The sequence below is a fragment of the Corvus brachyrhynchos genome, unplaced genomic scaffold (assembly GCF_000691975.1).
Source record: "Corvus brachyrhynchos isolate BGI_N302 unplaced genomic scaffold, ASM69197v1 scaffold116, whole genome shotgun sequence".
Lineage (NCBI taxonomy): Eukaryota > Metazoa > Chordata > Aves > Passeriformes > Corvidae > Corvus > Corvus brachyrhynchos.
Window position 1 is genome coordinate 13,926,052 of NW_008240221.1, and position 71,469 is coordinate 13,997,520.

At 43.9% G+C, this 71,469-nt stretch overlaps 2 protein-coding genes across 4 annotated transcripts in view; one reads left to right on the plus strand and one right to left on the minus strand.

Annotated features, from left to right (window-relative positions):
- The first annotated feature begins 11,476 nt into the window (after window positions 1-11,476).
- Window positions 11,477-59,439, plus strand: ADGRF5 (adhesion G protein-coupled receptor F5). 3 transcript variants are annotated; one of them, XM_017745065.1, is made up of 22 exons: window positions 11,477-11,989; window positions 34,090-34,241; window positions 35,571-35,698; window positions 37,818-37,878; window positions 38,446-38,616; window positions 39,926-40,105; window positions 41,159-41,286; window positions 41,721-41,779; window positions 42,445-42,587; window positions 43,450-43,656; window positions 45,576-45,809; window positions 47,176-47,340; window positions 47,472-47,687; window positions 47,946-48,164; window positions 49,389-49,541; window positions 50,761-50,957; window positions 51,551-51,730; window positions 53,160-54,527; window positions 55,479-55,520; window positions 55,619-55,678; window positions 57,541-57,625; window positions 58,451-59,439. In XM_017745065.1, exons 3-22 carry the CDS (start codon window positions 35,597-35,599, stop codon window positions 58,528-58,530), a joined length of 4,050 nt encoding a protein of 1,349 aa, XP_017600554.1. In that variant the 5' UTR covers window positions 11,477-11,989; window positions 34,090-34,241; window positions 35,571-35,596; the 3' UTR covers window positions 58,531-59,439. The 3 variants fall into 3 exon arrangements, with proteins under 3 accessions (XP_017600554.1, XP_008640044.1, XP_017600555.1); XM_008641822.2 differs by lacking the exon at window positions 11,477-11,989 and adding an exon at window positions 17,455-17,775; XM_017745066.1 differs by lacking the exon at window positions 11,477-11,989 and adding an exon at window positions 17,801-17,821.
- A 1,673-nt stretch (window positions 59,440-61,112) lies between these two features.
- MEP1A (meprin A subunit alpha) overlaps window positions 61,113-71,469 on the minus strand; it is a 14,718-nt gene continuing 4,361 nt past the window's right edge. Inside the window, exons 8-14 of the mRNA XM_008641823.2 lie at window positions 71,012-71,233; window positions 69,936-70,085; window positions 67,123-67,338; window positions 65,793-66,251; window positions 64,211-64,381; window positions 63,416-63,623; window positions 61,113-63,051 (exon numbers count right to left, since the gene is read on the minus strand). Of these exons, the coding sequence (XP_008640045.1) occupies window positions 62,904-63,051; window positions 63,416-63,623; window positions 64,211-64,381; window positions 65,793-66,251; window positions 67,123-67,338; window positions 69,936-70,085; window positions 71,012-71,233 (1,574 nt within the window). The 3' untranslated portion in view covers window positions 61,113-62,903. The remainder of the gene's footprint in view (window positions 63,052-63,415; window positions 63,624-64,210; window positions 64,382-65,792; window positions 66,252-67,122; window positions 67,339-69,935; window positions 70,086-71,011; window positions 71,234-71,469) is intronic.

Sequence of the window (71,469 nt, forward strand, 5' to 3'; positions counted from 1 at the left end):
TTGAGCACTGGTATTCAGGAGCAAGGAACCCAAGGAGTGCACACACATGGCTGGGTCTCTGCAGTTCTAGCATGTTTCCTCATGCCTGATGTGCACATGCCATATTAGCAAAATGTGAATACTTGACTCAGTCTAGCCTGCACTGAACATGAGTTGGAGGCCCAGCAAGTAAACAAACCCATAAGTCATCTTCCAGCTGGGCTGCCAAGAGGCTCTTCAATACCCAGGCAGAATTCAATGGGTGCCACTCTGCCAGACTGTGTCCGCAGCCCGCCACTAATGGGGAAAAATCATCGCTGTCAAGCTCTGCTTTGGTTCATCTCAGTACACACAGACAGCTGATCCTGCAGGCTAATTCCCGTCTGGCCCAGCCACAGGAGAAGGAAAGGGAAGCTCACTTCAGACACAGCAGCACAACTCTGCCTTGCTCAGCCTGTGGTGACTCACGAGGCAGAATTGCCCCATCTCAGCGTGATAGCTGCGGGTTACACCAGACACAGACACACCATGTGATGTCCAGCACATTTCAGGAAGCAGCTGGTGCCTCCACTTAGCCCCAGAAATTGACTTTTGGCACAATCATGCTGAGCAGTGTGTAGTGCCTGGTCAAGTCATCACCCACTGTGCAGTCATGTGTATATCTGTGAATGATAACTGTAATCAAACAGGTGGGAAGTTCTTTGCTTGTGGAAGAAGAAGAGGAATCAGGCCTGTGTGAGAAATTAAATCTGAAACCAGGAGGACAAAACAGTATTTTCCCCCATTTCTAAGCTGTCTCTGACCTATCACCATTTTACAGCTGTCCCTACATGTCCACTGTGAAAGCTGAGTGAAGACTGCTGCCTTCCTGGGATCATGGAGTTATAGAATGGTTTGAGTTGGGAGGAACCTTAAAGAGCATCTAGTTCCAACTCCCCTGCCATCACCCCTTGGCTGGGAGCTGCAAAAGTCAATACAGTTGGGCAAGTGCCATTTTTTTGTGAATGTTTTACCCGTACCTGCTGTCCTGCAGAGCCTCTATACATCACACGTGTTCTGTTTGCCTGTCCCATGAGTAGGGCACATATGGCACATCCCATTGCTTGAGAAAGGACAGGGACAGGAGGAAAATGGCATACCAAGGGTAGAAAGGGTGATGGTGAAGATATGAGAAATATCAAAGAAATTATGAAAGATGGGAGCAATAAAAGAGAATCTCGTAGAAAGCTACAGCAGAGCTCAACAACATGATGGCACACGTCCCTCTGGGTTCATTAACCACTAATAGGATTTATGAGAAGGATTTGTCACACTCTTGGGAGTATTTAGGAAAGCTAAAAAATAATCTGGAAAAAAATCTTACACCCTATAAACATCTATCCTTCCTAATGAACACTTAATGCTTGTTAAGAGTGGTGAAAGTAAAAGGACCCAAGTGGGAGGAGAGCAGGCTCCAGTTTGAGATGAAGCCCCTGAGGTGTGTGAGGACCTGGAGTCCTTGGCTCACAGAGGTATTTAGGGCTGTGCAAGGTACCCTGAGCATCTCTCCTTGCCCCCAGCCACCACTTGGTGGTTACTGATGCCCCACAAGTCGAACCTGGAGCTCATATCTCAGTCTCTGATGCCCATGAGCACCTCAATAATGCTTGAGACCTTCAGTAAAAAAAAGCAACCGAGCTTCCACGGGCTTTTTTGTATTGGTGCTGAAAATCATGGGCCAGGCTCAAGGCAAGAAAGGTCACATCCAGTTGCTGGGAATGCCACAACAAGAATGGACCCAAATCCTGCACTGTAGCAGGGACAGGCTAAAACAGCTGCTGAGGATCCAGCAGTGCTCACCCTTGCTTGGGTAGTGAAACACCAGGCAAGAAACTACCCAAAATCAGCTATGCCACCAAAGCCAGCACTGGGGGCACTGGAGTGGTTGCTGTTGCACCCTGGCTGCCCCACAGAGTGAAGCTCCTCAAGGTTTTCTTCATTTCTGGGCCTTAGGAGTCCTGAATACAAACCAATCAAGTAATGCCTGATGCATTTTCAATGCCCCGAGGAAAACCACTCTGAAAATCCCCAGCTTTGAACACGAGGTGGCAGGCTGGCCCCAAGATGGGAAGCAGCCAAAGCACCTGAAATGGCCAGAAATGGTCCTTTGACACCAGAGAAAGGTGGTGACACGGAAGCTTGGCTCCTTCTTGTCACCTCTTAGAGAGGGAGAAAGGGCACAAGGTTCCTGTGAGGCTTGGAGTGACTTAGGGGGAGGAGTATGAGGTGAATGATCACATACTGTGAAAAGATGGGAAAAGATCTTACCTAAAACCACCTCCAGCTTGGAACGAGGATGACTGAGGGAGGGTTGCCTCTGGTCTGGTCGTGGGAATGGTGGTATGCTGCCTGGAAATTAGGTACTGGCAGCACCCTCAGCTCACCACTTTAGTGGTTTGGCTCCCAGGGCTTGGGGTCAGACTGGAGATGGCACAGCTGAGAGCTGACCCCATTATTTGGGCCTGCCTCACACATAGGGGTGTCCAATAGGAGAAGAGGAAACAGCATCAAGTTATACCAAGAGAGGTTTAGATTGGATATCAGGAAAAAAATCCCTGGAAATGTTCAAAAGACACGAGGATGTGGTGCTTAGGGACATGGTTTAGTGGTGGTCTTTGCAGTGCTGGGTTAGTGGTTCGACTTCGTGATCTTAGAGGTCTTTTTCAACTGTAATGATTCTATGGATTTGTCTGGTGACCACTGGGCTGTTTCTAAGCCTGATTACCCTGACTCTGATCCTGACTCTGACCCTGACCTTGCCATGCAAGCTGACTGTGCAGCTTGACCTCGGACCTACCTCATCACCTTAGTTTGCCTGAGGACTTGGACTCTTGACTGAACCTGGCCACTATCTTCAAACCTGCATCAAATGTGCACCAAATCTGCACCAGCCATTTTGGCAGGGGAGAAATGAGGGCCAGGGTGCTCCCCACCAGCCTCTGGTGCAGGACTGCAGAGCCCACATGCAACACAGAGCTCCCAGAGGAGCAGAAACTTCCCATGGCTCGTGGGGCTCCTTGTCCAGTTTATTCACACGGAAATTTAGATTATATTGCAAGGAGTGCAAGCATGGTGGGACTGTAGAAAGAGCAGTCTAATCCACCCAGCCTCACATCCACCGTAGATGCTGGCACTAGGAGCCCAGACTGCTGCCTTTGACACTGGTGTTGGCACCTGAACACACCACACTAATGGCTTGATGCTCCTCCTCCCTCTTGCCAGCTGAGAGCATCCCCAGTTCATTAAGCCGATTTGCATACAGCTCTATGTGAGGTCGTTAAGAGGTGCCAGGCACATGAGTGAAACAGCCTCACCAGAGGGAACAATCCAAGGAAATCCCAGTGCTCGAGCTCCAGTTTGCCTCAACAGAGGGGAATTCAATTATGGGCTGATTTGATTTGTGTGGCTCAGAGAAAAGCCAGCTGACTGGGTGTTGGATACATTTTTGGCTCTGCATCAGCCATAAATACCAAGAATTGCTTTAAGCAAGCTGGAACAAATGCACTGGGCCAAGCCCATCCCTGGCTGCCAGCTGTGGATCAGGGTGGGCAGCAGAGGCAGAACTGCCCCTGGCTGATGGAGGATGGATGTGTGACTGCTTGCAGGAGTTGCCTTTCCCACACACCCCTCTGTGGGAGGAGACTGCAGATTTTGGCTGTGCTGCATCTATCCTTTCCTCCACTGCAGCTCATGCCCTCCAGCCCCTGCACACTGTGTGGTCCTCACAGACCTGCGCAGCTCATCACCCTAGAAACCCACCTTCCCACTTCCAGAGTTTTTGTTCTCGCAGTTGCCTCTCTGAGGACACTGAGATAAGGACAGTCACCAGTTAAGATCAAGCTTTGCAGAAGTGATTAGGTATCCTGTGTAACTCATTATCTTCCTGTTAACATTTTCCTTTTCTTCCTTTGAAAACCCACTGTTTGTTAAATGAACTGATTCATCCTTTGCCAGCATACCAGTGCCTAGTTTGGTTTCCTTCTCCCAGGTTTCTGGCTGGGATGACTCAATATGGGCGGTTTCTTAGTGATCCACCCCATCTGAGCCCACCTCTGGTGGGTACCTACTAAATCCTATTAACCGCTGGCTGCCCTAAAGCCTGGGGAACTCACCCTCCCTGTGAGTGTACATGGAATTTTAGCTCTTGCTTGCCAAGAGCTGCTGTGCTCATAAAATTAGTGAGAACTTTGCTCCCTGAAAACAAGAGCCCCTGCACAGCTGTGCTGCTGCATAAACACAAATCAGCTCACCTGACTCCCACGGGCACCTTGTCCCAGGGTCCCTCTGTGCCTGAAGGTGCTCCTTGACTTGCAACACCGGGAAAACTCCAGTTCCTGCTCACACTGGGAACAGAAGAGCTGCATGCTGCTTCCCAGGAGCAGGATGAGACCTAGAGGCACAGCCAGAGCTGCTGCTTGCTCACTGCAGTTAGCACTGGGCACACGGAGCCACCCCGGGAAGCAGAGAGCAAGCATCACTCAGAGACCAGCACAAATTAGATGTTCATTAATTCCCTCACTGCTTCCCATGTTCACGGGGAGTTAGAGGGTCCTTCTTGAAGAAAAATTCATTTGCAGTATAAAGCTGTCCCCTGGGTTGACATCATGGAGTGCTTTCTCATTTGCTCAGGGAGCAAAATGGAATTGCACAGCTCCCAAAGGAAGGAATGAACTGATTTAAAAGGATTTGTCCTTCACATCTAAAGAAAGTCATTGGAGCTGTGCCTGAGGTCCCATGAGAAGTATCTATGCAAACATCTTGCTTGTCTGAATGCAACAAGGACTTCTTGGTAGGACTGGGCAAAATTCCCCTCTAAATATAATATTTAAATGGGAGGATAAAAATTTTCTACTGAAACCACTCAAACAGGAAAATTCATGTGGGTGAGTTCACGTGACTGTATTTCCTCTCCTCTACATGACACATGGGGGTTGAATGGAGCTGATCATCTCTTCTCCTCACACTCTTAACCATGCCCATTTCTCATCCCTGACATGTGGCATCTCGACCAGTTCCTCCATCTGCTACTTTGCTTCATCCTGCCACACTGGTTACAAACCATCTCAGGAAACATCCAGGAGGTTGCCTGCCATCTCTGTGGGCTGAATCCACTGCTTCAGCAGGGCATCCTCTGGGTGCCAGGGAAGGGGAAGCCAAAGGGAGCAAGAGCAGCCAGGCTCACTTACAGCAGTGATGCCCTGCTAGGGCAGCTTGACTGGAGCATGCCATGCAGTCCTGCTGGGGCTTATGCCAGCTAAAAGTTCATCTTAAAACTGGGACAGGGATCCAGGAAGGACTGAGCGATGACTGTGCTGTTTGGAAGAGCTGTGTCTCCCAAAGACTTTGAATATTGTTGTTAACTTACTGCTCCCAGTGTCTTAGTTCTCCCAATTAGAAAGGATGGCTGGAGTTGCCTGGCAAATTTTGAGCCTGGTACAAAACTCTCAGGATTTCTGCAGTAGTTCTAACACAAAAGTAGTCAGACAGGCTCTTGCTAGACAACTACAGCTAAACCTATCATTTTCAATGCTTGGCAAAGACTGCAGTTTAGTATTAAGTAAATATTCCATTCTTGGAAACATTTCCCTTTAAAACAAGCAGGCTGGATGAAAGGCTTCCCTGACACTCCCTACCACAAAAAAAAAAAAAAAAGGGCAAGATTTATTTTCTTGCTCAGCCAGCAATGCTGCTGGACACCCATACCTCAGGTTTTCCTTCCTGCTTCTATCCTGTCTGCTTATCAGAGAGCATAACCTGTTTACTCAAGACAAGAGAAACAGAGTTTGCTCATCTGAAGCCTCTCAGAGACATCCTATGAGCATCCTTTGTGACTGTGACTGGTGACTGTCCCACCTGACCTTGATTTTTGGGGATGGGAATGGACATTGTGGCCATGTATGCACAGACTGGTGCTGCCCAGATGAAGAAGCACTGGCTGGTAGTGCTGTGTGGTCCTTGGCAGGATTAAAGCCCACCAGCAGCGAGGGGCTCTGGTCTGAGCCTGCAGTATGCTGAGCCAGCTGGTGTATCAGGGATTTGGGGAAAGGAGGGAGAGCAGGGGATGTGCCACATCCACCCAACAATGTCCCCCTAATTGACATCCCCTTCACCTGCTGCCACTGGCACAGCCTCAGCCCCGTGAGACCCTTCCCAGGGGTGTCAGGGGAGAGAATGTATCCTCTGCATTCCTCACTGGGGTTAGGACAGGGACAGTGCTTTCAAGTGCAGACCAGTCCCAATAAATTTATCTCACCAGCTTCCCTTTCGTAAGAGGAAGGATAGCAGGCAAACAATAAATGCAGGAAATGTGCAACTGACCCAGGCAAAGGTAGAAGGTTTGCTCTGCATCAGCCTTGTGTGCAGATGGGAACAAGGAGAAAAGCCAGTGCTGGGAGCTTGTGAGTCTTCTTCATGGACATTTTTTAGCTAAGAAATATTACTTTATCACAAATGAAGTGTTGTGGAAATGTGCCTGACTCCACAAAACTATGGATGGAACGCTTGACAGCATTACACGTGCTAGAAACCAGCTGGAAAAGATGAGATAAATCATCCACATCCTTGGATAAGGCTCTGTTTCAATCCCAGTATAATTTATCAGATAATTAGAGGGGTTTTTCTTACATTTCCTTCTCTTAGACACCCTATTAGAGATTCTCATTTAAGGCCCTGGAGCAGGATGTATGTTTTACAGTGTGTTATGAGTTTCAGCTGGAGGGGAAATCCAGCTTTCAACCACCTCTAATCTGAACTATCTTCAGTCTCCATTCCCCAGTCCTTTGGACAAACTGGACACTCCAAAAATTGGGCTGAGAGAGAGCCTGTGAGGTATCAGCCCTTCTGTAAGGATCAGCATGTTCAGTGATGTGGGATTTGACACTGATCGTGCCAAAATCAAATCTCTCCTGATGGGAGAGAATTTTTAAAGTCCTTGCTAGGAGTTCCAGAGACAAACAGGACTCCCAGCCTTCGCTGCTTCTTGATAATTGTTTATTAAGTCTTATCAGAGAAAAAGAGTAACTAGCATGATCCAGACATAGCACAAAGCAGAGAATACAGGAGAAAGCCGAATTATCAAGATTACACGGCCTTTCTAAAGGTAAATCAACCAATGGTTACTAAAAACGTACATTAATTTTACTTTTCTACCAATTATTTAGTAACACGGCCAGGAACTGCGGAATTCTTTGTCCAATCATCCCAAACTACTTTTACTGCAGAATATGGAGTAGTAGAAGAAGAAGAAGGTTTGGAGAAAAACAACAATCCTCCATTTTGATGTTTTTTGCTTTTATCTATTTACTACATTAACAAACCCAAAACCTCTAAATTTTTTACCCTGTGACAATCTTACACAGTAGTCTATCACCTAATTCACACTAGTTTCGTTTCTAGTTCTTTTCTAATAGTAGGCAATTTTTTCCACGGACAGAGGTCAAAAGCTGTGTTGTTCAGGGGGGTGAAACCCCTCAAAACAGGCAGAGAAATATTCTCTGCACTCTGGGTTCCCACAGGATTGAGGAGGAAGAGTCCCAGCAGAGGAGCTGTACCTGCCAGTCCACAGGTCTAATAGTCCTCTCCATCCACCCTTGTCAATGAAGGATTTATACTGCAGCCAATGAAATTATATTGATGCAAAAGTGGAGTGAGAGAAAATTCAAGCTAAGTATTTCTGTCCTTTCTGTTCAGCTGGGACCAGTAAGAAGGTCAAACCTGTGCTCAACGTCAGCTGAGTTTGCTGAATGCCTACTAAGATTGGGGTTTATTTTTATATACACAGTCCACTGTTGATATTTTTAATCCATTTCTGTGCTAACCATTCAGAAAGAACCACCTTTGCATTGCACTAAGGGCCAGGTGTGTTGGTTAATAAACACACAGACATTTTTAATCCATAAACGGCATTTTCGGGATGTGCCAACCTGATTGTTTGGTATTGCCCTGTCCTGTGTTCCCCTTTCTCTCTTGGAGGGGTTTTTGGGATGTGCAGTGAGAGTTTTCTGTCCAGATCTGTTCCGTACTGAGCCACAATCCCACAGGCCTTCCAGTCATTTCTAGAAGTGAGATCTGAAAGGCTGTTGGGGGAAAACAAGTCTGGAAGATGCAGCATAAGATATTTGGCTTGGCCAGGATCAGTCTGTAATCCACATAAATGCCTCCCTGCATGGATGACATCTGGATCTGGTGGAGTGTTGTGTTGCTCAGTTTGGTTGAGCAAGCCGCAGCCTTCTCAGAAAGCGCTACAAGGCTGCTTAGGACAGAGCGGCTGTCGGCTCTGCAACACGGCAACAGCAAGGAGGAGAGAAGGGTCTCTCCATGTGGCCTCTGAGGAACTTTTATTGTTCCATGTTGTCCAGCCAGTTCCCAGAGGCAGAGAGACCGTGTGGTCAGGGAGCTTGGGGGGTTTTCTCAGGGCGCGAGGGCGGTACATGGGCAGAGTTGGGCTACAGGAACCGACAGGGAGAACCGGAGGGAGTGGCCAGGGCTAGAGACAGGAGGGGGGGGAACAGTGTGGAAATACAGCACCACAGTGGAGCTTCTCAGGAAGGGACTGTCAAAAACCTGCAAAGCTGAACATGGATTTATCCAAAAAAGTACTGAGCAGGCAGAAGTGTCTATCGGCTTGGACAATGGCTGATGAGGACCTTCAAAGTAGTCAAGAGGGGTATTATTAATAAGGGACACAGAACTTGGCACCTGAAGTGACAATTAAGTGCTGACATCCCTACAGACACTTATTTTTGGCCAGGGAATTGTTTCTTTTGAAAAGCACAAGCACATTCCAGCCAAAGCTGTTGTTGGACAGAGCACCTCACCCCCATACCTGTTTTACCTCAGAAATACCAATACACTGCAGTTCCAGAAGAGTCAAGGGATGTAAATGAGTCTGTACTACCATCCTTATCTGGCCCAAACCCTTACAGGTTCTGTTTCAACAGTGCCTACATCAGCTCTGCAGGGGTGGCAGAGATGCCAAGCTTAGCCTAAGGGATCAGACTGGTGTGACTCCATACCACAGCAGTGTTTTTGGTATTAGCAAATAGAGAAAGGCCAATCAAAACCCAAACTTTGGTCTCAGATCTGGGGAACTGAGTTGCAAATCAGGGTCGTGCCTGGCATTTGACCCCTTTGGCATTTACTCCTTTGTTCTCTAACATTGAGATGAGTGTTTTCCTTGCTAAGAAAAAATTTTGGGGGGGCTGTTCTGATCTGTCTTCCCCTATTGGTCGCTCTGCTTTCTTTCTTTCTTTTTCACCACAGAAAGCATGGCAAACTGAAGCTGTTAGTGCAATCGAGGCCCCCACCAGGGAAAAAGCTTCTAAGTGGGGCTGCTGGGAGAAGGATCCTCTATCTATCAAGGCATAAGTGATTTGGTACTCAAATACCCATTCTACAGCACTTTGCTCTTCCTTCAGCTGGATCTGAGCCCCAAGGCAACCACTACCTCTTGTGTGTAATGGCAAGACAGGACATGGAGCTGAGGGAAAAGTGTTACGGTAGAAGCAGATGCTCAGAAATGAGGTGATGCCTCTTGAGATGTTTGGTTTGGGTAACTTTAAGTTTTGCCATGTAACTGCATCTCTATGCACTGAAATACCTCCAGTAGACATTCCCTATAGATTCAAATGTCTAAGGACAACTGTCATGGCTGTGAGAACACTAATTTTGCAAGCTCTTTATTCCTCTGAGTCTTCCCTCTGCCCAAGGTGAGCTCTGCAAGGGTGCAGCTGTGTAACAACAGGGATCACACTGCTGGGAAGACAGCCAAAGTGTGAGAATGAGCTGGGAGACACCTGACTGGGAACCCTGGCTTGGCTTGGAGCCACATTTATGTTCTCCCTCGGTCCTTGGCCAAGCCACATTGTGTGTCTTCATCTGCCCAGCCTTATACCCTGCTAATCCCAACATGGACTTGCTGACATGACCTCCTGGCTTCACCTTGGACCTGCAGCTTTTGTGAGCTCATTTGGGGATGGGACTGAGGCCTAACCTAGTCAGCAGAGCTGCTCTGCTTTCCTTTGTCCAGGTGCCACAGGGCAGTGCCCATCCGTGAGGGCACAGCTCCTGCCGTGTGGGGCAGCCAGCTTCTTTTGCTCCCTGGCACTGGGCCTCTCCTTCCCCTGTGGGTTAAGCATCCACACAGACTGCTGTAACCCAGGTTCTAGGTCTCTCAGAAAATGCCTTTTTGTTCCTTTTCCTGGGAATTTCTCACTGAAATTTTCCTGGGAAACATGCTGTTGCAAGTCAATAAGGAGCAGTGCCAGAGATTCCATCCCAATGGAAAGCATTTGAACATTCAGGGTAACATGTTGTCTAGCATTTCATATCTGTTGGTGGTTTTGATCTGCAGTGGAATTCAGTTCCTTTTGGCCCATCTATCTTGAGTAAAAATCAGCAAATGGACTGATGAACATCACGGATCAGGCACAAAGCAAAGCCTCTTGGTGCAAGTTTATCCAACTCAAACATGCCAGTGCAAAAATTCTACCAGGTGGTCCCCTCTTGGGAGGAGTGGGAGTGGCTTTTGTCAGCATTCTCCTGATACGCAACTAAATTGTACCAGATTCCTTCCACTCTACCAAGAAAATAAACTTTACCCTTCCTTATTGCTCTTACGGGGCAGAGTTTCCTCATTTCATAAGACTATAAGCAAACAAGGAAATCTCTGTTAGATGAGAATTCAGGTGAACTGCCTCTTCACCTCCAGTAACACTGATAAAAATCTGCTAAATGCCCCTCCAGTGGAGCCAGGGTCCCTTTACCCACTGCTCTGGCTCCAGGCTCATTGCTGTGTCCCACATTCTGGTTACTGGCCTGGGCATCTTGCTCCAGAGTCCTTAGGGTGCAGGAGCATTTGGGACTCTTTAGCAACCTCCCACCTGCTTAGCATAGAACTGTAAAAAGAAAAAGTTGTTTTATGAACCAAAGAAGTAAGGAATTTTTCCCCAGCTTTCTATCCAACACCTTCTCCTGCAAGATATTGGAGTCCCACCACATTCCCTATGACACTCACCATAGCAACAGTCAAGCCCCCTCACCTTCCCTAGACTCTGCTCTAGTCCTCCTGTGTCCTCTCTAAGGCTCTGTTCCCACTTCTCTCCTGTATTTCCAACAGACCTATCCCTTACCTCCCAATGGTGCTTCCAATTCATTTCTGTACTTTCCATCCCCTTCTAACACCATCACTCAACTCACATGACTCCTGGCTGGCTCTGTCTGGCTGCTGGCCTGACAACTATCTTCACCATGTAGCTGGCAACCACTTCACTGTGTTTGACTATCTGGACAGCTTTTCCAGCTGCTAAGCAGCCAAATGAAACATATTTGTCCTTTAGGTGTTTGTTCTTTAGCCCAGCCCTCTAGAGGAAACTTGTAGGTATTTATTAACTTGGAGATTACAAGAAATGGCAAAATGTCGGTGTGGTGGTGCATCCCCCACTCCCCCTCGGGGTTCACCATGGTCTCAGAAATGCTCATTAGGCCTCAGCCTTGATGGACAGCTTCTGGGCTGAGCTTCTCATGAGCTGATCAGAAACACTATCTGCTCCCAGGAACTGGGAGCTGGCTAAGGAGCCCTGGTTTTTAACAGCCTTGGGAACTTATTTTTCTTACCTGAATAACCACCCAGGTGGAACATTTTTGGTTTTGAACTTTCAAACAAAGTTACTGACACAAATTGTGACCAGGATGGAAAATTACTGTGACCAAAGCCAAGTCTGTTGTGACTCTCTAAGCAGTGGTCCAAAGTGAGACCCTCTGGGCTCTCCTGGACTGCAGCAGGCTGAGACCAGCACCTCCTTCTCTGAGCCACACAGCTCCCAGGTTGGATATACTCGGGGGACCACAGCTGAATGACAATGAGGGATCCTGGGCTGAGATCCCCACTCCTTGAGACTCAACCCTTCACCCGCTGAGAAGGTGCAAAGGCATCCGGCATCAGTACTTCCCTGAATTCAGGAAATTTTCACAGGTATGTACCTTGTATACCCTCCTTTAGGTCTGCATGTGTGTGAATATGCAAATGCACTACGCATGTAGTTAGATGCCTATGCACTTCAGATTTGTAAGTACGTTAGGCCTGTGAGTTACTGTTGTGTCTGCAGTAAATTTCACATGAATCATTTGTTAAATTATTGAGATTAAGCTGTAGTCTAGGTGCTGTTCAATTTCAGTGCTGTTAAACCTTTAGGCCTAAACTGTTGGTCAAGTCTGGGGTGTAGTTTAGCAAGGGGATCTACTCTGAACCTTTTGACTCAACAGGAAGGTCTTCCTTAGTCCTTTTTATCCTTACCCTTTCCTATTCTCACCCTTTCCCCCACAAAGACTCCCCAACAGCCTCCATGTAGATAATTTTTGGATGAATTTCAGGTTTAGATTGATTGATTTTCAATTCTAGTTTGCTTTTTCTCTGTGTGCTTTAACCATCCAGTAAGTAGGACAGTGAACCTTGCCAACAAACTTTGTCAACTTTCACTTTTTTATTAAATCTGCTTTTGCCAATACCTTTAGTGGTGATTCTTTAAGAGACCTTAAAACACTCATTCACCACACTCTGCCCTTCAGAGAAACTGTGAGATCAGCAAAAAATGAGAGAAGAAGTTAAGAAGTATCACAATACACAAAGCTAGAAATGTGTTTTCTTCTCCCAATGCACATGGGATTGTCTCTTACAAGTGCCACAGATATGTGGCCAGAGGACTTTTGTGGCAATATTTTCTATTTTTCAACAGCCGAAAGACTACTTCTTGTCCCAGAGCATGGAAGGAAAGCAAAGAAGATTTTGATTTAATAATAAAATAGGACTGGCTGCTGGACCTAGGGATCAAAAGGAACATGTGATGTTCTCATTTATGTCTGCAAATGAGAAAAAAAGATCAGATTCACACAAAAAACCTGCCTTTCATATGGAATTTTACCAAATACAAAGGTTTCTGTATAGCCAGAAGTTTGTGCTTTGCCTACACATTTTCTATGCAAAAGAGTAATTGCCTTGATGAATCAATGGACTATATATGTGTGTATATGCATGTATGTGTATATATATATATCTATTTATTTATACAATACGGACTCTTTGCAAGCTGGAATTCATAAATCCTTTGGGAATTCGCCTTTCTTTGGGTTTCATTACTTCTAGTCATCCATGTGGTGCCTCCAAAGCTCCCATGGAGGGATCTGACCTTCATGGACGTTTGGTGTGGTGGGCATTTGGGGCAGAGGGGTGACTGGAAAGCAGCTATGTGACCAACATGCTCTTTACCAGTAACCAGCATGATCCACAAACATGTTCTGACTGGGTCAAAAGGTCTCTTTTCACTGGAAAAGGATATGCAAATCTATGAACTAAATATATATGCAATGCCCTGACATGTATTTCAGTCAGTGTGTTATAAATGGGAATCAGACGTGGTTGTGCAGCCCGTATTCTTTCACCTTGGAGTCCCTCACAGATAGCCAATCCCTTCTTCTTCACTTTCATAAGCCTGGAAAACACTGTGGAGGACCTGCCCAAGGTATTGTACCTTAATCTCATAGATGACATTTGCTGTTAGAGCAAGGATTTTAAAGGCACGCCTTCCTAGACAAGTTCATTTTCTCAAACTTGCCTATGCAAGGCTTCTTCTCTCCTGTAAATAAATCAAGAGCTAAGTAAATATGAGTACTGAGTGAAAGCACATGAGATCATAAGAAAGGGCAGTATACACTTAGTCTATCTCCCCACTTTTGTGCCTGTCACGGGGACAAGATTAGAAGAAGAGCTCCTGGAACTCTCTCCCTACACCCTCCCACCCTTTGCCCCAGGAGAACACCATTTCTTCTGATCATAGTTGAACACATCAACTTCCCCACCATGTTAGACTATGTGCCACATCAATCAGACTTCAAAAGAAAGGTCGTGGCCCTGAAAGCAATCCCCGCTGAGTTCTTCATGTGTGTGAGGTGCTCCCATGCCAAAGTCTGTGCACTACTGGGGCTTTAACACTTCGAGAGCTTCCCTGCCCTGCCCTGCCTAGAACCTGCAGGTTCTGCATGACTCCAGCACTAGGAAGTATCCTCTTCCCTCCATCTCCATGTGTTCTGTCCATCTCACTTGTGGCACCTCCTGGATGATGACAATATTCTTCCATCTCCTTCTACTGGTGTCTGCTCTTGCACACATCGTGTCTAGCCTGACCATTGTCCCTTTGACATGTCAGGACCAGGACCATTCCTGGTGAACCTATCCTGTCCCAGCTACTACTTGTCCCATTCTTTTGGAGCTCTGGGTCTGTACATCCTCAACACAAATGTCCCTCCTGACTGCTGGGTTTCTCTGTGTTGTTACTATTAATTCCAGTAATTACTTTTATGAGCAGATAATTACAATAATAAGTGGGAATTCTACAGCACACTGCATTGTATGGTGTCTTCAAGCCCCATGTTATGTAGGATACAGCTTTGCAGAGCTCTCCACACCCAAACATCTTGGGTGATGATCACTTCTTGGTCATGCACCATGAAAAAAGCATTTCCTTCATTGTCCATTGTCAGATGAAACGATGGGAAAATAGGCCATTGCCTGCACCCATCCATTTGAAACAGGGCCCAGCTAACCCAGAGGAAGCTGCTTGAAGTTTCAGAAAGGGATTGGGTGGGTTGTGCTTTGTGGGAAGGGACGCAGAAATCCCTGGAGGAATTACCGCATGTATTCTGCTAGGGAAATCCAACAATCGCATGAGCACAAAGGCTACCAGTAACAGGCGTTTTCCACTTCCTTGATTGGCTTTCACAGAAGCTCAACGAGTTCTCCATCGTTCTCTAGAAGTCCCTGCTTTGGCCTGGGCCTCTGCACTGGGATTTCCTATCAGCTATGAAGTCCCTTGGTTGCCTATTGTCAATAACTGCTTTTAGCAGACAAAGCTTTATATAACCTCAGACAAAACATGTTGTTAAAACCACAGTCCAGTGAGGCAGCTGGAGCTCTAATGTAATAATAAAAGAGCTCCAGCAAGTCTAAAGGCTGAAAGAGTAGGTCCTTCATTAAGGATGTCAGGTAACTGTATCTCTATCTAAGCCAAATAATGAAGAAAAATGAAGGAAAGCAGCCAGCTGTGATACAAGTATGTCAAGGATTAGTGAATCACAAGGAGGTTTACATGTATGATTGATTACTGGGATTATGAAAAATATGGACCTTTGCTTTTAAATTAAATTTCTCAGCTTCAGTTTCCCACATTTGCTTTGTCTGTGCCTTTTTTCCCTAGAAGATTAAATATCCATTTAGCTTTTTGGGCATTCTCAACTAGATGGTTACATTACACATTATTGTAGTGATTCTCCTGCTATGATGAAATTCATACAAGCGTGGTAACTAGCCTAAAAAAAATCCTAATTATAAACCCAAGTCACTTCAACCTAAAAGAAACCCATAAAGCTGAGCGATGGCAGTACAACTGAAGTACTCTGAATACCCAAATTGGTTGTTCTGTCACTGCAATGAATTCCTGGTGCTTCAGGAAAAAAGTCATCTTCAGAGACCTTGTTCATGAACATAAATAGTTTCAGTTGACCACTGGCTGCAGGAAGAGAGTCCAGGGCATGTCGCTCCTTTTGGTGTGAGACCATGCAGCCTTCAGCACTAGAGTCAGTTCTAAATATATTTCTCAAGTCAGATGTATAATGAGACATTTCATTACTTCCTTCCTTCTCAGCACATTACGGCAAAGTGAGCCAGGATTTGCTCTCCCCAGTATGAGCAAAGGTTAATTCTTTGCCATCTGCCAGGATCACCAGAACAACTGAAATATCCCTTGATTGTCCACGTGCATATTAGAGCATTGCAAGCCATGACTTTCCTTGATGATGGGACAAGCTGGTGATAAAGAAAATGCCTGCTATATCTTCCTTCTAGTGACCCATGCCATTAGTGATTTATATTGGATATAGGTAGTGAGATGCCCCAGATACAGAGGTTGCTGCTAAATAGAAGGCAATATTGATCAAACTCATTAATCAAAAGCAGATAAAGACAGGGTGTATTGCCCAGACTCCCTCTCCATCTCTTTCTCTGGAAGGAGTTCTCTGTTGCTAGAAAAAAGTATAGGTCAGTGAGCATGTGGGTGAGGTGTATTCATCATTGAAATTTCAAAATGTTCCTTCTTGCTTTTGCAGCATGAACTGAATCACATAGAGTAACTTAAAAGTGATCCTGAGTGGGGATATCAGGTTGATAAAATAAATACTTGCTGTGTCCAGAAAGAATTCTATTATCTGTAGAATCTGGAGTCCTGGATACAATTTTCCATCTGAAGACATCCTCAGAAATATGGTCCAGATACATCCCGGTCAGACCCTGAGACACAGAGGCACAAGCTGTTCTCAGCTGCTTGTACAGTCAACAGGTAGAAGCTGATACCTCTCATCAGAGATAGCACCTGGACCAGAGGTGCCATGGGCCATCTGATGGGTTGATGTTGGGCCATGGGGCTGCAGTTACCTTGCAAGAACATCAGAGATGGTGTGAAGCCAGGAGAGACAACAGCAAGGAACACATTGTCCAGGGAAGTGGTGGAGGGACTTAAAAGACATGGATGTGGTGCTTAGGGACGTGGTTTAGCAGTGGGCTTGGCAATGCAGCATTAATGGTTGGACTCCATGATCATAGAGGTCTTTTCCAACCAAAACTCTTCTATGATTCTGTGATTCCAAGGAAGCCATTACAGTGTCTTTCATTTATCAGCATAACTAGGACTGAGCTTTGGGGCACCATCCTCACCTTCCAGGGGTGCAGTCATTTGGCTAATGCTTGAAAAACCCACTTTGGGAGCCCAAACTGGAGGCAAAATGACCTGCAGAGCACAGTTTATGGGCTATTCCAGGAACAGTTGTTCTTCTGGATGCATGAACCAGCCCAGATTTCTTCTGCACCTTGACAAGGAGCCCTTGTGGCACAGCTGCATTGCTGAGGTGTTGCTGAACACATGCTCCATGTGGAATGGCTCTTCTATATTAATTTGCAGAGTATCTCAGCACCTCTTGGCATGAAAAGTACGATAGCAGAAAGTCCGAAGAGCACCTGTAGGCTCAAGATCATTCAGTATAGTGACAACTGAGACTCTCAGAACAGTTTACCCTGGGTTAAAAAAAAAAAAAAAAAATTTTACTTGCACACCCCTGATGACCAGAAAAGTGTTCTGCTCATCTTGAAATCACACTGCCCAGCAGCTCTGTTAGCACCCCCACCCAAGTGTCCCATACATCCACTTTCCCCCCAACGGCAGGAAATCGCTTAGAAAATATTTCCAGGTTCCTTCCTGGCCAGAGGTCACCTCCGTGTTTCGGAGCAGCAGCAATCACCATGTTCTCTGACACAACAAACGGAGGAGGAAGATCTGTCCTGCCCTTTCAAGCTTGTGCTTTTTAGCTGCAACTCCACCCTGCGCTGGTGGAGAAGGGATCAGTTCCCACTGATCGCAGGAAAGGGAGGTCACGGGGTTTGCTTGATTAAATCACCACAAGCCAAAAGGTTCTTTCGCTCACTGAGAATTGCTCACGGGCTGTTTAATTTGTTCTGAAAACAAAAGCAAAACAAAAAAACAAACCCCAAGCCCAACAAGCAACAGCACACACGGAAAAGCAGGTGTGTCTCGAGATCCTGGAAAAACAAAGGGCAGGGGCTGAGGCAGGAGGTGACACTTGGATGGGAAGTTTCCATCCCAGTACAAGAGGACAAGTTTGGAAAAGACTCGGACAGGACCAGCACTTGTTGTCCTACAGGTATGGATGCTGTGTGTGAAATGTGGCATTGGTTTAACATTTTGAGGTGGGTAAGGGTGCCTTGAAGGAATTTTTCGGGCCAGATTCTGACAGTGTGGTGCAAGCTTTGCATCACCAGTAAACCTGCTGCGGGTTTCTGCCAGGGGAACTGCAGTCAGCACGTGTTTCATTCTGTGGTGATTAGTTGGCAGCTTTCTGTAGGATGCTTTTGGCTGTTCAGGGTATTAATTATGCCATTCAAGCTCTGACAAAGTGCTACTGCCTGTTCGCTTGGCTAGTGAATGCTAATAGAGGCTATGATTGCTTTCGTTTAAGCTCGGGGCTGCAGAGGTAAAGAGGGACGTGCACAGAAATGCTGTGCTAATCCTCATTGCATTTATTACTTCCTTATTAAGTCGTGCTGCAGAGTTTCGGAGAAAAAAGTCAACTGCAATAGCATTTAGAATTTTTTCCACTTTGTTTTGTTTGTACTGTGTTTGTTCCACTTTGTACTTAAGAGTGGCTGGAATTTGCAATGCAGATGCAGGCACTGTGTTTTTGTTAGCTGTATAGAACGGTGGGTTTCTTTAAGGGCAATCTCCCTTCAGTTTCATATTAGGTGAAACTTTCTGACAGGGGAGAGGGACTTGGAGCACCCACAGCCACAGGTTGAGAAACTTCTGTATACTGTCTTTGAGCATCACATTTATCTTGTTTCCATTCTTTTCTATGTGTGTTGTCAGCTGCTTAAATGAAAGCCAGTTTTATGGTGGTGTGTTGGAGTGCTGCTGCCAGTGCTCAGTGTCAGGGGGATGCAGGGAGGCTTTCTGATGCTTTCACCTCCACTGATGTCTATATCCCCAAAAGTTCTGCTCCATTTCCAAACATCCCTGGTGCAGCACTATCCACTTTGCTTAAATGATCATGATTCAGAAAAAAAGCAGAGCTGCGGTGTGACCTGTACAACCTCGTTTCTCTCTCCGCATCATGGAAAAGCAACGCTCACCTACGTGCACAAGGAGCTTTTGGATTTGGGGGAGAAAGGTGTTATTGTTTGAAAGCTGTAACTCACACTTTCAGTGACAGTTTTAGGAGGCAATGAGCTTGTGACAAGCAAGGGAATAGCAAGGGAAAGGATGTGAATTTGAAAGCCTGAGGCTCCCTTTCTCCTGCTTCTATCACTTGCTGTTGCATGAAGAAAATGGTATTTCACAACCCATAGATTTTCCTCTCACCTAGAAAATTCCTCATCTATTTCTGTCACTTAACCTGTCCAGTGATGTTTGGCAACATTGCAGAATTAAGTGATATTTAAAGAAATTTAGGGGCAAATCTTTAGCACCTGGGTAGCAGTGACACTTGACTGAACTCAGTGATGGGTCAGGCAGCTCAGCGGGAACCTGCTGTGACATCTCTCACTGTTTAACTTCCCTAGATTCGTCTGAGTTTGCCTCCGGTGATCCAGATTTAAAAAACAAACAAAGAGAACATGCGTAGGCACTGAGAAGATATCTTTGTCCTGATCTTGGTTATTTTTATTTTTTTAACACCTCTTAGTCAGGCTTAATAAAGCAGTTCTCCAACATCTGAATTGGAGACGTGGGAAATTCCTCAAACTAGGCAGAGCTTCCTCTCATTGTTATAACACAAAAGACCAGGGCAGCCTTTACTAGAGTTCCTTTTTTTAACCCATTCACTTGACCAAGAAACGTACCTGCTGCTGCCACCGCTCTGGGCTGTGATTCACAGTTTGCCAGAAGACAGCGGACAAGCATGGAAGTGAATTGCATTATCCCTGAGGACATCATTATTTTGGGGTTGTATTGCCCTTGAAACTGAAATGGTTTGCTGCTGGAATTAATCTCAGCCTTGTGCAAGAATCATGGCTTTTTAAGACCAAATGGGATGAATCTACAGTAAAACCCAACTCCTTGCAGAAAACCATTTCCAGTTTTCCTTGAAACAGTTTCTTAGGACCATGATCTGCAAAAGGGGTTCAATTGCCATTCCTGAGCAGACCCACCACAATTGCATGCTTATAGAGTTTATTTCTCAAATGATCCTGCACGTGGCTCAGCCTGCGTGGGGACAGTTACCGCCCATGGGTTAATCTGATCCAGCACCTGCCCTGCTGGTAAGGGAGCAGTAGCTCGTCCCCCTTATCTTTGCTGGGCAGCATCCTGACAGGACTGAGCCAGCACTGGGTGAGGGCAGGAACTGTGGGGCTGTGATAGTGGCCCTGAACAGGTTGTATTAGGAATGTGGATGAAATGGAATGCACAAGGTGGGTGTGCAGGAACAAGGAAAATGGGAAAGAGATAGCAAAAGAAGATTTGCAATGGCTTGTTTCTCTCTGATGGATGAATGATCGATTCCACGTTTGTTTGGCGGTTTTTTTCAGAGATCAGCTCCTGCGGAGCAGATAATTCACTGCAGCAGGTTGTCTAGTAATTACACTGCTATATTTGCATGTTATAATGCTGCACCAGTGGACTTCGTTAAGGATTTTTTGACTACATTTGCAGCCTGTTCTGAGGGCTTATCTGCTGTTGATGGTGGCTTGGAAGAGCTTTCACTCTGACAGCCATCCCATGACATGACACGGATGTTGTAGCCTTAATCCACCACCTCTGCACACAGTTTATCTCTTTTGTACAAAATTCAGTTTATTCCTGTGGAAGCCTGCAACGAATTCTGCCCCAAAGTGCTCCCCTCTCCATCATAACTCCCATCTGAGCAATCCAAACAAGATGGGTGTGCTGGGTCTGGCTAGGATCGAATTAACTTTCTTCATGCAGTGCTGTGTTTTCTGTTTGTGGCTGAAAAAGTGTTGATACTAAACCAGCGCTTTGGCTGTTGCTGAGCAGGGCTTGCAGAGCATCAAGGCTTTCTCTTTTTTTCCACTGACTCTGTTGTGGGTGGGATGAGGGTTGAGAGGGATTACAACAGGGAAACCTGATTTGAATTCACAAAAAGGATGTTTCAAACCATATAACATCATTTTCAGCAACAAAAAAAATAGTGGTGGAAGTCAGGGTTGTCTTCCAAACCAGCCATTGCTTGGACATTTTCTGGGTGTACATCTGCTTGCGGGAGGTAGTGAAGGATCACTTTCACATCACTTTTTTTTCTTTCCACTTTCTTTCTCTTATTAACCTTTATTTATCTCAATCCACTAGTTTTTGCACTTTTTCTCATCCTATTCTCTTCTCCACCCGTCTGACAGGTGGGCAGTGAGTGGCTGTGTGTGTGCTTAGCTTCAGACCAGGGTCAGCCCATGACAACAGGATTTCTAGCTCACCCTTCAGACACCTTCCAGTGGACAACTTTTGAATAAACAGTTTTTTCCCAGCCCAGGAAAAAAAAACCTTTAAACTCTCTTGTGTCATCTCCATCGGCTGATTTACACAAAGTAATACTTGTTTCAGGAAGACCTCAAAGGTCACCTAATATCGACCATTCCTGGCACTGAATTCCTTCATTCTGGATGAAAAGGGAGTCACATCTCATTTGCCTTCTAGGTACTTCCACAAGTCTTGCTTTATCAGATCATTAGTGCAATCAGTGATGGGTTTTTCGTGCCCCAGGGTCTCTCTAAGCACCCTGTGAAGCAGAGACAGCAAATATCACCCTTGTTTGGCAGCACAGAACTGAGGCACAGAGATAGCCAGGGTCTGCTTACAAGGTTGGCTGCTGCCAACCCAGGGTCTGCTTAAACACCTCAACAGGAGCGAAAATGCTGTGGCAGCCAGGTTTGAGGGTGCTGGTGAGCAGCAGAGCTGTATGCATTCCCTATTTAAATCTTAATATGAAATATTAATTTCCAAATGCCTTCCCTCAAAACATAATAGAGTTGTGATTGAGTATGTAATTTACTGTCCTCGGAAATTCCTCAAAATGACCGAGCTTCCCCCAATTGTTCATGCACAGAGGAAAAGCTCTACTAGAGTTCCTGCTTTGGCTCAACCCTGTGAGCACAGGCTTGGCCGTCCATGACCACCAGGCTGAGTGTGTGAAAGCCATCTTCATTCCAAAGATGTCGCTACATGCCTTATGACAGGCTATTCACAGTATGCCCCTTGCTCCTGAAATTGTTTTACTGTGCCTTCTTGAGAGAGAAATTCTCTAAATTCCTGCACCGTATCCCCAAAATTTGGGTTGGTTGATCCTAGGTCTGAGATCCCAGCTAAGCCTGTGCATGCCTCAAGTATCTCTGTCAATAAAACAGGACTGATGGCACTTCCTTCCTTCCTCTTGTTATCCATCCTGTTTCGAGTCTATGGCTTAAAAAGTTCAACAGCTGTTCATAACCACTGTCCCTTACTGCATTTAGGATACACAACATGTTAAAATCATGGAGTCGCAGGATGCTTTGGGTTGGAAGGGACCTTAAAGCTGATCTCATTCCAACCCTTTCCATGGGCAGGGACACTTCTACTAGACCAGGTTTGCTCCAAGCCCCATCCAGCTTGGCTTTGGACACTTCCAGGGACTGGGCAGCCACAGTTTCTCTGGGCAACCTGTGCCAGGGCCTCGCCACCCTCACAGGAAATAATTTCTTCCTAATAATTAATCTAAACCTGCCATCTGTTAGTTTAAAGCCATCCCCTCCTTGTCCTGTCACTCCAGCCCTTTTGTAGGTCCTTTAGGTACTGGAAGGAGCTCTAAGGCTCCCTTGAAGCCTTGTCTTCTCCAGGCTGAACAGCGCCAGATCTCTCAGCTGGTCCTTATAGCAGAGATGTTCTGTGTTATTATTGAAAATCTGCTTTAAAAGCCACCTCCTCTTTTCCTAAACACCTTGTTTCTGGACAGCCTTGCAATGATTGTTCCAGCACTGTTCCAGCATGATAGTACCAACTTGGCAAGTGCTTAATCCATCTGACAGCAGTTAATGGAAGCTTCTCTTGTCCTTAATGTAAGTACAGGTGCTTTTGAGGGTGTTGAAGCAAAGGAGGTTCCTACTGAAGTAAGGCCTAGATTGCCTGTAGAGTCAGCAGAGAGAAACACATAGGCCGCAGAAAACTTCTTGTGAGAGAGGCCACCAAAGTTCAGCACCAACCTCATCCCATTGACCTGGGGGATGGTAGAGCTGGAGTGGAGCTGGAGAACCTTCCTGTTCTTGAAATGTGCACTTTATTTTAGGCCATGCTAGAATTAGGAGAAACTGTCACAGCAACAGGGCAGGGTGAGTTAACCCTGAGGCCATCAGTCAGGGTACGGCTCACCTCCATGGGCCTGAACTCTCCTTTTCTCCCTAAACAAGGCAGCCCAGGCTGTGCTGCTGACTGGGAACAGCCCCTGGCCCACACTGTTCTTTGAAGGATTTCTGTGAGTCTTGGCATTAGCATTGGCTGAGACGAGCAACATGGTAACTATGGGCTAGGCCTCCTAAAACAAGGCAGAAAGAGACCTCAGCAGTTCGTCTACTCAGGCCCTACATCTCATGGCAGGTGTTTGTTTAAGCTCTGCAAAGGCACCCTTGGCTGGAGAAATGCCATTTCTTGGTGTTGTATCTAATGAGAAAACCTGCCATCATGCATAACTTGTCTTTGCATTGCTGTGTTTTTATGCCATGTGAACCCAAAAAGTACCACAGGAGTTCACAAGTCTGGATCATCCCTGGTCTCAGTCTGAAGTGTGATATAATTTTGAACAAGGATAAGCATGTCTGAAGTCTACCATTCCTTAAAGTCTTCTGAACATTAGTAAAACAAACTAGTCCCATCTGTGTTGATGATACTGTGGCTTGATCTCACACCTAATGCCAATGTTCAAGATATAAGAGCTCTGATAATTTTGAAAATATTATAGACAGGTGTAGCCTTCCAAGAAGTTAAATAGTAGCACTATTTAGCTATTCTGAGTTGTCCTGTGCTCTGGAAGACAGATCAGTACAAAAATAGTAAGGCTGGAAATGAAATCAGTGGAACAAAATAGAAACAATTTTTTTCTCTCAGGCTTTATCATTAGAGGAGGGATTTAAGAGATATGGACAACAGAGACCTGCCTTCACTGGTTTGAGGGATTGCCCTCCATTTATATGACTCTTTGTGCAAAAGGTGGATGCTATTTAGTACTTCCACCTTTTTGTTGCTAGGTGTGACAAGCCTGGCCCTCAGACAGGAAACTCCCTTTGTCCAGAGCGGGATTATACAAACTCCAAAAGGCTGACACCTACACAACTTACAGGAGCTTCCTACACAGACAGCTGCACTCGCAGTAATAACAGGAAAAAAATCAAGAGGTTAATAAAATGAAATGAGCAGGAAGCATGCAGTCATCAGACTTTCTAGTACTTCAGTCTATAGAAGTAACCCATGTCTGGCCTGACTCAGGGACCCAATCCAAAACTCAGTGCAGCCCATGGAAATTCCACTGCAACAGATAAGGTTAGACCTCCCTCTTCACTACATTGATATGGGAGTACCTGGCAAGTTCCTCCTTCCTGGTAGTACCACAGTGCTGAGCTTCAAATATCTTGTTGTGTTATTTCTACTTGTGAATTAGGCCTGCACACCACTGCAGATGCTCCAAAAAGCACAAGGAGAAGAAGGGAAAGTTCATGGCTACATCCCTTCTCTCATCCCAGTCGTCAGAGGTGAGCTGGCGTGTGCTTTTCCACAGGCTTTCCAAACATGTGGTACCCAGCTGCATACAAAGAGCTGAAATAGGAGGGTGGAGTTCATTGTTCAGGGATTATTTTTTCTTTTTTCTTTGTTCGTTCTCTACAAAACTCCAACATGGAAGTCAAGCAGGAGGCTTTAGCTGGAGTAGAGAAAAACCTGAGTGGAAGTGAGAAAGAACTGCCAGGAAGAAGACAAGAAATGGGCAGGGCATCTTTTTCCAGTAAAGTGTGATTTAAATGCCATTTCACTTTGGTTTCAGCTATCACTGTTTTCAGCCAGGCATATTAACATGCCACATGGCATGGGGAACATTCATCCCTTCACTTATGAGTTCCATGACATCTGTTTGCACAAAACTAACAAAAATAAGAATAACCCCTCTATTCCCCTGGAAAACAAAACCTCTGCTCATGTCCTAGAGATCCCTGAGCATCCCATCAAACTCAGCCCCCTGCACCATGCTAGCTCCACAGAGCTGGAATAATACAGTTCCACAAACATCACAGAGAAAGCATGCCACAGCCTGTTTATTGCCTGTTTGAATCCTTATCACCAACCAATTCAGTTTTGTGTCCTTGATTAATTTCTGTTTATTTTATTTTTGTTCTCATTCAGATGTGTTATCTAAGGTCAGTGCAACTTCCCCTGTCCCCCCTTTCCCTTTCAGCCAAGTCTCCCATGAAATATTGTTGTGCCTGGGTGTGTGTTTCTTAAAGTCATTGTGTGTTTTCTGTCTGAAACAAACATTGTCTGATCATCCAACTTATTACGCACTACCCAAAGGTCATGCTTTATGCAGAGAAAGGAAAGCTCTTCTGTTGTGGCTGAGGAATAACAAACTGGACAGGCACTGAAAACAAGGCTTTCGCCCCAGAGTTCAAGACTCTGGAAAAATGTTCCATAGCTGTTTGCAAATGGTTCAGCTGCTTCAGGGTACTGGGCAGCCATGGAGCCAAACTGTCCTGTGCCAGCTGCAGATCTCTCCCTTCACACCTTCTAACCTGCAGCAGCTTCTGGTTCCTCTCTCCAGGCATCCTTCACCTCCACAGATCTTACAGCCTTTCATCCAAAATACCTAAAGGGAGGCAGAGTTGCTTAGGCCACAGGAAAATGCTGGCATGGGGGTAACTGAGCTTAACTAACTGTTTTTAAAAAAAATACAGCTAAATTGGAAAGATGTAGAACAAGTACCAAAGAGGCAGGAGAACTGCTGTGCTAAAATGGCATAGTACTCTTCAGCCTCAACAACTGATGGGGAATGTGAAAGTGACATATGTGGCACAAGGCCATGTAAAAAATTTGTCCTATCTAGTTTGACAACTTGACCCTCACGAGTGGTAGATTCAAAGCAAGCAAAGGAATTCAGACCTCTTTGCTCCTGCAAATTATGGATTCTGGACACTCTCATAGGTTTTCTTATAATTTACTTCATTTGTGTCAGCTTAATAGGCCATTAGGGCTGTTAAACACCAATGACCTGCCTTTGCCTCAAGAAATCCCTGTAGCTCTTGATAGCCAGAAATGGAAAGAAAATTCTGAAGATGTGCTGCTGCAAACTTACTTCATTTTTGTAAAGCTCTTCCCAAGGGCCTCTGCTATAGCTCTTGTTGGATAAGAACCACCTGGGCTAGAGAATCCTTGGATCCACCCAATCTGTTCATGACATTAAACAACCAGAGCCCATTAGAAAGGATGGAGAATGGTCTCTCAGTGTGAACAAAGGAGTAAAAGCACAGAATTAAAGGCTTTTACAATGAGGCTTTAAAGCAGAATATGGCTGCCTGACTACACAGGGGGCTCTTGGCCTCAGTGACCCAGGACATGTCTTACAGCCTGAGGCGAGGGCCAAGAGCTGAGGCTGGGGACTAATACCCCCCTCACAAAGAACTGCTGGCTGGAGATGTGTTGCACCTGCAATGTTGTTTGTTTTCTTCTTGCTGCTGATGCCAAAGTTGTATTCATCTCCCTTTTGGCACAAGAGGGACCACTTTCCCAGACATAGCATGTAGAAAGGTTTCAGCCAACAGGAAGAAAATACCTTTTGTTGGATGGCTGCATGGGGAGTGATAACTCTGCGTCTTCTGAAACAGAAATGCTTGTTTCCGCTTCTGCATTTAAAACCCCTTAGCAAGGAGGCCACTTCAGGGTGGGTGTATCTTTAGGTCCCCTCATCAGTTATTTTTAGACATTGACAAGATCCCCCTGTGCCTTTCCTTTTCCAGTCTAAGCAGCTCTCTCAGCCTCTCCTGGTATAACAGATGCTCCAGCTCCTTAATCATCTTCATGGCCCTTTGCTGGACTCACTCCAGTGTGTCGCTCATGTACTGGGGAGCTTAGGAACTGGCCACTGTGCTTAAGATGGATCCAGAACCAGGAAATCGTATTTTTCTTAAGTCTTAACATCAAATGAGAAGTGTTGTCACAAAGATTCTAGAAAGAAGACATGACTGGCAGGATAAGAAAGGCTTCCAAATGTGTCTGCCTGTCAGAGACAGAGTTGGCGAGTCAGACAGAAGGATAAGGTGGAGTAGGCCAGGTCCCTCTGGGTGAACTGAGGTTACCTGAGCTAAGGAACCCAAGTAACGAGCCACAGGTCTGAGAGAATGTCTATAGAAGTAGCCTGGAAACCAGAAATGAGCTACTAAGCCCTGCTGCAAGGGATTATACGGAATGCCAAGAGCATGTTATTTCCAGCTCTGGTAGAACCCAGGTGTCTGTATCATGCTACACTGGCAAGGCCATAGAAGCCATGAGCTACTACAGAATCACAGAACATGCTGAGTTGGAAGAGACCCCCAAGGATCACTGAGTCCAGCTCCCGGCCCTGCACAGGACCATACCCAAGAATCCTGTGGGCATCACCTCCCTGCCAAAAATGCCCTTCCTGTCCTAACACAGTGATGTGGCTGTAAGCGCAGGTGTATTGTCACCCAGTCCCTGGGGAGAGGCTGGCCAGAGGTCCAGCTTTGGTGTGGTGCCCTCCCAGAGGGGCCAGCTGTACAGCTGGCCAGCAACCAGGATGGTGTTCATGCCTCTCCAAATGTGCCGGACTGTTTCTCACCTTCCTCCTTCCCTGAGTTAATGCTTAGCCAGTAACTGTGGCAGTTGATGCTTACTCATGCAAGAATACCCTCACTGATCTGGCAGATTGCTGTTCTCCAGAGACAAGCAGTAAGTCCAACTGTGAACTGTGCTGGGAGGGCTAGGAAAACATTGCAGGGCTGGCTGGCACTGTCCAGAATGTGTTAAAAATGCTCACAGAAAGTTCTTTCAGCTGCTCTCAGAGCATTAGGAATGCCTGGAGAATGTGATAATTTGAACATTTAGCTGGGCAGTGTTTTCTGTGCTCTCAGTCATCTGCTATTTCAGCTGCCATGCCCTGCAAACATGAGTCCTACAGAGCTGTTCTCTCCTTGCAGGAAGTCCTGTGTGGTCATGGTATGATTTGAGCCTGATCCTCAGATAGCTGGGGCTAAATTATTTTCATTTTCCGTGTAGATTATTTGGGTATGTAAAAAGGTCATCAACAATTCACAGGAAGGCTGATGGAGGAATAGAGGAATCTAAAGTCATAATTGTAGGTCAAAAGGAAAGATAAATACTGCATGAACAAAGATGGAAAATGTGAGCTGATGTAGAAAAAGGTGTGAACCAGAGCCCTCCTCTGAAAATGTTTTGGGGAAACCCTCAATAAGGCTGTAGATACAGTTTACCTCCTCTGTGCTTAAACCAGAATATTGTGCTGCAAAGGTCCAGAAAGGAATTCCTAAACTGTCTGAGGTAGAATCACAGACTGGAAAAGAACTCTAATATCATCAAGTCCAACCATTAACCCTACACTGCCAATCCACCACTAAACCATGTCCCTCAAGTCCACATGTACGCATCTTCTTAATACCTCCAGGGATGGTGATTCCAACACTGGCCAGGGCAGTCTCTTCCAGTGCTTGACCACCCCTTCCTTGAAGAAATTTTTCTAAATAGCCAATCTAAACATCCTGTGGTGCAATTTGAGGCAATTTCCTCTTGTTCTGTTCTTTGTTCCCTGGGAGAAGAGCCAGACCCCCACCTGGTTGTCAGGTTCACCCTCCTGTCAGGGAGTTGTAGAGGATGAGAAGGTCCTCCCTGAGCCTCCTTCTCTCCAGGCTGAGCCCCCCCAGCTCCCTCAGCTGCTCCTCATCAGAGTTGTGCTCCAGACCCTTCTCCATCTCTGAGATGCTGGAGCATGTCCAGAGAAGGACAACAGTGTCCTTCCTGTCATGAGGGACCCCAAACTGAACACAAGATTTTTGATGTCTCACCAGTGGCAAGCACAGGGAGACAATCACTGCCCTGGGCAGTCCAAACACAGCTCTGAGAACACAGATCCCTGCCCTTGCACATCTCCTCTGAATCTCTTTGAATTCATTAATTGCACAAACTGAAGAAGTGCAGAGATACACAGGTAATTGGAAGAGATCAGCAAACAATCTACCTGTCACGCCATTGCCACAAACTCACATGGAGGCAGAATCAAAGGCTCTCTTCCATGTCAGCAATTTATAGCCCGTTCTTAAAAACTTCAACTGAAGGGAACTTTGCAGCCACCCTGGGTAGACTAATTTAGTGCTTCTAAACATTACAATTACATATTTTCCATAATCACCAGCATATTTATCTTTGCTTCAGATTGTGTGACTTCACAACATCCTTCAGCCAGCTGTCACTGTGAACATCCCTTACAGTCCTTTTTCAAGGGACAAACTGTTATTGAGTCCATACCTGAGTCTTGTCCTATCTAATCTGAAAAACCTTCAGCCTGTTCACAAGATTATTGCTCTTGTCATTGAGGTCATACAATGCTCTTGTCTTAGCATTCCCATGGCTCTCGTTTGGATGCTCTCCAATACAGCAACATCCGGACAGAGCGCTCCAGCCAAAACATCAACAGCATCACAGAGTGCACTTTTGTTACCTCCCAGGTCTTAAATTAAAAATATTTGTTAAAAAAACTAATAATGATATTTCAACATCGTTACAATGAGTGAATTTAGGTAGCAATTTCTTAGGACTCCCTCCAGAGTTTTTTTCTGCAAGACTGAGATGGGCAAAACTCTCTAAAGTCATGTGATAGAGATAATAAATGAAACCCCAAGCATTGCCAGATTCACCCCAAAAACATTTATCTCAAAGTAATCTACCTGTTAACTCCAATATGCTTGGGATTCACTCTGTCCTCACATGTTAAAAAAAACACAGCTTTGGGTGTCTGAACACACAAAATTCAGACTCAAGAATAGCACATGATGCAAGAACCCACAGTGTTGCATCCAGTTTCTGAGAGATTCTGGCATCTTTTTCTGCATTTGGATACAATTGACAGTGGGGTTTGATTACACAAACTGAGAAGATTCATTTCTAGAGATGAGACTGAAATGTGAACATTCAGGACTGGAATGAGGATGGGTGAGTCAAGAAAGCTTGCAACACCTTCATTTCTAAGATGTTTCCACATTTGCTTTCACTTTAAACAGTATCTCCCAGGGTGCAGCTATGAGGGAACCTTACCCTGGTCTATCTTTCATGACAGATGAAATGTGTTCATCACACATTTCCAGTGAATTACAGGACCCATGTAGCTCTACCTTGTTCTGGATGAGTGCTCCTGGTTCAGAGCAGGTGTCCTCTAACACACCTCTCGCTTGCTTTCCTGAGCCTGTGAAGGCTAACTGCAGACTCAAATGCTTAAATAAAAAATGTTCTGGGGTTGAAACTTTAAATCTTTAGAATCCAGGAAGTTCACAGTTTCTGGTGACATGACAGTACATGATGAATGAGTACAGGAAAAAACATCAGGATGATCAGGACATCGCCTGTGCTCACATACCAAGTTGATTACATACCTAATGCTCTGGCATTGTATAATTTTCACATTCTCCTGCAAAGTAAACCAAAATTTATCATACCTTTAGGCTGCAGTTTGGTGATATGCCTTGAGCAGAAACCCTCTTTTAAGAAAGCCTTGCTGACATTCTTTCCCCTTCTCACACCCCAGGGTGCTCTTTCTTAGAATTTTTGAAAAACACAACAAAACCTCTCCCACAAAAAAAAAAAAAAAAAAAAAAAAAAAAAAAAAAAAAAAAAGAGGGGGTTTGAGAAAAGAGAGTTTAACACAGACCAGTTTTCCAGTCAAGGGCTGGCAATGTGGAAAGTGTAGTTGCACCACAGGTAACTCACCCTAAGCCAATTCTGCCTTCACTTCAGCACAGCCTTTGCACTGGCACTACTGTTCATCCAAACCTGCAAGCAGTCAGCCAAGGGAGCAACTTTGGGAGAAAATGATCAGCTTTTTCTGTAGGGATAGACCATGGACTTCTGTTGAACAGCTTGCCAGGGCAGAAAGGAAGAGGTCCTCCTTGTCCTTATGCTCCTGCCATGTCTGCCAACCCCTGTTCCCTCTCCCTTCCCTGCCTGGGGCCACTTACCTGCTCTTCCCCTTGCTCTGGCCCTGTCACTGACGGGGACCTTCTCTAAGATGATCAGATTCGCTCAGATGAAAGCAAGCTGGACACTTTATTGCTGGTTTAGTTTTCTATAGGGACAGGCAGTTAAACTGACCGGAAGGCACCAGCACAAAGCCATCAATAAAACCAGTCTGCAGAGAGAGAGGTGGTGGCATTAAGTGCTGTAGATGTAGGCTTGGCCTTCTGCTTCTTCAGGTTCCTGAACCAGCTTGGGTAAGCAATAAATCAGACCAATGCCAGCACAACAGTGAAGACAAAAACATGCTGTAAGGGCAAAGAGGGCATCAGTCATGCCAATTTAATCACCTTAAAACTGCTGCAAAAGGCTGAGGTCTGACTCACCACATTGCAAGGAGCAGCAGGCAACCAGGTTTGCAGAAAAGGGAACAGACCTATCTCCTGAATTAATCAGTGTTTAAAAAATAATCCCCCACAACATGAGCTTAATCTCAGGGTTTTCCACACAGCTCAGTGAGTCACTGTCTCACACACTGTTGTGGAAACAAATTCCATTGATAAACCAACTGTTACCAAACACTGTAGGGACAAGGGTTCCACTGTTACCTGGACAGATTTCCACTATTTGTCCAGTGTGTTCTTGGCTCCAGATTTTGTTCAAGGTAGAAATATAACACATCAGAATTTCCCCTGGTTTCTGGGAATTCCAGTAGCCATCAGAACTGCAGGTCTGCATCTCTGTGCAGCTTCTCCAAGGGCCTACATGTGTCTCCATAGAGCCTTGCAGGCCCCTCACAGTAAACGTGCTGCCAGCTCAGGTTGGAAGATTTTGGGGGCTTCCCCCTTAATAGTTAAGTCAAAGTCCACAGACATTTTGCCATAGCTACAAAACATGATTTTGCAGCTTTCAGTCCTCAACACCCTCTTTTGTTAGAACAAAGAAGGTGAGTAACAGCAGTGGAACAAGTTAATCCACTAATCTGCAGATAAGACACTGAAGAACTCAGATCAGTGCAGGGGGAAATAATGAGTACAACCTGATGAATGGTATCAGGAAATATCTCCTCTTAAAATGCCTTGTGGGTTTTCTGCGGTGGTATATCTGCCCAGCCTCACACTTGAAATTTGAGTGCAGGCTCTAGAGGCAACTTCTTTTCTGGGCAGTAATAACTTGTTCAACTAATTATAAAAATTCCCGTGGTTTAATTTCTCTTTGAGAGAGTAGCCTGGGCTGTGGTAGAAAGCAGATGATGTTTAAGATGAATCCAATTAGAAGATCTCTTTGAACCACCTGAGAAGGTAAATCATATTATATCTCTGGGTGTTGTCTTTATTTTCTAAAACGTGTGATGATGACTATTGTGCTGGGTGGATTTACAAGAGAAGGTGTAATTATTTTGCAACATTCGTGAAAAAGAGAAGCTTAGAGAAAATTTAAAAAGAAGGTCATGTATCTCACCTATGTCCTGGGTTAAAATGAGACTTTGCTATTTACCTCTAGGAATCCTCTGCATTTTAGAATTAACTTTGAACAATATTTTCCAACCTGAATGCGGTGGGGAACCAGCATTTGATAGCGAATCTGGACTTCTTTAGCTCTCTGGGGCTTTTTAAGTTGAAGATACTTATTGCTTCCCAGGAGACATTTTGTATGAGAAATGAGGAATGTGTCTACACATGTGCTTTGCCCACTGAAGGCAGACAAATACTTGAGAATTTGCTTGCTAAAAAGTTTACAGCAATGCTTTATTCATTGGGAAATTAAATGAATGAGGGGAACAGCCACATCACTTGAGAAGAACATTTAATACTTTTCCCCATTTGCAATTCATTTGTTGATTTTCTGGCTTTCTAGATACTGGCTTGGGATGTTTTGGAGCTTTAAATAGCTACCAAAGCCTGAGTAGCAGCCCAGCTCTCACTGACATGAGTTGTCCTCTATATGTTGTCTTACATGTACAATTAACAGGGTGTTTGCTGTCAGCTACATAAAGTCACACAAAAGATATGTTTGAAAATAGGGGCTGACCCACAACATTTGAATATGAAAGCAAGTTTGGGAGGAGGGCAAAAGATAAATGCAAAACTGTACCAGATGTTGTTTACCCTCATCATAATTTTTGTTTAATGACCTTTTTGCCTTTCTATTATCTGTTTCAACAACCTGTTACCAGTGTAATACAAACTCTTTGTGTAGATTAAGTTTTTTTTACCATATGCTGTGAGAATATGCTGAATATACAAAGCTACCAAAAGCCTTTGTTTTGTTAGTGCTTCAATTATTAAGTCATGTCACTATCTCAAGGACATGTGTCACATCTTAAAATATTTCCCTCTTGATCCACTTTGATCAGTCGTGATCTTGGGATCAGCCAGATCCATGGAATTCTTGAGTTTGTTACAAGTGGATGGTATCTTCAAAATAGCAAAATAGTCTCTTTTGTAGAATTCTGGATATAGTGACAGACACACCCAGGAAACTGAAAAAAATTTCCCCACATTTTTTTCCCCCCCAATTCTGTTAGCCATTCATTGATTGGATTAAAAAAAACAAACTGTAGCACTCTTTTATTTTAATAGATTTAGGAGTGGGGTGGGAAGATACTCTGAATCACTGTGATGTTCTTTCTGGTTATTTCTGTATAGAAGTATAAGAGCAGCTATACCATGTTAGCTCAGATGTCTAGATAAAAGAGTTTTCTCTCCCTTTTCTTTTCTTTCTTTGTTTATTTTATTTTGTTTTGGTTTACTTTTGGTTTTTTTTGTTTTGCTTATGTTGGGTTGGAATGGGTTTTTCATTTTGGTTTTGGTTTTTTCCTTCCATTGCTATCCTAAAATGTCTTAAAATTAATTTTCCTTCTTTAACTGCATCTCAGAATTCAGCTGACATTTTCTTCAGACCCCATTTCTGAGTGGTAGTAGTCAGTTCAGAGTCCAACACAGAACACATAATGTCATGATGATTTCTTTCTACCTTACACTTATCAGTGCTGAATTTTGTGATCAGGTCACTCAGTCTCCTATGACCCCAATGCAGATCTTCACAGACAGGCTTCGCTTTTGTTAGTCTCAATCATGTAAAGTTTTCCATGGTGTTGCTACACTGATCACTGCCTTTTCCACATTGCTTGAGAACAGAGGGTAAGGTACAAGCTTACACCTCATTCCTGCAGAGCTCTGGTGATGGCATCTCTGTACTGGAAAAGAAAATAATTTATGCCTACTTTTGCTTCCTATCTTTTAACCAGGTGAGTATCCAGGTGAAGTCCCATTCCAGATGGATCTCTGTAAGAACCACATCTGGTGAGAAAAGTCACAAATCCCTGCTGGGCACCCACCTTGGTGACATCGAGTACATGCGTGGCTATAAACACATTGCCATCCTCTTCCAATTCACGAGGTGAGACCTCAGATCATGTTCCTATTGTCATTTTCTGTCATGGGCTCCTCTGAGCAGTAAAGTGCCAGCAAAGCCCCAGCGCACTTGGGAGCACCAGCTCTGATAAATAATGGTTGCAATAGGCAGCCACTGATCTCAGGAGGTGCTGATTTTTCTGTTTTCCCCTAGTGACTCACTGCCTTGCAAAACTTGAGTTTGGATGAACAGCCTTTTCAGTGCAGAAAGATTGTAATTTTACAAGAGTTCATGATTTTAATCAGGCTGGTGTTAGCCACTCAGGCACTGTTCAGTACTATGCTTACAGTCTTTCCTCAATGCTGAAAATGATTTTTCACAACCTGCTTGGGTTCTGCCTTTTTCTGTAGCTCTCTAACAGTTGTTAATTCTGGAGCTAGGAAACTGATTTGTTAGGAATAACCAGAAAGTGCATATTCATAGCAAAATATATATCTTTTATGTATTCTTCACCTCCTTTTCTCTATTCCCTTTGTTTGCATAAATGTCTTATAAGGGCTCATGAGTGTTTTACCTCTCCCTTTATGTTTCATCATCCAATCTACTGCATGACTAAATTAGCTCAGGTATTAATGATGTAGGAAATGTTACTGGGGTGGGCAGGTGGGGGTATGTGTGTCCCCGTGTGTGTGTGTGATTTCAGGCACCACATTATATTCTTGTGTGTCATCTTAGATTCTTGTTCACTAATTTGGTAACTTCAGTGCAATTAAGGGAGAAGTGCTCTAAAACCTCAAGATAACACAGATTATTTCCAGGAAATACCACTCCATTGTGTCCATTTAGCCAAGGGGTAAAAAACACACAGAAATCTGTAGCTGAGCCCATGGTGATGCTACAACCCTCTCCAGAGTGGGATACAGCTGGTAGCAGAGTCCTCTCTGCTGCAACAGGACAGCCCCTCACTTGCAGCAACATTCCTAACTGTTCCCTCATCTCCTGGCTGTGCATTTCCCAAGTACCACTGAGAGGGATATTTGAAGAGCCAAAGTCAACTTTTCTCATGGCAGATTTGCACCATTTCCTTTGTCCCTGTTAGGAGTCTGCTTAGGATTCTGCTTTCTCCAAGCAATTTCTTTCTCCTATTTTGAGTAGGTACAGCTGACATAAGAAAAACGAGAGATGGTGGAAACAGTCTGATGGCAGTGCAGAGGAATAGTTACAGGCCTTGTTCTAAGGCCTGTCTTGCATGGACTGAACAGGCAGAGTTGCTGAAGAAGGCAGAACACACTGTTTTTGTGGAGTGGGCTGGTATTTCCTACTGCATGAGTCAGATGAAAATTCCCTGGTCCTTTTGCTTCATTGTCTTTTCAGGCTGTACAGCAAAGTCACCGGGCAAAATGTCATCCCCAACCAATACAGGTCTCCACTGCCTGTTCCTGCTGGTCTCAGCCTGCTGCCAGACACCACAGGGCTCAAACTTCTATCCATTCCCATATGTAGTGAGTATCCAGCCCCCCTGGCTTTCAGTGACTCTCTGCTTGTAGCACCCTGATGCTCTCCTTTACATCCACAAAACCTCGGAAGAAGTCAGAATAAGACCAGGGGGAATCTGAACCCACAGTGTGTAAAAGAAATGGAGAATTCCAGGAACTGGGCTCTTCTTGTTTCCCAGTCTTAAAGCCTCTCCAGAAGGCACTGAACAAAACACATCTGGTTTCTCACCTGTGTTGGTCTGCAAGGGATTTCAGTTGCTATCTCTGGAGCTAAGTCTGCATAACAGTTATGTGGGCACTGTTCCTGGATGGAATTCACCCATCCTATGAGAAAAGAACCAAATATATCTAGAAGTGAAGTGTTTGCAGGTAGGCGACAGGACTGTCCCAACAGTAGGACAAGAGCACATGACCAAAACACCACTCCTGAGTGATTTGTGTTTAGATGTTGCTCATGAACTGAGATTTTACTTCAGTTTCCCACATTTTCAATAATCCTCACAGATCCCTTTTGTTTCACCATTAGTGTGAATTATGGAAAGCCATCTTGTGCTTCATCCTGCACATGGGTTTGTTATTTCTGCACAAATAGTCCCTAACAAAAAAGACAAAAGAGGAACAGAGAAACCAAGGGTCTGACCAAATGGAAGTAAATACAATCTGGTAGAGAAAACTAGTCTACAAATCTACCACTCTTGGTCATCACAATTACTATTAGACCAGAAAATACTTCGTTTGTCTTCTCCATCGTGAGCAAATTGAGAACCTCCTTCTTTGAGAAAGCTGAAAAAAAGGAAAGGAAATGTGAAGAGGAAGGTGGGAACTCCTTAAGCTCTTTCAACCATTATCCCCTGTCTTGGCAAACCAAAATATGTCTGGTTGCAGCAGCCTCACCTGCGCTTCAGCAGGTGTCTAACAGTGGCCAAATATCTTGTTTGATTTTTTTTTTCAAGCTGTCTCCATCTCAGCACTTAGGAGTTTTCATGAAAAAAGCAACACCTCTTTTTTTAGCACCATTGATCATGGGACAGCCTGCAGATGAGTCATTACTTAACAGTGTGAAATATGTGAACTATTTAGCAACCTAGCAATCCCCTGCAGTTGTTTGGGAGAATAATTGAAAAAGGAAATCACTGAGTCCAAACCTGGAGGAAGACGTGGGTCACAGTGCACTTTCTGTAACTCTTGCAGCCAACCTCTAACACGAAGGTAACATCCCAGCAGCAAAAAGTGCCAGCACGCCTTGGGATCCTCACCCCAGCACAGCTGCAATAGAAACCCAGCTCTAATCACACACCAGATGGTTCCTTTATGTAAAGAGATGACTTAAGAGTTGCCAAGCTATTCACCTTTTCTGTAAATAAAGGTTTCAGTAGGAACCAAGAAACTGGCAAAACTGCAAATTTCCTGCCTGCGTCTTTGCTTGTTCTTTAGCCTTTCTTGCTAACGGTGGTGCCAGTGTATTTTTAGGGCACAATTAAAAAAAGATAAGATGGTCTGAATCTCACTTGGCTGCAGCCTGTGTAAACCCAGTCATAGTGAAATGGTGCCACCCCTGCCCTGGTCAACTGTGTGTTACTGATGGCCCCAAAATAGCTGACCTGTCAACTGAGCTGGAGCCAAGGCTTTTCAATCCCCTTTCTTCTCCTGCTCAGGCTGGCTCAGCTGCTGCAGAGGTGGGAGCTCAGAGCAAAGAGGAAAGCAAAGGGTGATCAGAGTCCAGTTTCTGGATTCAAAGGCTGAGTGGCCACGTTTCCCAAGCAGTTCACAAGGCTGGCCCAGGACTAAGTGCACTGTGTAAGCCCACTAGAGGCCTTGAGGCTCAGACATGAAAATCCTCCTAAGCTGGAACAGTTGGCTTGCAGAGATATGCAAAGAGGCATCTGCAAACTCAGTACATCCCTCAGCTGGTGCTTAACCCTTCCCTTCTTGGAAGATAGAAACTTTCTGTTTAAAGAGGAAGTTGGGGTGGGAGGTTGGAGAGGTGAGGCCAATATTAGTGGGAAAAAATTACCTATGTCAGTATTTTCTTCACTAATTTCTTTTGCCAACGACAAGAGCTAAAGTTTCACCTTGTTGACCTCACAGAGCTTCACCCTCTTTTTTTTTTTTTTTTCCCCCACAGATTGACAGCATACTAGAACAGGAAAGCTTCCACCCAGAGATGCAAAGACAGAAGCGAAACAGTATGTACACAAATGCACGGTAACAGAGCAGGCTTCTGTAAGCCAAGGGTGAAATCACTGTTAGGGACAGCATCTCTTGATGTACTGAACTGGGAACATCAAGGACAAGATGTGGTTGTGGTCTAACCCCAGCTAAGCACCACAGTGCCACTCACTCACTCTCCCTCAGTGCGATGGGGAACAGAATCAGAAGGATAAAGTGAGAAAACTCATGGAATGAGATAAAAACAAGATAATCCTATATGGCTCAGTCTGTGGTTGGCAACCCATGTACTTACTGACTCTACAGAGAGAAGGGATGAGACAGCATTCTATGAACATACTATGCCATTTGTATCAGCTTCCTATTGCTCTGACACCAAAGAAATCTGGCTTTTGTCAGACAAGCAGCAGATAAAACAGAGGCAGAATGTCTACTGAGTGGGAAACAAGGAGATTCCCTAAGAAGAATGCCACACTCAGCTACCATTAAATAGCAACGAAGACCCCAAATGCTAAACTGGAGGCCATCAATTTGTGATTTACCCTCAAACACAGCTTTGCAGTCTCATTCTATTTCTCTTTCAGTGCTTATTCTTGACCTCCCCCTTCCGGAGTACACTGTTGACATTGAAGTAAGCCTGAAGGATTCATCTTATCTGGACCCAATCAAAGACTATTTCAAAAACGTCAGTCTTACAGTTCCAGTTAATATTTCAAATGCACAAACGACAGTTTCAAACATCAGCATTACAACAGGTGTGTTGGTTATTGATTTGTATATTCTGGATAATGTGGGGTTTTGTCAGTATTTGATGTCTCCCACTCTTACCACCCATCACACTTAGGAATCAGCAAAACTGAACCATCTCTGCTGCCTGCTGAAAGATCCAGCAAGGCTGAAGCTGTAGCACACAACAGCATATTTATCTGTCTCTCACCACTCTTCTTTATATAATGTTGGCATTAGGAATAGCTTTGGATGCTTTTCTTTTCCTAAGGAAGGGACAAAGCCGGAGGAAGCCTGAGCCAAAGGATTTTGCTCCAGTTTGGCTAACAAGCAGTCTGAGTTACTTTCAAGTTCCAGGAAGCTGTGACAGCAGTTATCAGACTGTTTACTTCCCTCCTCCTGTATCTGGAACGTAAATGGCTGTAAGAGGCTGTACTCTGACCCTGACAGAGACAGGCTGCATGCAAGAGAGCTCACTTAACCTATTCTTACAGGGCAAGATATCAGACAGGTTTTATTACAGGAGTTGTGGTTGTGCAACATCACATCTGAGTAATACAGCGGAGGATATACAAACATACCAGGCATTTACAACAGCAGAGGAGATTTGATACCTTCTTATCACTGACCCGTAAAGCAGAGAAAGGAAGTGTTCAACAGTTCCCAAAACAACATGCAAACGGATTTTCATGGGCCTTCGGGCTCACGTGTAATGTGTGAAAATCAGTTTGTTAATATCTTACTTTTCTAATAACACATTTAGAGCAGAAAAAGTTACAGTGATATGTTTTGTTGGTTTGTTTTTTGGGTTTTGGTGGTTTTTTTGGTTGGTTTCTGTTTTTTCAGTGCTTTAAAGCACTTTGTAATGATGATACCTTCCCTCACACAGCATCTGTTGGGACACAGAACAAAACAACACCTCACTAGCCACTGGGACTCTGAATGATCTTGCTCTTACAATCTTTAAAAGCCTATACACTTCCTTTCAGCTCAGGTGGCATAAAAACATCCAGTCTGAAAAGTGTTATGGGACCCTGGCCAGTATGCCAGGTAAATTTTTGGGATCAGACTTCACATCTCCATCCAATTACTTAAAAATAATTGATTGGACTTATCCTTGTACCAGTCTGGTTCCCATTTCTGGTTTGTCTCTTACAATTAGCAGAGTAAAATTTGCAAGGTGTCAGATCACCATTTTAGCACCATTCAAGTGAACTCACAAGAAGGGCAACATTTTGAGATCCCTGTCATGAAGACATAGAAAGGTATATATTTATCTTGCAATAGCTATGCCTCATTTACCATTCTCATGGCATTTCTCTGGCTGTCCGACTCCAGTCTGCCTGCCCAGTGGTGAGAATAACAGCTGCTGTTTCTGTGAAAATGGATATGCCTGGCCGAGCACAGTGTGCAGTGATGTGATGCCCTGCCCTTCTCTGAGCCTGGAACCGGCCCTGCCCTGTGGCTACACACAGAAAATGCCTTTCTATGGACCTTACTGTGAGCCCCAGACTGAAGGTGAGGAGACACAGGGCAGAACTTAAATCACTGTGCAGCCCATATACTGGTTAGATGTCAGAATAGTGATAAAAGGTGTGATAAAAGAGCACATCAGGTATCGCGCTCCGGGTTTGCGGTGCTGGATGGTGACAAGCCGCGACCTTCTGAAAACGTCTCCAAGGCAAAGCCGCTCAGCAGGACCAGCACACACTCACACACGTGTACACACACACTCACGTGTACACACACACACACATGTGTGTACACACACACTCACACGTGTACACACACACTCACACGGATAGCTCCTTAAAATGGGTTGATGACAAAGAGGCAGGAAGGGTCTTCGTATGGGGTTCCACGGGAGGAGTTTAGTACAGCCACACACCTGAAGGGTTCCAGAGACGAAAACAAAGAACAGGAGAGGATCCAGGTTTAAGTATGGGAGTGGAGGGAGCATGAGGGACCAATGGTCTGAGGGCACAGGGGTGGTACACAGGCGGGACTAGGGAACGGGAGCCAGTAGGGAAACTCTGAGAGAGTGGCGAGGGGCAAGGGCCAATGGGGGGAACAGGGAGTGGAGAACCTTCTAGGGCAGGGACATTTAAGGTACAAAGGCATAGGGAGGCCAACAGAAGCAGAACTGGGCTACATTAACATAACAGAACAGAGCATCCTGGGGGAAGCCTCTTTTGTCACCCTAACCTGGGGAGGATCTTTTGGTACTAGGGACTGTCCCACCAGTGGACTCTCTTTGTCCCTTGTACCACAGGCCCACCAGCCACCACAGTCAGGACTGAGCCAGGTACCACATCACCTGTGAATATAGAAGGTTGGCAGAGATGGTCTAAAGCTCTTCTCCTTGCAATATGGGCCCACCTTGACCCAAACACTTGCAGATATTTAGATGCATTTGGAGCCCCAGCTCCTGGAGTCACTTCCATGCCTCTTTGGGACTTTCAGCTTTTGCTGAACAAAAAAAGTTTCATCTCATCAGATTTGCAACAGATTTTCACCTCATAAGCATTGTTTTTGATTATTTTCCATTTATTTTTATGTCTTTCCTTACAGACTCATGTGGTATGGGAGAGCCCATTGTAATGAATATGTCAGTCAGACTCGACACAGAGTTCCAGGATGATCTCAAGGATTCTTCTTCTGTGTTATACCAAAAATATAAAGGGGACCTTGAAAAAGCGGTAATGACTTTAGTTTTTCATCTCTGAAGGTAGAGAAGTACGGTGTTTACCCCAAGTGCCTAGGATATAGGGTGGCCTGTCAGTGTCTCTGTGGGGAGCTGGGAAGTGGGAGCTACAAAGTGGGCCAAAGCTGACTCCATTGAAGGCAACAGCAATATTCCCATTCTTTTTAATACACTGGGAAGTATTTAGGGATCTTTTGTATCTAAAGCACCAAAAAAATCTTATTATTGGTCCTATCTTAAATCCATGTGAGTACACATGAATGAAACCATGAACAGAAATTTATTCCATGACACCAGGAGAGCACCAGGCCTGTTGTATCAGATATGCTACATGTCCTTACTCACATCAGGAATGGAGAGTTTCCTATTTTAAGCATACTGCAGTAATACACAGAGAACTTACACCATGTCACATGTCTTTGTTTACAGTTTAATGCCAGCTACAGATGTTTACCAGGCTTTGTATCAGCAACAGTGATGGGTTTCAGGTAAGTAAATAATTTCATTTTTTCCTGGAAGACACAAATACTTCTGTCCAGTCTCAAGGAGACACAAATCAGCAAAGGCTACATTCAGTCTGGCTAGAACCCACTCCCAGTATACACACACTGAATAACAGAATAATCCCTGCAAGGCAAAGCCTAGATATGACCATGGAAATGGGATTGTGGGTAGAATTCATCACTGTGCAAAAGTCCAAGAAACATAATCATTCTCCATCTGGATCAAAGCCTTTTATGGAAAGGACTGAGCTCCACCCAAAGGGAAAAGGATGCAAATAAACCTAACATCATTTCCTAGGCCATGAGGAAGGTGAATTAGTACATTGACTCTGGATACAGCCTTGGATAAAAGAGACATTGCTGCTGTCCACACATACTTAAATGCAGCTGTAATTTAGGTTTTCTAAGGAAAGTTTACTAGAAATTAACCTCAGATGAGGAAGATGTCACGTAAAGGTGTTCCTTCTTAGAGAAGAGCTGTAGCACAACTTTCTTGTATACCAGAGCAAGTCTTGAGTCCTGAGAGGTGCCTCCACAGGGCGTGAGGCCTTCCCAGCCATGCAAGATGGGTCACCACTTGACCCATAGAAAACCGCTAATAAATAAGGACATCTAATTCTGGTGCTTCTCTCATTCTTGTATCCATTTAGCCCTGGAAGTGTTTTTGTGAACTATGTAGTAAGAACAGGAGCAGCAAGCTTCACTCAGGTTGGAGATTCCAACAGAGCTGTACCACAGTTTCTGGATTCATCGTACCAGCTAAACCCATCTACCTTCACAAGAGTAATAACTAGTAAGTTTAAAGTTCTCAGTATTTACCTTCAAACTTTACTTTAGTATTTTTAGCCTGAATCATGTAGCTGCCCTATGTTGTTGATGATTTTGTATTGGACTTTCAAGAAACATTTATTTCTTAGCTGTTTCATTTTATTCTGTGTCTCCAAAGCTTAGCACCTTCATGAGAGGACCATGCATGCATATCTCCCATGAAAACCCAAAGCCTTCCAGCTACTCCACTGATCAGTCATTGGTTGGACTTGGTGATCTCAGGGGTCTGTCTTTTCCAGCCTAAACAATTCTAAATGATCCCTGATGTGGTCTGTCCAGAGAAGAGAGATTGAACACCCTTAATTCATCTCCAGAACTGAGACAGCTCTAAGAATGTCAGGCTGCCAGCACTTCCTACTCTTTAAAGCAAAACATAAAACTCTTGCAGTTTACATTACAACACATTCCCCTTGGTTTCCCCAGCACATTTTCCATGCTGCTGCTGGACAGTGTGTTACAATTCAGTTGCCTGATCAAGTGCCCTGGAGGTGCTGTGCTCTCAGTGCACTGAGTGCTGTACTGTCTGTCTCAGAGGATTACTTCAACCTGGTTTCCTCTCCTCCCAGTTTATCCAATTAGAAAGTAGTCGTGGTGATAATAATATTTCTAGCTCTCTGCATAAAACATTCTGGAATCTTTAGCTGAGAAAGATACTAAAAGAATATGTTGAGGGAAAATCCCATGGCGTGTATCAGAGGTGGTGTCCTGTAACTGATGCTGGGTGCATGTTAGTTGTGAAGCACCTGGGACCCCTATAAGAGGAAAGAGACCATAAAGATGTGAGCTGAAGTGACACTAATGCAGAATGTTGCTCTCTGTCTTCCCAGATCAGACAAAGTTCACCGTGAAACCCTCGAACATTTTTGAAGGGGACACAGTAACACTGACCTGTGAGATAAACTCAACATTTGCCAATGCGACCTGGTATCACTCTGACCAGCCCATCTCAACCAGCTCCCGGTACTCAATAGAGACAGTTTTAGCAACCAGAAGATCGATTCTTAAAATTACCAACGTTACGATGAAGGATTCTGGTATGATTTTCCATTGTTAAAACAGCAGATGTAAATCTCTAGTGTGGCTAGTTCTATGAAATGCAAAGATGAATGCAGTGGCTGCATTTTCCTAGAGGAAATGTGAAAATTACACTGCCCTTTGTAATTTTCCTGTTGTTTTCATTAATGAACTACATACTGACTGACACTGCCAGTAAGATGTGAACTGACTGAAATGATTGTACGTGACTGGTCTAAGTGCCAGGCTTCACTGTCATGTCAGGGGAGATGCTGGTGTCTGAATGGCTGTGAGGCCTTTCCACCCTTTTGGTGTGGTAACTGGAGGCTGTAGCTGAATTTGCCCTTAACATCCTTGTTCCCTTCACACACATGCTCTAACTAGTCAGAGCTCAGAGTTACAATTTTGCATGTTTAGTGATTTTTGAAAATCAGAAACAGGTAAACTGGCAGCATTTTTCTGGGAGGAGCTATCAGGGGAATTATTATTATGTATTATCCGAGCTTGGACTCGAGCACCCACTCAGTTCTTCTCTTTGGACCATGGGTTCTACATTCAGCTTCAAAATGGGTAGCCTGTGATTAAGTATTTGGGCACACATATGCGAGGTAGGAATCATGGGTCCAAAATTCTTTGGACTAAGGATGCCCTGAACCTTGGTTTGTCCACTCTATGTAAGTGGTCTGCTCACTTGGCTATCCCAGTGGGGAAGGGAAACCCACATACTTAAAATATCTAGGAAGTTTGGAGCTCTGATTGCCAATCTCAAAATCAAGCCTGGCTGCATCTAAGGGGACCCGTGCCTGAGAGAGTGGCTGATAAAGAGAAAGGGACCTGTGTGACCTGGTCGATGGCCAGTTGAATATGAATCAGCAGTGCCCTGGAGAGACATCTGTGTCCTGGGGGACATCAGGCACAACATCTCCAGCTGGACAAGGGAGGGGTTTGTCCCACTCTGCTCTGGGCTGTGGAGGCCTCACTTCAAGTCCTGGGGGCAGTTTTGGGCACCAAAATACAAAAAAGGCATTAAGCTATTGGGCAGTGTCCAAAGGAGGACACAAGGATGGTGACGGGTCTGGAGGGGAAGCCATATGAGAAGCAGCTGAGGTCACTTGTTCTGTTCAGCCTCAAGGAGACTGAGGGGAGACCTCACTGTGGTCTTCAACTTCCTCATGAGGGGGAGCAGAGGGGCAGGTACAGATCTGTTCTCCCTGGTGACCAGGGACAAGACTCAAGGAGGTGGCATGAAGCTGAGTCGGGGGAGGTTTAGTTTGGATATCAGGAAAAGGTTTTTCACCCAGAGGGTGGTTGGGTGCTGGAACAGGCTCCCCAGGGCAGCACCAAGCCTGACAGAGTTCAAGAAGCGTTTGGACAATGCTCCCAGGCACATGGTGTGGCTCTTGGGGTGTCCTGTGCAGGGCTAAGAGTTGGGCTCAATGATCCTGATAGGTCCCTTCCAACTCAGCATAATCTGTGATTCTGTAATAAATACCCTGCTCTCTTTGGCAATACTTTCTGAACAGCTTGAGAGCCTACACTCCAAAGCCAGTTCTGGTGGAGTCCACCCTGAGCACCTCTCTGTCACCCCTTCTGTGTAGGTACCTTTTGCACGGTCAGTCTACATTCTTACCATGACATACTGCTGCCAGAAGAACTATGGGCAGTATACAGATCCCAAAAGCATCTACTCAGCCAGATCTGAAGTATTTCAGTCTGAGAACACTGATCTCAAGTACCCATCAACACTGAATCCTTATCTGGATACATTTGGCACCAGGAGCCTGCAGAAAGCATTCTTGAGGTGATCTGAGGGTACATACTGATCAGCAAGTAGCAGAGCCACTGCAGAGCAGGGACATGTGAAAACTAGATGTGGAAGTAGCTCCTAAATCTAAATATGGAGGCAAATTCAGCAAAAACTGCTGTTTATGCTTTACAGGTTCCTACAGGTGCATTTTCATACTGAGCAGTCCATTTCACACAGAGATACACACCGCCAAAGAAACAGTGTCTGTCTTTCCGCTACATGTCACTCCAAACTTCGAGGATATTGATGTCACATGTAACAGTCCTGAAGTGCAAACTAAGGGTCTTCTGCTGTCCTGTTGCATTGACAGACACTTAAAATCACTTAAGGTTTCCTGGAAAGTAAATGGAACAATCAACATTACAGGTAAGATTAATAAAAGGTTGTGTTTCACTTGCTAGGTTTGTTCATTGCTCAGAGGTCTTCTCCTATGTGGCTGCCCCAGAGTCCTGGGATGAATACAGGGTATGCTCCACAGGTGTGAGTGGCAGGAGGAGGGACAGACTCTGTATGTCTTGTGTAGGTGCCAGTGGGGTTTCAGGTGTCTCCATACACTGATGCCTTAAACTGTGCTATCCTGGATGGAAACAGCTGCCTGGACCAGCAGCACACCAGCGTCTTCCAAAAAGCTTATTTCTTCATAGTGTAATTTTGAGAGCAAGGATGAGTGCATCAGTCTCTACTGCTATCTCCAGAAGCACCCTTGAGGTACAAAGATCTTTCATGTACCACATAGTGAGATTTGGCAGTCAAGAGGTGCAAGTGCTGCACTGTGAAACAGCTGCTGTACAGCTAAATACGAGCACTGTTTCCCTCTCCACCTGTAGCTGTGATACATCACATACCAGCTGAGTCAGAGGCATCCCAAGAAGTTTTCCAATAAAAAGGTTAATAAAGCACCAAGTAAATGTGCTACAAAGAGCTACAAAGTAACATGACCAGAAATGCTCATAAACGTCTATGAACCATCACCCTAAACGGTCTATTGCTCTCTTAATATTTTATGAGTATGAAGTAACTGTTTATTGTTAACTATTTGCTGTAAATTAAGTTTAGCAGAAAGCAGGACTGCGAAATGAGCTAAAATCTTCAAAGCTCATGCAGGGAGTCACTTCCACAGAGAACAGCTGCCAGAGTGCAGCAGTGCTTGAAGGGTGAGGGGATCCTGGCCTACTGCAATGGGCTGTTTTACCCCTAATTCCCTGTGGCCAGGCTTTCCCCCAGGAAATCTGCTCTGCTCTCCTATCAGCTGCTCTGTCAGCTGCAGCATGGGACAGCTTTAGTGCTCACAGCTAAACCAGCACTCTTCAGATTTTAAGTTGAATGACTGTCAAGTACCTCCACATTTTTATTTCAGAATTTGACAACATTAAAATCTGCAGTGTTTACTTATGTTTTACTTACCTTTACTCCCCCTAAGTATCACAGATAATGGGGTTAGGCTTAACCAGAATACTCTTCATTTTGGTTGACCCTGAGGTTTCCAAGCAATGTTGTTGCTTTCTGACTGGTTTTGGCAGAAGAAATCTCAGCACAGTGCTGAGTGTTGCCATTCTGTGAGTGTTGCCAGAGTAAAAGATGTGCAGGAACTTCAGCAATGACAAGTTAAAAGTGCCATGCTGTCAATTACATACAAACACACAAGGGTTTCCATAGCTGGAGTAATTGCTTTTGCTTTCCAGAAGAATTTTTGGACATCATAGCCCTTCAAAGAATGCTTATTTCTCTCTAGGAGAATCCATCTTGAGTGGAAACTGCACTGGATACCAGTTGAACATCAATGAGTCAATGTGCCCACCTGAGAAGTCAGGTGCAGTGACCACATACACGTGTGAGCTGGAGACTGGACATGGAGCCAGGCGCACTCGAAGCATTGGAGTCACGTACCTACGGAAAGGTGAGGGGCAGGGACTTGTGACAGACCACCAGCTCTTTAATGCATAGATGGCCTCTGTGGCACACAGAATTTGCAAGAAAATGATTAAAAGTGATTCTCACTAATGTGACTTCTGTCCTGTGTTGTCTCAGCCCACATAACAATATCTTCAAGCACAAACTCCACAGTTTCCGAGGGATACGCGTTCAATGTAACATGTGAAAGTGATGTGAGCAATTATGACAGCATCAGTTGGAAAATCCAGTCTGGAGATGGCACAAAAACAGTAGACTGTGATATGTGTGTCAAAAACAAATTTCCAGCCACGTCTGTGCTCACAGTGAAGTCTGCCACGCAGGACTGGACAGGTGAGTGAGTATGGTCTCATTGGATACAAAGGCAATGAAATCTCTGTACCAGATCATTTACAGCATCCCTAGCCCTGCAAATCACTGTGAAGCCTGGCCACAGTAAACAAAAAAACCCCACAGTTAAAAGTACAAGTGTTGGAGGACAGCAAGGCTTGATGTTGCCAGCAGCACTGTACTTGTTCAGCATTCATGACCGTACAAAAGCTGAGGAGCACTTCTGTCGACTGAGACATGGTTTTGTATCACTTCTTTTAGGCACCTACATCTGCACATTCTCCCAGAAAAACCTGGAGAGTTCTGCCAATGTGACCATTGAGGTGATTTCCTTGCCCCTGAAGCAGAACATCCTGATAGACCCCATTACAACATCGATACAGTGCGAAGTACCACACACCCTCGAGTGCTGCATAAGTGCAAAGACTGTGAGAGACTACAGGGTTACATTTGTGGTTCAACAAAATGAGTTTCAAGTTGGTAAGACACAATAAACTTGCAGAATCATTAGTTTCGCTCTATGTCACAACCCAGTATCTGGGTTTTTTTGTTTTCAGTCAGGTCTGTGTAAACAAGTCATACTTAGTGCTTTCATGACAGCCCTGAAGTACTTCTGAGGGTGCAAAAAAAGGAAAATGGACTTTTTCTTGGATGGTTAGCATGCCTGGGGAATATGGCTAGGGTTACTACTGAAGTCACTGCTGTAGTGATAAACACATAATAGGTAAAGTCAATGTTTGGTTTGACTTGCCAGGCAGGGAGAAGTGGGCATCCTGACCCTTCTTCAGACTGGAAATTGCTGAACTCCTTTTATTTGCTTTAATCTTCCATTCTGCCACTTTTTAAAATGAATACTGAAAAAAAACGTTACCTAAGAAAATCTACTAAGTCATGAAAAATGTTGAGTAACCCATTAAGAATGCAATTCAAAAAACTATTCAATTTTCTTCGAGGATACAGCGGGCATGTCTTCAACAGCACAAGAGCCTAAGCTTCTTTGTCTTCAAATTTAGGGCAATTCTGCAACTTCCATGATACATTTTTATATACTCAAAGTTTTCAAGTGAGTTGTTTTTATATACTAGAAATTTTCAAGTGAGTAACAAAACAGATAATTTGGAAAAAACGCAAATATGATCTACAAAAAATAACTCAGGAAACATTCAGGAGTGCAAAAACAACAGGCTGAGGAGTAAAGCAGGTGGAGATTGAGGAGTCCTTCAGTAGCTAAGAAAAAGGCAAGGATGCTGTTGCAAGAGACTTCAGCTGGAGACCCACCCTCAAGCACAGGCATTCTGAAAAGCAGTGGGAGGGGGGCACAGATCCTGAGTTCAAAACAACCATATAAACACAGCAAAACAGTATCTCAGCCTAAATGAAACACCTGTGGTAAAAGCAGGAAGAGTATTCTCAAAAACTATTTTCAAAGCAAATTTCAGTTCCTGCACAGTCAAGAGGGTTTGGGGAGGATTTGCTCATACACCAGTAAATGAAAAGGTATTGGTCATGCAGCAGCTGCTAGATTTATTATGGGGAGAATAAGACACAGAGAGCAGCATACAGAGAGAGAGCTTCTTCACAAAGGAAAGTGTTTTGTTTTTTTTTTCTAGTACCCACAGAAACAAAAGCTTTGCTGATGTTTTCTGCTGGTTTTAGTAGATTGACCCCAAATCTGTGTTAACCTGTCTCAATCCATCCATACAGAGAAAAGGAAAAAAGACAATTTGTTTTGCTACATGTACAATCACACGGAAAAAGAATGTAAGAAGGAGAAAGAGGTTGTGGCATATTGCAAGTTTATCAACCACATCGGACAGGGAGTCGACAGTGAACATATGAGACTACACTTGATACCTGGTAAGAAAAAAAGTAACTGTTTATAGCTGTTCTATAGGACATACCAATATCTTTGTTAAATCTGGTGCCACAAATTCATCACCAGTGACATCTAACAGGAACAGCTTTTGTTATCCAAGAACTTTTGTTTCCTTTTCTGACGGGAAATTTTTACACACAGAGGAAAATATCAGTTTTGATGTAATTAAAAAAAAAAAAAAATAGACAAGATGCTTTGTCTTTGCTGTATTTGAGAGTGGTCCCAGTATGTTCCAAAGCAGCAATATTTTAGTCATCTACTGCTCCTATTTCGCACCACCGAGCTTCATCCCCTGTGTTGAAATGTGGTCATGCAGCTCCCAGCTTGCAACAATTTAGCAAGGATCAAAGATTGTGGTGCCTCAGGAAGAAGTAATCTGGCTCAGGAGGGCAGCTGTGGGAGAGCATTTCCTCTTTGAACGCAAGAAGGGCAAGGTGAGGTGCTGCAGAGACCAGGGCAGCTTCCAGTCAGCTCCGCAGGGAATGTTTGGTAATTAGAATTCAGTATTGCTAAATCCAGCTTTGATATTTAGTTCTGACAAGACTTTGGATATTTCAACTTTTTTTTCTAAATTGGAAAGGAAGAAATGTTGAACATCCCCCTAATGCAGAAATTCTGTTTTTTCCACAGCAGTGGTGCCTACAGCTGAATCAGTGTATCTGCCAGATTTCACTCTCTTAGGCAATAAATATGCAGACACTTTAATTACTTTAATCACTTTAATCAGAAGATACTTACTGATATGACTAAGCCAATCAAAGACAATTAGCAACACTCACTGTTCATCAAAAATGTGTTGAGGCCTCACTAGCAAGGTCTTAATGAATTTCCTGTTAGTGCTACAGCAGTGTTGAGTACCTTAGCAGAATAAACTTTGTAGGAATTATTGTTCACTTAATGGTCAATATAATCCCACTCCAGATCTGTCTAACCCTGTAATCTGACAGATAAATCTAAATCTTTGGGTACTGGTTTGTTGATTTGATTCAGTACTCAAAAACCAAAGCTTTATTAGATTTCCTTTTTAATTTCCTGATTCATAAAAATTGGGAATGTGAGACATCCTGAAAGGTCATAATTAATGAAGACAGCAAGCTGAAATCCTAATTTAAAGATCTTTGAACAGGTCCCAAGTTTTCTGGGGGCAATTTATTCATCTCCCTTCTTCTTATTTTCTACCTCTGTCTCCTCTCTGTACAGGTAAGAAAGTTTCCTGCTCAGACAGATTGGGCACTGGAACAGAAAGGGCCACATTAATAAAGCCATGCTGCGATGTAAAAAATCCAAAAGGTTTTACCAGAGGCAATACAACTTACCAGTGCATCAACAGCTCATGGAGGGTTGTGAGGAATGACTGCCTGTCTGGACCAATAAATGACCTGCTGAGCAGTGCTGAGGTAACACTGATGGGTTTTTTAGAGGTTGGGCTGGGGAGGTGGGGGGGAAGATGGAGCAAAAATGTTGGTTGCATGATTTTTGCTTATCATAATGTAAAACATATGAAGCATTAAAAAGTTCCTTTTAAAAGGTGTGAAGAATGTTTGGCTCTATCTACATCAGCCAGTGAAAGAGCCAAGGTCCCCTCCTGGGGCCCAGAGGGCCTGAGGCACTGCATGGATAATGTCCATACACATGAATGCTTTGTCTCCCAGGCAAGGTGACCTTGTCCATGGCATCCATAAGGAGCAGTTGCTGGCCTGGAGCATTCCCTGAGCTGTGCTCAGGCACAAGCCCAGAGCATGTTACAGAGCACACCAACAGTAAGGCCACAGGAACAGCTCCAGGCCACTGCCCAACCTCATCCCCAGGCCCTTCCTACAGTGCCCACCCCACTGGCCACTACATTTGACAGATGGGTGCCAGGCCTTGGTTTTCAGCCTTAGTATCCCCCCACAGTTCTCTTCCCACCCACAAACCATTCAGAGTCACCTTTCTCTCAGTGAGGTTAGAGAATTTCACACATGTGATGTGCTGTTACCTTCTGTTCCAGTCCTTGGTCAACAGCCCTGAGGCAAAAGCACAACTACCTTCCTACCTTGCACAGCTCAAGGAACAGACAGGAAAGGAGCTAACCACGATAAGCAATTCTTCAGCAAACCTAGGCGCAATCGTTACCATCCTGGATATGATCTCCTCTATCCCAGCAGAGGCAGAGGAGCTCACTATTCAGGTAAAGTTCTATTTTAAGTCTTATCTACACCTACCAAGCCCTTTGGCCCCTTTTGTCACAGGGGATGATGTTCTCCCTGAAGAAGTTTCACACTTACTTAGGATCAGGATCAGGAAAGTGTTAAGGGAATGAGATAAAGTGACAGCAAAGATACAGAGGAGTTTATGAAAACTCAAAATTATGAGGACAAGGAGCCTATGCATGAAAGAGAAGCTGCTGTAAGCTTAGCAACTAGAAATATTCTAGGAACACATGCATTCTCAGACAGGAGAGGACAAGGAATGACGGATGAAAAACTGGACATGAGCCAGCAATGTGCTCTTGCAGCCCAGATACCCAACCATGTCCTAGGCTGCTTAACAAGGAGTGTGACCAGCAGGTTGAGGGAGGTGATTCTGTCCCTCTGCTCTGCTCTGGTGAGATTCCACCTGGAGCACCGCATCCAGCTCTGGGGTTCCCAGGGCAAGAAAGATGTGGACATGCTGGAATGGGTCCAAAGGAGGGCCACAGAAATGATCAGAGGGCTGGAGCAGGTCCACTATGAGGAGAGGCTGAGACAGTTGGGGTTGTCCAGCCGTGAGAAGAGAAGGCTTGGGGAAGACCTTATTGCTGCTTTTCAATACTTAAAAGGGGCTTATAAGAAGATTTTTTATCAGGCCCTGTGGTGACAGGACAAGGGATGATGGTTTAAACTGAAAGAGGGTAGGTTTAGATTATGTATTAGGAATAAATTGTTTACTATGAGGGTAGTGAGGCACTGGAATAGATTTACCAGAGAAGCTGTGGATGCCCCAAGCCCTGGAAGTGTCCAGGATCAAGCTGGATGTCCCTGCCCTGGAAGGGAGGTTGGATTGGATGACCTTTAAGTGTCAAAACCATTCTGTGATTCTATGATTCCATGAGTAGAAGTAGGAATAGAAAAAAAAGGTTGAAATAGAAATAGGGAGAGTAAATTTCAGGAACCATGATCAAGCAAGGAAAATACATTGGTTGTAACAACAAATGAGTAACAAAAGAAACCTTAGAAATAATTGGAAACCTTGATTGTGAGGTCCAGAGGAAACACACTGCTCTTCTAAACAGAAAAGTGCAAAAAGGCTTGGTAATTTGTAGATAGAGAGCCCTACATGAGACACCAAGAAATCAAAGACAGCACGAATGCTGAGAAAGAATGGAAAGAAAGCTGGAGATGCAAAAATACTAAATAATGTGTAAAAAAAATAGTCACACAGCTCTGCTTTTGGAAACCTTAACTTGCAAACAGAGTATGCAGAGGGTTAACAACAGAAGACTTCACATGGATTGAGCAAAATATGAAAATACTAGGCTTTTTCAAAAGGCACTTCTAGGACCATGCATAAATTACCATCAGAAACAACAATTAATTGTATGGGGTTTCAGTAACTGCATTATTCTGTTGTTGTTCCAGAATTTCCTATCCACAGTGGACTTAGTTGTTAATGATTCCACAACTGAAGCTTGGAAAAACCTGAGCAAAGAGAACACACGACAAAGTTCTTTGTTACTGCAGTCAGTAGAAAATTTTTCCCTGCGCCTCCAACCAGTTAATAACACCATTCCTTCTGTCTCTGCAAACACCATTCAGCTCCAAGGGGCAGTTGTCAAGGAAAATAACAACACAGATTATAACAAGGACTTCCGCAGTGCAGAAAACCTCACAGTCAACGTGCTTATCAGTGGCACTGAAATCCAGACTCTAACCCAAAATTCAACAATTGTCAGTGTGATGTACTCAAAACTTGGATGTATTTTGCCTCAGAATAGGTTCGAATATATGAACGGTTTATTGATAACAACAACTTTGAGCAACAACAGAAGCCAGAAGTTCGATGTTAATATGACATTTGCAAAGAAAAACTTGTCTCTAAAGATGCCTAAGTGTGTCTTTTGGAACTTCACACTCAACAATCACAGGGGGGACTGGGATACTAGTGGCTGCACAACCACAGAGTCAGGAAATTATGTCATTTGCTCGTGCAATCACTTGACATCATTCTCCATCCTGATGTCTCCTGACAGATCCTCCGAGGTAAGCTTTGAAGCTTATATTTCCTATGTTGGCCTGGCCATTTCAATTGTGAGCTTGGTGGTCTGCATTATAATTGAATCCTTGGTCTGGAAGTACGTGACAAACAACACAACCTCCTACATGCGCCACGTCTGTATTCTCAACATTGCTACATCCCTGCTGATTGCTGACGTTTGGTTCATTGTCACTGCCTCCATTGATCAAAACCAGCAGAGGAGCAGAGACATCTGTATCATGGCCACCTTCTTCATCCATTTTTTCTACCTGTGTGTCTTTTTCTGGATGCTGAGCCTGGGCCTCATCCTTTTCTACAGACTGGTGTTCATCTTACACAACACGAGTAAGACTGCTCAGAAGGCGGTGGCATTCTGCCTGGGATACGTGTGCCCCTTTGTCATTGCAGTCACCACCATTGCTGTCACCCTGCCAAAGAACAATTACACGAGAAAGGATGTCTGCTGGCTCAACTGGAAGGACAGCAAAGCTCTCCTGGCCTTTGTCATACCTGCCTTAATCATTGTGGCCACGAACTTGTTCATCGCTGCAGTTGTTATAATAAAAATACTGAGGCCAACTATTGGGGATAGGTCAAGTGGGCAGGAGAGGAAATCTCTGTTTCAAATTGGCAAAAGTGTGGCTATCCTGACACCACTGTTAGGCCTCACATGGGGTTTTGGCCTTGCCACCATCATCAAAAACAGTCATCGAGCTTTCCACATCCTCTTTGCTCTGCTCAACACTTTCCAGGTGAGTTACACATAGTTTTATTTCCTCTGTTATGATTTAACATAGAGACATTATTGCAGTGCTGTGCTTGGCAGGGCATAAAAACAGCAGGGGAAAGTTCAGATTTGCTTTACACATCCTTATTCCAAAAGGGCTCTTTGGGAAACCCATTCCAGGAGTTCAGCAGTATTTCATATTCTCAACTGCCTTAACAGATGTGCCTTATAGATAAAGCTGGCCTAAAGAGAACTCCCTACTTTGTCAGTAGTTTTGGGATCAACTTCATTGCTGAATACCAGGAAAACAGTTCTGTTATGTTCAGGTAGGCAAACTTGAGCATCCCAGTTCTCACTCATAGTGCACCTGGAGGCACTGTGTTATGCTTTTGTGGGTTCAAGTATAAACAACATGAAAGTCACCAGGATCAGCTGAGCAGTACTAATGATAAAGGCAGGAACTGACAAAAAATACACCCTATTGAGTGTTTTCAGTCAGTATGACTTTTACAACTTATTTAGGTGGCCAGAACGATCCCAATACAAGGAGATTTCTTAACGACAAAACAGTTATGTGTACTCTCTCTCTTTAAAGAGAATTGTTACGAATTGCCGTTGTTAAGAATGACATCAAAACTGTGTTCCTCAAACCAAACTCACTGGCCTTTTTCTTGGAAGCTGCTAGTTTTCCTGGAGAGCATAGGTAGGACATGTCTTCCATGCACAAACATTCCTTCTTCCAAGTACATTTAGTGCTACCAAACTGTGTCACTTTGTAGACCACATAAACACGAAATTGAAATAAACCAGGCCTGGAGAACTGCCAGATCAACAGTCCACTATGTGATATGTGAAAATGGCCTATATCAAAAAGTTCAGAGTTTAAATAATACCATGGACAATGTTTGAGATAATTATGAGATATTGCAATTTAAGGTTGGTATCATCAAAATGCATATAATTATCTGTCTCCTAGGGATTTTTCATTTTGGTGTTTGGGACTCTCTGGGACAAGAAGGTAAGGATTCAAACTATTTCTTACATTATGTCAAAATATTGTTGGAATTTGAACAGAATTTCTGTATTTACTGATTGATTAATTTTTTAAACAAATAGATACAAGAAGCCCTGTTGAAGAGGAATTCATCATCCAAATGGAGTTCACAGCAATCAAAGGTTAGAACCTTGACCTAAGAATGTATTTCAGTTACTACTGAGTAGTCTAACGTTCTCCAGTGCACTTTATATTCTGCATTATTTATTAGAACAAGTCAGAGAAGACACTAACAACATAAATATGATATATCCCCTTTTTCAAAGTTCATTATTTCAACTGTAATTGGTAAAAAAATGAGAAGGAGGTTAGTGAACATTTGCTTTAAATTCCACAAAAAATAAACTAGAAAATATAACTGATACTTTTAGTTAGAAAACAGAAAATTTCTTTGGCACTATTATTTATTCACAACCTCAGAGAAATGCAATGGAGGCCTCTCAAGGAATTATTATTTCAACTTATATTTCTGCATTTATAACACCTTCCCAAAAAATGCCAGGATGTGTAAGAACCTTAGAATGGTTTGGGTTGCAAGGGACCTTTAAGATCTAGTACCAACACCCACCTCCCCTTCTTCCTGAGCTGCCAATGGTGCTGGCATCACCCTTATATGGCAATAAAGCTTGATTTTATGTTGGTATCTGAACAGAGTTTATTCAGAAGAGCCTGTACAGGTGTTGCTAAAGAACTAGGAAGCTGACTTAAAAGCAAGGATAATTAAGAAGATGAGAACATAGGCTCAAAGGAATTAAGGAGTCCCTTAGACGTGAACTGTCAGTTCAGAAGAGCAGCATTGGATCAAATCACTCCAGTTTCCACAGGAATTGCTGAAGCTGGAATGTGCCCTCAGGGATCATCTTGCACCACACTCCCATCAGAGCATGGCCAGCTAGAGCTCAGAGCTGTGTCCAGCTGGGGTTTGAGTAGCTCCAAGAATGGATACAACACAATCTCTATGTGCAGCCTTTTCCTGTGTTTGACCACCTTCACAGTGAAAAAGTTTCATCTTAAGTGGGATTTCCTGTATTTCTATTTGTTCTCAATGCCTCTTGTCCTTCCACTGGGCACCAAGGAGAAAAGTCTGGCTCTGGCTTTACTCTGTCCTGGTCAGATAGACCCCAGCATGTCCTGGCATTTGATTTGTTCCTCCCCAGGGACAGGAGGACTTGGCACTTCCCTTTGCCAAACTTCATAAGATTCCATTTCTCCAGCCTGCTGAGGTCTGAGAATGAGCAAATAAAGCAATATCAAAGTCTTTCATTAAGCTTTTTATTTGTGATTCATTTACCTTCTTTCTCTACCACCTTATGATATAGATGACAATACACAACACTGCCTAATTACCCCCACCAGGGTACAACTAACAAATGAAGAAGGACTGAACAGAAAAAGATGTGTTTTCCATACCTTTTTTTAACACATCTTTGGAAGAATCCCGTTAAATTCTCAAACCACTCCAGAACTGAAAAAACCCTTCATTTTAGCAGCAGTAAGTGCCTTCCTTCCTTTGCATCTGGACTGCACAGAGTTGTGTTCCAGTGCCCTCTACCGTGCCAAATTAAACTTGCCTCGGATTATCTCAGGCTGCTGGCCGTCAAGAACAATCCCCATTCACATAAAATCTTAGCTTTTCTGGCTACCTTAATGGCCGTACTGCCACAGATAAGAGACCAGGACCCGTTACTGCCTGTTAGAACAGACTGGAGCCTAAGCCATCTTCCCTGGCCAACAGTTAGAGACAAGCAATTTGTGCCATGTAGTTTCTTTTAAAGTTGATCTCCTTCATCACCACCATAAACATGCAAATGTGTGAACATTTGTGAGGTATCGTGTGATGCCTCATGAACATCTGACTTGGCCTTCTGTGGATTGTTTCCTCATACTACTGAAACAAAGTTTATTGGAACTTTTTTGTTTTTTCTCCCTAAATTGGGGCTACAAAGAAAGTTCTTTTGACAAAAAGCAATTTTCTCTCTTATAGTCATCCTCCCTGATCCTGGTGACGCCAATGCTTGCTATGAGCTACCCATTTTCAAGAACCTTTAACAACTTATGTGGGAAAACAGGTATGTGACACTAGATCTCCCTTACTGAAGCACAAACAAGGTTTTGCCTTCATTCTTGCTCTCAGAGTCTGTCTGTCCTGATATCCATCAATTTGTCTCTCCATGCATCCACAGATGGTTTTTAATCTTCTAATTTAAAGGAACTGCAATGAGTCTAATTGTAGCCTAATCCTAGCAGCACAATTGTCTATCTCTAAAACAATTATTGGATGTTTCACCAATTCTAAACCCCACTAACTGAGCTTTGTTTTGAGCTTAATGGCACAGTTCATCCATTATTCATGTACTCTTCATCACCTTGGAGCTGTATTTCTTCAAAGGTTCTTTGGCTGTCATTTTGTGAACGTCACCATTTCAGTTAAGACTTCCTCTTGCAAAAAGCATTTCTGGAAATAACATTTAATTTCTAAGTGTCCAATCTTTGTATCTAAACATTGTTCAGAGAAGATAGTGACACTTGGGTCTTAGTTTAGGCCCTCGTGGCCACAAGAGGGAGGGTGCTGGGATTCATCTCAGGAGCTTGTGGATGTGTTGTGTTCTGGATGTGTGCCCATACTCCAGGAGAAGCACTAAGTGCCTTCATTTGTGTGAGAAAATCATTGCCCTGTGGCACAATTGGCTGTTCAAGCTGACACATCCTGGCTGTGTCGCCAAACCCAGAGAGTTCTGTGGTTGCTGGTATTGCTATAATCCAGGTAGTGCCAGAGCTGCAGGGCAAGGCAGAGCCACCTCAGCCACCAGCACAGGTGTGACTGTCCTTTCTTTGCAGTGCCAGCATGTTCCAGACTCTCTGGCCTTGTCTAACCCCTGTGCTTTGTTTTGCAGGAAAATACAGAGTATCTTCTTCAGAGCCATCCACTTCTTCCACTGAAAATACTTCCAAGGCATATTCCTTGCTTAACTGAAGCACTGCCATTGCTAAATTGTGTGAGTCTGAAAGGACCTCTTCCAAGACACACACAAAAAGTACCTGGGAGTCACCAGGAAGCAGACTGCTTCGTTTTGACTGAACTGTGCCTTGGTGCATTCTTCTGGAATAATCATTTCTGGTTAATGTGTAAGGCAGGGAAGCTGAGAGGTGGAATTTCACAAGGTCTGCCAATCCCAGAAGAGATGACGAGGATTTGAAGGCCTTCAAGTGCAAGAAAGGACCGAGAAAGGGAGTGAAGAATTCTCAGCCCTCAAGTGGGTGCTTAGCACTATGCAGTACTGAGCCATGAATTGCAGTGCTTCACACAGTTGTTGTCCAGTGGATTTGGTATTTCTCCTATCAACTCTGTGAGTGATCCCAAAGGCCTGTGTAGATACACAAGTACCTCACAGCTTCTCTCCTGCCCTCATATTAGAGTCTAGAAAGGCCATAGTAGTCTCCACTTTCTATTTAAGACTTTCTGGAACCAAAAATTTCTAAATGAGAAGGCCCATTTCAGATCTTCACTTTTGACTTACATAAAATGAAGACCATGATGATTCCTCCGTGGTCTTCTTTCAGATGGAAAGACTGAAAGCTCCATGTGGCACTTTTTTGAAGAAAAGGAAGCTTTATGCCCTTAACAACATTTTTCTTTCCCTTGATATCTAATGTGGTAAGACAGAGATGGTTTCTGCTGTCTGCCACAGAGGGGACTGCATTTATTTAATGCATAGTAGTGTTCAGAATACAAGGAGTGCCTTGTGTAAAGTCTGTATGTTTGGGTCTTCTCTCAGAGGAGAAACACACTTGGAGGACTCAGAGAATAAACTCTGTAGTGAATATAAATCACCACATGACAGGCAGGATGAATGGTTTTATATAAATTATTGCTCTAACACTACATTTGTGGAACCAGTTATTTCAAGGCTGTACACCTTTAAAGGAGGGATTCCTGTCTTGAGAAGAACCTGAAAAGTATTTATAATGCACACAAATGTTACAAAATTTAATGTACAATATAGTAGATGGAATCATGAAGATTTAGATTTGAGGCCAATATCAAATACTGCAGTCAGATGGTACAGCCCCATTTGATTGTCAGGGAATCAGGCCTGTGTTCGCCAATGGTGAACCTGTTCCTGGAACTTTGGAGTGAATCAGGATGAGAAACTGTTCCCTACAGTTAGAAGCACTTATGATGGTTTGGTATGGGCAAGGTGGGGATGACTAAAGACAATAATCAAGCATCAATTAAATATGGTATTTATATGAAAGCAATTGGGTTTTTCTTCAAGATGTAGATATAATGCTAGAACTAGAACACACTTCAAGATGAAAATCCAGAATGCCTTTGAACTGCATGCCCAGTGGAAACTTGAAAATCCCACCTTCACGCATTATTTCAATCAAATCTTGTTTTTGTGCAGCCATTTGGTTTAACTCACTCTGGAAATAGTGTGTGCAATAATGAACATCCTCTCCTGCTGAGTGAGAACAGGCTTTACATGGACTGTAAAGTATAAGTGCCTGCACAGTCCCAGTTCCACCACACCGTGTCCCTGCAGGCATTTCATCCCTGAGGTTTCACCACACTTCCCAGTTTAGCTGAGCCTGGCTCTTGACTGCCTGTGCATGAGAAATCAGGATGTGATACCAAGCTGCCTGGCACCAAAGGGCCATCTTTGGGGGATCTTCAAAGGCAAAGTCCTTGCCAGCATAACGAAAGCCATGACAATTCACCAACGAGAAGCAGCTGAGAAATTACCTGTGCCAGTCTAAAGACTTGGGGTCAAGCTTCACTTGAATACAGACACAGATAAAGATAAAATGGGAGAGAAGAAAAGGGGGGAATACTGAATGGGACAAGAAGGGGAAACACATAGCAACAAACGTCCTGTACCCCTTCCCCCCACTCTCAGCAGCAAGAACCAAGTCTTTGTCATAGGCAGTGTGAGCAGTGGGCTCACTAATAGTTTTCTCCCTTCATGAGTCTGGTATTTTGGGTTGTTACCCCGATTCTTCCCTTTACTCTGACCCAACTCCCTTTATTCATCTTCCCTTCTTGAAGTAAAGGCTGTCACAGGGCTCATTTCCTGATGATTCCTGTCACTCATGTACCTCCCTTCCCTGGACAGCTGTCCCTCTGCCATGGCTGTGGCCCTGCCTGGACTATAAATAAACCAGTGTGGGGATCAAATAGAAGTTGCAGGGCTTTTTCCATTTGCAGCTTGGCTGGAGTAATCCCTCTAAACAATGGTTTCAGGAGAAGGTCCTGGTTGACCCTGGTTCAGCACTGCTGCAGGCATCGCCCAAATCATTGAGCCCATGGTGTCCCCGGGGTCAGGTGAGCCAGGGTAGCCAAGAAGGAGCCTGTCCACAGCTATCCCTGAAAGGGATGGCCACCAGCCCTCAGTGAAACTCCTGTGTGACTGCAGGTCTGCACCTGCCAGCCATGCTGCAAAAGATGAGGTGTCTTGTTAACAACAAAGAAAATATCTGCCCAGCAGAACCATCTAGTTCCAGTCCCAGCCTTGGACAAGGAAACAACCATACAAGAGTTTCCCTGCTGTGATGCTCTGAAGGGAGCCAGACCATCAAACAGGGCCCAAATGCACCCAGGACCACTTGGTGGGACATCCCCCGTGTCTGGAAGCCACGACAGGTTCTCCTGGCAGAGAAGAGTCAGTGTGTGGTTTGGCAGAGTGGAGACTTGGGCTCTGTCTACACGAGCAAACAGAACGTTGGAGCCTACACATGTGTTTGGAGTGCATGGTGACAACTTACATTCTTATTCTTGGTGTCCACCAAAATCATGTGCAGGGTAGCACTTGGCTGGGGTTTGCCGGGATCCTCCCTGCCTTAGTTTCTATCTCACACATTGACGAGAAAGCTGCACCATGTAATTTTATTCAACTTTATGGATCTCCTGTCTTTCATTGCATAACCCTGAGTGATTTATGAGGTTGTCAACTTGGGTGGGAAACTCACTTGATCCAAGGGGGAAACCTCTAATCCAGATAGCAGAAAGTAATCAGATCTGTAATTCCCTATCACCTGTGAGATCCAGGCAGTCAGGTGTGTTGCAGGAAAAGCTGATATAAGTGTTTGTTTTGATTTTATTTCAAAGGCAAAGAATAATAGGGACAGAGTATTAACTTGGTGATAATGCCTTAATTAAATGGATGGTTTGTCCCTACAGGACTGCCGTGATCAGCAGAATGGATCTAAGTAGGAATCAGCTCCCTGTGTACAGCCTACTGCCATAAGAGTGCATTTTCCCTTGGCTGCCATCCCTTGTACCTGATAAGTACAAGGGCAGCATCACCTTCTGTGATTATTTACCATTTGTATTCTGAACTCCTGCAGAGACAAAGAAACTGCTTTCCCAGGAAACCTGGATATCAGAGCTTCAAGTGTGGAAACTGTTAGAGCCCTTGAAAGCAGAGATCTTAGGACATATAGATGAATTTCTTTCTGATATCTGCAGTTAAGTTCGAGGATGTCAACACCTTATCCAGCACACTGTAGTACCACAGACCCAGTCTTCATCTTCACACACTCCTCGACTTGTGAGATTATGGTTTCCAAAGACATGTGAACTTAATGGCAACATGAGAGATTCTACCCTATGATAATTGATACTCTGCTCCAATTCCATCCAGAGCCTGTTGAAATTATGGGAGTTTTATAGTTGCTTTAAAAACCCCCTTCATTAGGCTCAGAGAATAGCTGTACACTTGAGTCTTTGAAAACCTTATGTGATGAAACCCTCTAGAAAGACAGCTAACTTTAATGTGGATGTATTTCCCTGCTAGAGCACTGGCCAAAACCATGGAATAGTAGTTTATGAAATCTGTGTAATAGCTAATTAGTGTAAGAAAACCAGCACAGCCCCAGGGAAAGTGAGTGATGATGTACTGACTTACATAAATATCTGTACCCTTTAGAATTCTTGAGCAATTTTTGTAGGAACATTTCCAGAATCTTAATACATGTGTTTTAGTTTGACTTTTACTAGTGATTTGAGAGGTTTTGCCAGTTATTTAATCTGAGTTTGAACTGTGGCTGAGAGTAAATGCATAGGCTCTCAGCACTGCTGCTTGCTATGGGATGAAGAAACAAAACTTTCAAAAAACATACAAGAAAGGCAGTGTATGAATTTTCATCAGACAGAAGCTCTACATGACACACTTTAACTGCCACATCCCTCAGAAAAAACCAGACTGCTGCCAAGCTGTTGACAGAGCTTTTAATCCATATGATGACTGGTTTTCTACTATTTGTATTCATCATTTTTCACTGAAACCCGGTATCTTATGAACTATGGAAAAACAGCAGGCTGAGATTTGTCCCCCCTGCAGTTTTTTATCTTCTAGCCATCATGGAAATGAGGATGATAGATAAGACAATAGTTCCAGCAATTCCACCAATCACCATTCCCAGGATGTTCCCGTGGACCTGCCTTGACTGACATCTCTCACCTGTGAAGAAGAAGGCTTGTCCTGATGGGCACCTGGGAAAACAAAGCACAGGTTCAGTGGATCAGCAGCCTTGTCATGCCCTCACCCCAAGCTCCTCACATTCATTATCCCAGATGAGCTGTTCCCATTGGAGGGATTCACATCACAACGTTCCCACCTTGTGTGGAGGCTGTTTACACACCCTGGCAGCATCACAGAATGGGGCTTCTTTGCTTTATGCAAAGAAACCTGCCCTCCTGGCTGCTGGTAGGAACCAGTCACTGTGCTAAAGTGTTTTGTTTCTACCTTTCCTTGAAGACCTGGTGGCTTAGACCTCTGAGATCTGTAGCTCTGAATACTTTTTTAGCTGCATTGCTTGAAGAAGGCCAGGGCAAGGAGGGAGGAGGTCTGTGGTACCTGCAGCTTGCTTTTCCGTTCACATTCACACAGACTCCATCATTCTGACAAGGGTTTGGGTCACATGGGTCTGGCAGATAAGGCAGCTGGTCTTGGACAGGCTCCATGTCATGGGCTGCTCTCTTCTGCCTTTCAAGAACAAGGCCTTCCGTGAGGGCAGATTGCACACGTTGAACAGGAACTTCAGTTTTATTGAGGTGAATTATATCTTTTAAAAAAAGGAAAAAGACATCAGAATCAGTGAGTGATACTATGTGTAGTGTGCCTCATATCAGGGGCTCACAGGGTGCTTTGTGGACCAGAGGGTGCTCCTTGTCCATTTTCCCTTCACAGAGCTCTTGCTGTACCACAACAAGTTCTGTGTATTTAAAGCACAAGACAGAAAATAAGACTGAAATTACAGAAACAAGTTAGGTAAATCTGTGATGTTCCGTACTTTGAAAAATTATGCCAAGTGAGGCCATCCTACTTGGAAATAAAGACAGTGGGGATAGCCTTTAGTATGTTCAGTGCTTAGAAATGGACATAGCTACTGGTCAGGGTGCCTAAGGGTGTCTAAGAAGTTAGCATTTCAAAACTCACTGCCATTTAGATCCCCCTGAACTCACAATCACTTTAGTCAACCTCACCCACCTGACACTAGGTAACAGAAATGCTTTTTAAAGCATTAATCAACTTTTTAAAGTTGATTCCCAGTAGAAGAGATGTTGGAGACAGGTGGCAAGAGTTATCTGAATGTATGAAAATAGAACGAATCACCTATTTTGTAAGGAGAATCAGGAAAAGGGTCCTTACCATTAAATTCTGCAAAAATAATCAGGTCATCATTTTTCAGGAAGCTTCTCCGTCTCATCTGTCTGTGGGATATGAAGTTATTCCACCCCCAGGCTACACTTCTGTTGCAATTGCACGACTCATCATATCTTCCAGCAATTGATGGTTTATCCCATATTATAGCTCCATTACCTGCAAAGAGAAAATGAGCACCACAATGTCGTGCAGCTCAAAGTACTACATGACTGCTTTCTGCATTACAGTGTTAAAGGGGATTTATGCTGTAAAATCAAGTTTAGACCTGAAATCCCCAAACAAATCCCAGAGGACTGACCAACTAAAGGTTCCAGGTGATCTTCAGGTATGGTCTGCGTGAGGATTCTTAGTCTATGTGAGACCACTGAAATTCCACAACTCCTCTTTCATTGAGAACTAACCAAACACAAATTGCCTCCTCATTGTCACCAGCTAAGAGTTTCCTCCTGAGTAAGGATGCTCCCCCACCAGTTTCCAAGTACCTATGGGTTAGAATTTAGCAGATTTTGGTCATTCCTATGATTTTATTGAATATTCATATTCAATATGAACATATTCATACTTAGAGTTTAAAAGCTCCTACTGAAAAAGTATGTACTTAACTTCCACTAGAAAAAGTAGAAAGTGATGAAGATTCATGTATAGTATTTTATTCTGTAACAGACTCCATTTGTCCTATTATTATTTCTGTCATAGAATCAGAGAATAGTTTGGATTGGAAGGGACCTTAAAGATCATCTCATTCCAACCCCTGCCATGGGCAGGGACACCTTCCACTAGACAAGGTTGCTCCAAGCCCCATCCAGCCTGGCCTTGGACACTTCCAAGGATGGGACATCCACATTTTCTCTGGGCAGCTGGTTCCAGTGCCCAGCCATCCTCACAGAAAAGAATTTCTTCCTAATATCTATTCTAAACCTACTCTCTTTCAGTTTGAAGACAATTCCCTTTTGTCCCGGCACTCCATGCTTTTGTAAATTGTCTCTCTCCATTTTTCCTGCAGGCTCCCTTCAGGTACTGGAAGGCCACAATTAGGTCACCCTGATTGTTCAGCCTTCTCTTCTCCAGGCTGAACGATTTTGAATTAACACATCCATGAGAAAGGGTGAATGTTGTGCATTCAGACCATGTAGGTTGAGGTTCACTGAGTATGTTGAAGTTGACTGAACCTCCTAAGTGCAGGTTCAAATTTTTGTTGCTTTACTAACAGAATACTGCACCCTGCTGGCATTCCACCAACCTGTGATGATATGTCACCTATCACAATGGACAATCCACAGGTAGAATGGGAATTTCCTGCTCTCAGGAGAATTCTACATTTAGAATCATACTCAGATATCCCAGGGGTTGTTCATAATAACACCAACCTTGTATGTGTCACTTTTCATGTTATACAATCTTCCACAGGCAGGAATTCTGAGTCACACACTGGCAAGTTGTACACAGGAAAGTTTCCCAAACTGGGAAATATGTCCAAAGTTTCTCAGCTCTGAGTCCTACACTCAGTTCTCTTACTCTGATTCCTTGGCTCTCGCTGCCAACATTCCTCCAGGCAGGCACCTCTTACCTGAGTTAATGTGGTCTTTGCTTGTGGTGAAGCTTTTGCTCGAGGACATCCTTTTCAGGACATCAGGGTCCTGATCCAGCACGGTGAGTGTGGCCTGTCGGTTCAGAGCTGGCCACTCCAGAACTGCATCGTTCTCTCCACTGCACAGGTGGAAGGCAACACGAGCGTAGCTGCTGTTCTGGTAGTTCGGCAACACGCTGATGCCAAATCCATAACCCTCAGGGCTGTAAAAACGGGGGCTTTCAATAACACTGATGGATGAGTTCTCAAGGATTTTGCTGAAGTTGTGAATGACCCACACAGCTGTGGGACAGGGGGTCTCTGTCAGAGTGACATCATCAATAGCAATCCCACCCGATGAAGAGCTGGGGTTGCCCTTCAGTCCTTGGAAGAGGTAACGGAACTTCTTCTGAGCGTTGAGGGTTACGTGGGCAATTTTCCAGTTGGAGTCACTGTCCGCTGTGATAAAAGGAAAGCAAAACATTGCTATCAGTGTGATTAGAGATATTATGAAGCAACTTGCCCCTAGCCATCCATCCCAGCTGCACTTTTAGACAACTGGACCTCTCACAGAGTCCTGAAGGGCAGAGATCTTAAGTGGATGTTGTTACTATAATATATCCACACTGTTTTGTTATCTAAATGCTTTGGAGATGTTGTACAAAGAACTCTTCACACATTAGGGAATGACAGTCTCTACTAGAAAGGGCAACATGCTAAGAGCTAAGACAAAAAGGAGGGTGGGAATCAAGTGTTAGAATTAGTTTTTTCTAACACTTTTCCAGGGAATTATCCCTCCCTGCAAGCTGCTGCAGCCTGATGTAGGCAGATTATGACAGGTCTTGTGCTTTGACAACATAAAACACATGGAGCCTCAGTGGCTGAGTTTGTCCTATTTAGCAAATCACCTAAAGGGGAATCCAGTTCACATTTCCAAAACTGCATATGTTTTTATATTTCCAACTATCTAAAAATCAGTCTGCAGTATCGACTGCAGAGGAGCACAGGTATTTACATCTGAACAGCACACTCTTAGATCATATAACAGCCAGTGGAGACAGTCAGTTGGTCTCAGCATGGCTTGGGGTCCCTCTTAATCACCAAGTGTAACATAGTTTTAGGGATGTTGTGACTTCTGCTGTGAAGCACCAAATTTACAATATTACAACCCACAGTTCCTCATGTAATACCAAAATTCTTAGCTGTATTGCAATGTATTCTGGCAACTTTGGGAAAATCTTTTGGTTTCTGAGACAGTCTTCTGCATTCATGGGAACAGTAAGACAACTCCTCCCCTCTACCCAAATATTCATCTTATTTCCAGAATTACCTTGAAAGGTTTGAATTTTCCTCATCTTGCGAATGTTCCCAGTGCCATCATCCTCTTTAAGCCAGATGATCAGCTTGTCAGAAGGGCTTCCTGTGGTCCTATAGAAGAACTGGAGGCACTGCTGAGTTCTCTTTGGATAAAGGATTCTGGACTCTAGGATTGCCACCTCATCTGCCTGGCCAGAGCTGGTGCTGAAGAACATGAAGTAGCCAGCATCTGGGAAGAAAGGGTAGACTGTCACTCCCTGTTTACACATTTCCTGCAAAGCTGCATAGTGTAAATTCATCATTTCAACTGCACTTTTTTAGTAAGCAGAAGAGTAGTACTTAATGTGAATAGTAAAGGAAATAGCATGTGATAACCATCCAAGACAGACTGGGATAAAAACAGGAGTAGTAGTTCAGCACATACATGGAACTCACTGCTGTCAGCTCCTGTCAGTTTTGCATTAGTTGCTCTAATTGGAAATTGGATTCCTCAGGAATGTCAGAGATATATGAAACAGAGGATTCAGTGCTGACCACAAGCAATTAGTAGATACATTTTTAAATTTGATTTATACTGAAGATAATCTAAAAATGAGATCTTAGAGATCACATGCTATATTGCCTTGTAAAGAGTTAGATAATTTCTTATCAGCAATAAAGATGATAAACAGGGGTTGGACACAAATCTAGCACTGTCCTGACCTTGAACATGCAGAAGGTCTTTTTAAACAGCTTTCCCAAACACTTCAAAACTCAATTACTCATCTTAAGAAAATTATTTAAGAATTCCTGCTCCTCTAGTTTAATTGTCCATTAACATTTTTGAAGTGTTCTTTACTTTAGTTTTGAAGTGTCTACTTTTATCCTTATATTTACAAGGATTCACCATTTGCACACCTCATATCTTGGTATCACATGAAGTTGTCATGTCTTATCTGTATGGTATTGTGTCGCTTTTTAGTTATTCAATTTAGTCAAAGATTAAATTAATAAGTTAAATTTTTTTAGCTGTTGTGTGAAAGTGCCATGGACTCCTGTCCAAGATAACATATCGTAGAATCACAGACTGGTTTAGGTTGGAAAGAACCTTAAAGATCATGTTGTTCCAACAGTTACACCTGCATAAAGGCAGTGCAGCTTCCTGCATGCTTAGTGAAGGGTTTTGAGCTGTTTATTAGGTTCTCTCTAATCTGTCAGGGGAAGGATCTCCATTCCCTTCCACATGGTAGCAATGTTTTGAACTCATGTCCACAGGAGCCTTGCTAGAGATTGCTCTATGCAATGTATGACACTTGACCATCAGCTAAACTTATTTTAAATGTGAGTGTATTAAATCCAAGTATGATCACAAGTGAGAAGCAGTGCTGTGAGCCTGTTGTTGAAATTGTTGTAGTAACAAACCCCCAAATGATCTAGACTACGTGTCCTTTTTGATAAGAAAGTCAAAGGCAACAATAAGTATCCATGGCAATTAGAATATGGCCCTGGCAGACTTCAGCAGACCCCCTAAATGTTAAGCTGTACTTTCCCTCCTTCCATTTAGCCAGCAGTAAGTCAAAAACCCAGAATACCAAAGCTGTCTGGGCAAAATAGAATCCATCTATGTGAGAAACTTAGAATTTGCCCCCACTTGAGATGATTCTGATTGCAGAACCACTTCTCAAAAAACATCAAAATTCCTGATAGTGTCAATGACCCTTTGGAGGTGCCAAAAGGAGAGACACTCCCTACTCATGCAATTCATTTCTACACTTTGGAGATCCTCAGAGGCACCCACCCCTCTCCATTAACTCTTCAAATAACATTGATACTTATTTTGTACTGAGTCACTGGATTTTAAAGCCTAAGTGCACATTAAGTGCTCAGTTCAGGCAGACTGGATTTTGCCTGATAAACAACTCATTTAAATTATTTTCTCCAGTTACAATTGTACTGTATGGGGTGAGAGAGAGGAGAGAAAGAATTAAGAATCAGCTGAGGGTTAGAAACATGTATTTCTAGAAAATATCAGGTGGTTTTCTTGAGTTATATTGTTGTCTTGGGCCTGATCCACAACTACCAGCATTATAAAAGGTTGGAGATCTGTTCTTTCCAGTGGGTGGGTCACTTGAGGGGAATAAGCTACTCCAGAGTACAGCAAGTCGAAGAGTTACAAAGGACAAGTGAATGTGCTTTAGGTCAGGATTCCTTCCCCCTGTACTGAGGCAAAATTTACCACAGAAGTCACTTTTATCTTGAAAGTGTGTTGTAGTTTATCCTGTCTAAACAATGAGAAATTAGGCTCTTGCTTTTCAGAACTGCCGGTTGGGACTTCATCTTTATTCTCAGCTGTAAACTAGCACCCTGTGACTGTGACTGGGGCTCACTGCTCTGTTTTTGAGAATGTCTTCCTTTGAAAAATGATGAAATTACCACATGAAAATAAAAAGTATCCCTGAACTCCTATCATAAAATCTTTGCAACTTTCTTCTGCTTCCAGAACTAGAACTCCACAAGCTTAACTTCCCATTTGCATTGCAAGCACAACATTTATGAGTGGCTACAAGTGCTGTTTGATTCTTATCATGAGGTAACATAACTCTTATACAGACTTTGGAAGTTGAAGTAAATAATTTCCCAGGTTATATTTAAAAGACCCCTAGTTAAGATTGTTCTTTGTCCCCCTTGATCTTGCTAGTGTGGACAACATTCCACTAAATTGAAAAAGTTTAGTGAGAGTGGGAGTGCAAGCACTGTACAGGGTCTTTAACAACTTCTCTGAACCTGTCATTGTAATCAGCCCTGGAGAAAACCCAGCTCAGAAAGTGTCCCATTCCTTTGTTTTACCTCTGCAGCGCCCAGAAAGTGTGTGGTCCTCCTGCCCTGTCACGCTGCTCTGTTGGTGGACCCAGTTCTGGTCATGGTTGGTGCCCTGGATCATACCACAGATGTTCTCAAACTCAAAAGAACACTGGTCCAAAAAGGTGTGAGTTGAAGCTGAAAAAAAATACACACATGGTCATCTCAGAGTAGTAGCTCATTAAAATTTCTGCTCTAATTTTGGTGGGGTTTGTTTACAGCAGTATAACCATCCTGTAGAGAAGACAACCCTCACGCTAGGGGATGTGAGCCCAATGACTCAGAGGAGGAAACGTTGGATTCCTGGAGGAATTCCCTGGATAAAGACAACCACCTTTGACCTCTTTGGAGAAGGTTAAAGAGCCCCACGTGGCAGTGACTGTCTTTGTGCCTGTTTGCCAGCCTTGGTGTATGTAACCATTCCTCAGCTGAAGTTATTGTTCTTCACAGCAGTTCCCTGATTGATAAACTTGAGCTCTGTCCTTCCACTCTAAGCAAAGTCCACCCTGTTACCTTAAGCTGGTTCAGCTGAGTTTGCCTGCAAGGTGATGCTTCTGCTGGCAGCACTGAGGGGACAATAACTTTTCAGTAACAACCATGATCAGTGATACCATCTTCAACCAGCTCAGCAAACACCTAGACAGTGCGGGATTCTAGAACTAGCCAATCTCAGGAGCAAAATAATCTGATTAAGACCAAATGTCAGTAAAAGAGGACAAAGTGCAGTTGCATTCACCTTAAAAAAGCACAACAAGGCTGCCCGCACACCACAGGCAGTACACAACCACAGGTCTGAACTCCTGGGAGCAGCATGGAAGAAAAAGTGTGAATGGTTTGACTTTCCTTGACTAATTTTTACAAAAATCATGAGAGTGAGAAGAGCTAAAAACGGATGAGAAGGGAATAAACTGTTTGTGTTTATCTGCACACCACACGTCCTGTCCCATACCTCCTGAAGCACATTTGAGAAGAGTTTTTGTTATTTTAGAGATGTAAGGAAGGTGGACCAGCCTGGCTCAAGTATAACCAAATAAATAGTTTGCCATGGTTAAATTCTGACTTACTGCAGTTGTACATGCGATTCAGTCTTTCCAGGTCAATGGCACTGAGGTCTAGACGTTGTCCAATTATGTCATCAAATGCTGGTATCTTTGCTGTAATTGTGGGGACACTTTCATTTTTGTTAAATGAAAGTGGTTCATAGTGCATCAATGATTCGTAGTCGTAGGGGGTGTTCAGATCAGTGATGTAGCTGTCATTGTACTTCACAAAATTGTGCTCTTTGCCTGGTAAAAGAACAGAAAAGTGCTTCATTTTTAGAGAAAATTGAAAGGAAATGGCATTAGCACATCCCCTTGGATACAGTTTTCTAAGGCACAAATTATATACCCAAAAGCAATTACTTCGCAACAAAATATTGAAACTTAGGTTTGTGTTTGTCATTTGGACAACAAAGCAGTGCCTTTTGATTGCAGCTCTGTGCTCTCACAGGTGACTTCAGTAAATTCAAAAACAAATACCA

Excerpts from the sequence above, each read along its gene's own strand:
- ADGRF5 (XM_017745065.1), top strand. The coding sequence starts at position 35,597 with ATGTCATCCCCAACCAATACAGGTCTCCACTGCCTGTTCCTGCTGGTC. Across the intron at positions 47,341-47,471 it reads AGTCACGTACCTACGGAAAG|CCCACATAACAATATCTTCA; the intron begins GTGAGGGGCAGG and ends GTGTTGTCTCAG. Across the intron at positions 48,165-49,388 it reads ACAAAATGAGTTTCAAGTTG|AGAAAAGGAAAAAAGACAAT; the intron begins GTAAGACACAAT and ends CCATCCATACAG.